Below are 71031 nucleotides of genomic sequence, written 5' to 3'. Positions count from 1 at the left end.
CACGATTTGGTTATAGGAGATGAAAATAGGATTCACAGCTAAGTACTAGGTTTTTGTTGTAACCAAGTGACACAGTTCAGTGAAGTAGAGCCGACTGGGCAGGGTAAGGACAGAGAAGTGTGAGAGGGGATATCAAGAGCTCCACTTTGGATGGGTTAAGTTTGAGATGTCTTTTGGTCATCTGGTGGTACTGCTATTTAAGCAGTTAGATATCTAGAGCTTAAGGGGAAAGTTAAAACTGAATATATAGGTGGGATGTAAAACCACAGGATAGATGAGACTACCCAGAGAGTCAGAATATGTAGAGACAAAGAGGACTGTGGCCTGATTTACGGGGAGAGAAGAAAAGAGGAACCAGAAAAGGAGATTGAGGCATTGCCAGTGAGTTAGGAAGAAAACCAGGAAGAGATCTGCATGACAGACTGTGATGAATTAGAGATACACATTGTAAACCCTGAAGCAATGGCTAAAAACAGTTTAAAAGGAAGCACAGCTAATAACACAATATTGGAGATAGAGTATGATAAAAAATATTCAGTCAGAAAGAATGGATTGAAGAAAAAAGTAAACTAAGAATAGACGGGACACAAAAAAGTAGGAGACTAGACTTAAACTCTAACATGTTAATAATGACATTAAATGTAAATGATCTAAATGTTATAATTAAAGGAAAGAGACTTTCATTCTGAATTAAACATCAAGGGCGTTCATATGCTATCTCTGAGTAAAGCACTATAAAATACAGTTGAAGTAAAAGAGTAGAAGAAATTATACCAGACAAATATGAATCACAAGGAACTGGAAGTGATTTTATCAGTAAAGGACAAAATAAACTTCAACACAGGAACATTTCCAGGGAGAAAGAGGAATAATTCATAATGTTAAAGGTGTCAGTTCATTAAGAAGACATAACAGGTAATTCTAAGTAAGGTAGGCACTAAATAACAACACTTAAAAATATATACAGCAAAATTGACAACTGAAAATAGAAAAATCCACAGTTATATTTGGATGTCTCAGCACTCCCCTCTTAGTAATTGATAGAACAAGTGGATGGAAAAATCAGAAAGAGAGAGATGACTGGATAATGCTGTCAACCGCTTTGGCCTAGTTGACAGCTCTGGAACACTTCACCCACCAATAACTAAGCAGATATTCTTCTCAGGTACACAGACAATATTCAGCACCTGTGTGTGGCACCATAAAAAGTCTCCGTTTTAGAGGAAATGAAAATACAAGTATGTTGTCTGATCACAATGGAATTAAATCAATAACTGATATCTGGGGGAAATCCCTAATAGAAATTAAATAACATATTTCTAAATGCATGGGTTAATAAAGACACAAAACAAATTAGAATGTAACTTTAGGTGAATGAAAATGTGTCTAAATGTGTCAGGTGGAGTGCTCAGAGATCTGTTCTTGAAGGGCTAGTGTTAAGCAGAAAAAACTAAAACTAATTATGTAAGCTGCTACTATAAAAAAATTGAAAACAGCAAATTAAATACAAAGTAAGTGGAAGAAAGAATAAAGACAAGCTTGGAAATAAACAGAAGATGGACAAACAATGGAGAAGAATCAACTAAACAAAACCTGGTTCTTTGAAAAGACCAACAAATACTTTAGACTGTTCCATGGGGAAAAAAAAGAGTATATAAATTTACCAGTATCATAAATCAAACGGGGAGCTTTGGTACAGATTCTAAAAATATTAGAAGTGAAATACATGAGAAAACTTTATACTGATAAAATCTACAACATAGATGAAATAGTTGCAAACTTTGAAAGACACAGAGTGATAAAAACTACCTCAAGAAGAAATAGAAAAATCTAAATAGCCATATCCACTAAAGCAGTCAAATTTGTAATTTAAAACTTCACACAAAGAAAAACCTAAGTCCACATAGTCTACTGACATATCAAATAATTAAGAAACGACACCAATCTTACACAAACTCTTTTCAGAAAATAGAAGAGAAAGAGATGGGTCCCAGCTCATTTTATGTGGCCATTATTACCCTGTTATCAAAACCAGACAAAAATCTTACAAGAAAAGAAAACTGCAGACTTAAAGCCCTGCTGAGCATAGACACAAAGGTCTTTTTAAAAATTAGCAAGCCAAATCAACATACAAAAAAGATAATACATGGCTAAAGAATATGGAAGGAAAGTTATGACCAACCTAGATAGTATATTCAAAAGCAGAGACATTACTTTGCCAACAAAGGTCCGTCTAGTCAAGGCTATGGTTTTTCCTGTGGTCATGTATGGATGTGAGAGTTGGACTGTGAAGAAGGCTGAGTGCCAAAGAATTGATGCTTTTGAACTGTGGTGTTGGAGAAGACTCTTGAGAGTCCCTTGGACTGCAAGGAGATCCAACCAGTCCATTCTGAAGGACATCAGCCCTGGGATTTCTTTGGAAGGAATGATGCTGAAGCTGAAACTCCAGTACTTTGGCCACCTCATGCGAAGAGTTGACTCATTGGAAAAGACTCTGATGCTGGGAGGGATTGGGGGCAGGAGGAGAAGGGGACGACAGAGGATGAGATGGCTGGATGGCATCACTGACTCAATGGACGTGAGTCTGAGTGAACTCCGGGAGTTGGTGATGGACAGGGAGGCCTGGCATGCTGCGATTCATGGGGTCGCAAAGAGTCGGACACGACTGAGTGACTGATCTGATCTGATCTGATCTGAAAGTATATGAAGTTTGAAAATGTATTTTATATTTGAAAATGTAATTCACAATAGCAATAGAATAAAGGAGAATAGTCATATGATTATCTCAGTAGTTTTTAAAAAAAAAAAAAAACAGAAAACATATATCCACACAAAGACTTGTATACAGATGCTCTCGGCAGGTTTGTTCATGATAGCCAAAACCTGGAAAAAACTCAAAGGTTAAACAGCAGATGAGTGCATAGATAAATTGTGGTATATCCATACAATGGAATACATCTAGGCAATAAAGATAATAAACTACTGAGACACACACAAGGATGTGTTTCCAAAATAGGTGAGCAAATAAGCCGGACGTGAAAGAGTGCATACTTCACATACATAGCTTCTATACATACAGGGATTCCCTGGTGGTCCAGGGAAGGGTGAGGTTCACCCTCAACTGTTCAGTCTTACGCAGTAGACAGGACCCTTAAGGGCTTCTCTCCTGTATTAGTTTGCCTGGGATGAGGCTCAAGGGAACTTTTGGGAGTGAGGAGAAGGTTTTATATTTTGATCCTGGTGATGGTTACATATATATATATATTTGTCTAAACTCATCCAACTCTACATGTAAAGTTGGTGCGTTCTTATCTAAGTAATACCTCAATAAAGATGATTATTTTTTCAGTGATAGTTAAAAACTGTCATCTTTCACAGTTCCTTTGCTTTGTCATGGACCAGCGTCCCTTTTCCCTCCTTTACCTGGAGGTTTGCTTAGGGCCTCAGGGTCCAAGCTGCCTCCAGTTCTGTTTAGTGTTTTCTATCGTGTTTTGACATGGAATGCAGATTTGCCAGCCATCCAGCTGATATTTATCAAGTGCTTGCTGTAATACTCTACCAAATATTGCAGATAAACAATGAAGCCGTTTCTGCCTTATAATCAAACTAACACAGGAGATAAGTCCCTAATAGTCCTGTCTACTCTGTAAGACTGAACAGTGGAGGGTGAATGCACGCATTCCCTGCTGTGGAAGGAGCATGCGATCGCTTCTGACTTGGTGAAGGGGTGAGACTTGAGGTGTACTTTGGAGAATTCATTGGTAGAGACAGGCACTGTGTGGATAGGGGTGTGCTGGGAGGTTGGGCAGTCACTTTGACCTGAGGGAGGTGAAAGGAAACAAGAAGATGAGGAAGTGTACTGATACCCTAGATTTGTAGGAGCACTAACTCGAGGTTGGGACTTTACAAATTATGGCGCTGGATAGGGGTTTAGGGCTAGACAAAAGAGCTAAAATGTTTGTGGGCAGTGTGAAGGCTTTGCAGATGATTGTTCTGGTTGGGAGCGTGATCAGAGCTAGTCTTAGGCACTCCCACTTTGGCATCAGCACAGATGAGCGGGTGGAGCAGAGAGGGACCAGGAATGGGACGTGACCACTTAGCAGTAGCCTAGGTGATAAGTGACAAGGAACTGAGCCCAGTGGCTGCTGGACTCATGTGGGAGCTTGCTGGACCTGTTGAGATGCTTTGGGATATGAAGTTGAGAAGAGCAGTCACTTCACCCATTTAACACATACCAGCCAGTCTTCTTGTTACAGACTAAATTATATCCTCTGTAAAACTCATATATAGAAGCCCCAACCCCCAGTGTGACGGGATGAGGAGATAGGGCCTATGTAGAGGTAGTCAAGTTTAAGTGAGATCATAAGGGTGAGGTCTTAATTCATTAGGACTGATATCCTCAGAAGAAAAGGAAGAAATAGCAGAGCTCTGTCTCTGCATGAGCAAAGACCACGTAAGGACACAGTGGGAAGGTGGCCGTCTACAAGCTAGGGAGAGAGGCCTCACCAGAAACCAGGTCTGCAGACACACTGGTCGGAGCTTCTAGCTTCCTGCAGCTGTGAGACAATAAATGTCTGTAATTTAAGCTACCCAGTGTGTGCTCTTCTGTTACAACAGCCCAGACAGACCAATGCACTGCTCACCACCAGATTCCTCACCACCTGCCTTCCCAATTCCCATAAATAGAATATTGAGGGTTCCTGGTGCTTTATATTCTGATGACATACTTTTGTGAAACAGTACCCCAATCTCTGGCTTCCTTCTCTTAGCCGTTCAGGTACAAGTCAACCCTGCTGGCCCTTCCCAACCGTCAGCGTGTGTAATTCCTCCTGTCTCTACAGCTCTTAATTATTTCCAAGTATTTTAACTCGTTTGGATTTCATAACCACTTGTCTCACTTCCTATGACATAAGCAGGCAAGAGTTGGTTTGACCCCATTTTACAGATGAAGAAATTGAAAATCGGGATTTTCGTGGCTTGTCTAAGATAACCAAGAGGAGTTGCAAAGTCAGCCCATTAAATCCAGCTCTCTCACTTCACCACACAGCTTCCTGGCCTGTGCTTTTCTATGACTTTGTCTGGAGAGAGCTTTCTGTTCAAACCTGTCTTGGAGTGGAGATGTGGGCTGCCTTTGGGCTTCCTTCTTCCCTACCTTCCTTTGTCCTCCCAGCATGCACACACACACACACATAAACACACACATTTATTTTCGTTCTCTCTCCATAGTGTAGCTTGGCCTTAATGTCATAGGAACAAGGAGCTCCTCCTTTTCCCGCAGAGCCTAAACATGACAGATCCCCTGTGGGTAGAGGACAAAGAAGGGATGGGCAAGGGGCTTACGATGCAACCAAAAGAGAAACCTCGGAAGGCGTAGCAAGAACACTGTAGCCCCTGGGCTGTCTGAACCGCATCCTGGCCAGGGCTCTGGGGGGCATCTCCTGCGGGCCCCACAGTGGGTTTGCTCCCAGCTAACAGTTAAGGCAGCACCTTAACACATGGTATGCACATGGTCATAAACCGAAGCTCCTTTCGGAAGTTTGCCCTTCCTCAAGGCTGTTGGTCTGTGTTGGGCTAAAAAAAGAAAATCTGTTTGGAATCACAGAATTCCTGGGAAAATGTCAACTCTCACACCCCATTGTCTTTGGAGCTGGCATGCATCTTCTCACTTCTGAGCCCTGTTTTGAGGGGCGGGGCTGTTTGCGGAGGGCCTATTGTTCCTGAGCAGCTAAGCATGCAAGTCTGGGCCTGTGTGTGTGTGTGGAGAAAGACCACCACTACCGTATCACCCCCCACCAGCCGAATCAAGGATTTCTGCTGAATCACAGAGCAGCCCGCTTGTGGCGCCCTGAGGTTGGCAAGTGTTCTTGTAGCAAGACCTGGGACAATGGGATTGGTGAGAAAGATTCACTGGTGGTTGAGGCAGAGCAGAGGTGGGGAAGGAAGGTTTAGAGCATGAGGGTTGTCGAGGGATGACAGGGGGAAAAACAGGCTTTGAGCCCAAGGATAAATGGGAAAACCTCTGAGATGAGCACTCTCAGATTACAACAGCTAGCCATCTCGAGGAGCTGGCCTCATGCCACCCAAACCCCAAGAACACTGAAGAAGTTAGGCTTCCTGTCCTGACCTTGGCTCATTGGGGATGCATATGACCCCTGGAGGAACAGGATGGACAAAGTCCACAGACAAGCGGAGGCTGTGAGTTCACACCAGGCTCATCTCTAGCCTTCCTCTTCCTATCCTGAACCAAAAACAGAGCCTCTCCGCATTCCTACCTTCCCATTCATTCTCCCAGTGAATTGCAGTTACTCAGTGTACTAATCTTCTGAAGGATTCATTCACAAACAGAATTGGCCTGTCTTTTCTTGGCACTTGGAAGGCAGCTGGGGCAGTCAGACAGATACATAAGATACTATTATAAACAGTTCTGTGGGAGCATGGAGCCGCAACCACTGGCCTGGGGGTGGAAGTTGGGACGGGGCATAGAGTTAAGAACTTCACGTAGCACATTCTTATTAGGAGGAAGCCACAGAGGATGACCAGGAGTCCTCCTGGTAGAGTGGGCTGGTGACAGGGCGCAGGCATTCTAAGGAAACAGATGGCAAGTCTACCACTGTAGCCAAGTGAAAGGCCCCAGATGGTTTGGGGAAGCAATGAGTGGTCCTGGCACCCAGACAGGGAAGGGCTGAGCCACAGCTGATGTTCAAGGAAGCCCTGCTGACAGGGGAGTGTCCTCCCCAGCGATGCTTCTTGGAGGCACACATCCCAGGAATGGGTTACTTGAGTCCCCAGGGAAGACCAGATGACCCGGCAGCCATCCTGCCCTTTGGTGGGAGCACTCATCTGGACTCCAGATACTGTTGGGGTTGCTAAGCAAGGATTTCAGGCAGGTGGCTTCCCATGCACAAGAAATTTCTCCCTCTGCTTCCATTCCCACCTTGGGACTTGGCAGCGACTTGGTGTGGAGAGTCCAAGAGCTGCCATGACCCTGTCAGATGGCAAGGGTAACTTTTAAAAACAAGTTCCTAGTTAAAGTCAACCTAAAGCCATCTGGGTCTATAGTGAATGAAAACTTACCCTAGAGGTACGGTTGCAGAAAAGGGGACCCCTTCCAGGGCCCAAGAGTGGGCTCTTGTCTAACACTCGGAAATGAATTGTCCAAGGAGACACATGTGCTACCAAAGCAAGAGACTTGGGACGGGGCACCCAGGTGGAGAATAGCAGGGTAAGGGAACCCAGGAGAACGGCTCTGCCATGCAGCTCAGTCTCGGGTTTTATGGTGACGGGGTTAGTTTCCAGGTTGTCTTTGGCCAATCGTTCTGACTCAGGTCCTTCCTGGTGGCACCTGCATTGCTCAGCCAAGCTGGATGCCAGTGAGAAGGACTCTGGGCGGTGGCGGGACAGGTGGCAGCTCCTTTTGGCCTTTCCAGAACTCTTGCAGTTGGTGATGGCTTGTTAGTTCCATGTTCCTTACTACGACCTCCTGTCGTAACATAACTCTCACAGATGATTCCTAGCCAGGATGGGTGGTTTCAGTCAGAGTGCTTCCCCTAACGGAACCAAATCTGAGATGTGGCTCCAGGAAAGCAGCATTTACATAGTCAGAGAAGATGAAAAAGAGTTTCATGTCGGACTCAGAGCTGGTAGCCGGAGGGTGATGTCTTTCTCTCGGGAATAATCATAGCCCTTCATGTATTGCCACATCAGCTTACAAAGCCCAGGCATGGGCCATCTCACGCATACCTCCCCACGAACTGGTAAACTGGGCAGAGACAGGCTTCTTCCCCTCCTTCAGATGTGAGAGTTGATGGTCAGGCAAACAAGGATGCCTCCCCTTCAGCATACAGAGGGGTCCCTGGGAGACTAACTGCTTGAGTCACCTTTAGGCTGGAAAGCAAGGAAGCACCTCTTGCATAGCAAAATCCAGGCCTCCAGCTTGGCTTTATAATTAGTATATTAGTGCTTTGCTTTAAAAAATCCCCAGGCCTTACCTCCTGCAAGCTGTCTCAGCCACTAAGCGTTAGAGCTGGGACAGAGACCTGCCTCTCCTGGAAGCCTATCCTGCACCATTTGTCCCAAGCAGCCAGGTCTCCCTACCCTGACCTCCATGCCCTAGCTGGCCCCTCGCTTTCAGAACAGACCCCGGAAACCCAGATGGTACCAGTGATATCGAGGGGCCGTGATGAGCGCGCTGGAGACGCAGGGGCGGCCCCTGATTTCCCTCCGCTGCTTGTCTGCCATGGAGGCAGGTCCTCTGGGATGACTGGGGGGGGGTGCTCCAGCCCCTCGCAGGCCATGCGCCCCTCTTTGTGCAGGAGCCCTGGCCGGCCACCTGTTGTTAATCTAGCCCTGGTAATCCATTCTGTACTGTGTCAGCAGTTCAAAAGGGCATTGTTAGTATTTTTTGCCGACTTCAATTAACGTGAGATTTCAGAGGCCCCTCTGATCACATTTCATCTGTCACAAGTTAGGAACAAAACAGACAGGTTCCAGTTGAGGGGAGGAAGGAGAAGGAGTTTATTGCAAACAACAACCAAGCGGACAGTGTGGGCCGTGCCCAGCCAAGGGTGCTCTGCGAACGCGCAGCAGCGCCCACGCTCCACGCGGCCCCACGCCTGGACCCCGACGCCCCCTCCTCATCAACAGTCCAGCAGTCCTCCCCTCCCCCCAAAGATGTAAGTGCAATAACTTACTTTAAAAGGCAAGAACTTTTTTTTTTAATATTTTGCTATAATGTAGTTACATGGTGGTATAGGCAGTAAAACTTTATGGAACCGACTTCCTTTTTTTATACATTTTTTTTTCTGAATTTTTAATGTCTTTTTCATATATACTTTTAATATTCCACCCCAGGCCATTAAGCTAAAGGAAAAGTTGCATTTATACAGGGTTACAATATCTTACAAGGAGAACAGTCATTATTGATTGAGGTTCATGTTCCTTCCAGCACTCAGCTCTCTTTTCAACCCACTGCACACCAAACAGACTATTAGACATTGAAAACTGTCCTTCAAAATCAGTAGTATAAAGGCCTAGCTCTGTGTGTGTAAGTGCAGGGGAAGAAGGGACAGGGCAGGGCAGGTTAATGTTTGGTTGACTGGGACACCTTTCCTCCCCCCCAGCATCTTTACAGACATCACGTGGGCTCCCGGGAATTTGAGGAGTGGAGTTTTCCTTGTCTTCCCAGTTTTCTCTTTTGTGGTCATGGATTATTATCCTGGGGGCCCGTTTGCCCAGCCATCCTCAGTCCCCAACAGGCCGTCAAGCAGACCGGAAGCCCCAGAACTGTCCAGCCCAGGGGGAGAAAAGCCGCAGAAGCAGGATTCATGGTCGTTTGCATGGAGGAGTTCCTCTCGTCGACCCAGCCGAAAGACGGCAGAGGGGACACTGGCGCTGGGCCCGATGTGGCCGCGGCCACGTGTACTGGGGACCCACCTCACGCTTGCTACCGCCACCCCTGGCAGTGTCTTTGAACCAACCTGGCCGCCATGCTTCCCCACGCTGGGGGCATGGTAGTGAGAGCCGAGAATCAAGTATAGTGGAAAGAATTCAAGGAAAGTTCCAAAGCCCGTGTCCTCCAAGTGCCGTCGAAGACTCGGGGACAAGCCTCTCCGTGCGTCCCCGGAGCCCCCTCTCCCCACGCTGCCCTGGGAGCAGCGACGGCATCTGAGGGTCGTAGCAGCACCGTACTGTCAAGCCTTGGCCGCCGAGACTGGTTCCCAGCAGGATTCGGGGGGCTGGCAGCGTGAGGAGGCTGCCCGGGGGCCTGCCAGCCACCCATTATTTCCGGTTTTGTGTGGCCATCTCTGTTGAGATTTTAGGCAAAGAGCAAAGGAAACCCCACCTCTTTTAGCTTATTGGCTTAACAGTGACCACCGGAGCCATCCACTCTCCCCTGTACCTGCCTTCATGAGACCGCGCTCCTGAGGATGCCGCCAGCCCAGAGAGTCACACCCAAGCTTGCTTTAGTCATCACAGGAGAGGCTGCGGGGTACCTCCCACCCCAGCAGCTGAGAAGGCAGAAGGCCTAGGCCCAGCCCCCCACCCTGGGGAGCTCCACGCAGCATCAGTCATCAGAGCCCCTCTCTTAGCTCTGCCTCAAGTGAAATGTGGCTCAGGATGATGACCTTCCCCACTGGGGACTGGGGTCATCTCCGTTGTGAAGGGATTGGGCAGGCTAGAAGTTTTCTGATCCCTTCCCGCTCGGCGATTCTGTGATTGTTGGAGTGTCAGGCAGGCCCTAGGGTCTGGGACAGGCCAAGGGCAGGCCTAGGGGCAGGCAGCTGCCCGTAGGGAGATGCAGAGGTGTTTCAGGCTGACATTTTAATCCTAAATACTTAGCTGCGTTGGTGGGACGGGCGGTCAGCGCCAAAGAGCCTTCTTCTATCGGAAGATTTTTCTTCTCAAGGTTTGGGGTGGAATTTGCCTGACTGAGGTCTGGCCCAGGTGGAAAGCAGACACACAGCGGAACTGATCGCCAGAAGTCCCTTCCAGAAGGTTCCACTTAAGAGCCGTGTCTCTCCCTTCCCTCCCCCTCGGTGTCTATCCTGGTTCTCTCTCTCTGTCTGATTCTCACCCAGGTGAGAACATACCTCCCAGGTCTTTCCAGCCATGATGGCATTTAAGGAGGAACTGGGGGGACTGTCTCCATCCTGAAGCCATTTCTTCCTTCCTTTTCCTAGATTTTGGGAGTCTTGAGTTGTTTCAGCCAAGCTTAGAACTAGAAAAGGCTTCCTAAGAGTTATTCCCAGATCCTCAAACATAGAAAACACTTAAAGCTAAGTCTCCAAGAACATTCAATTCAGTGTCCAAGATGCTTTTCACTTCGAGAAGATCAACTTTAGAGCTACGATTCCCAAAGAGGTCTGACTCTTACTAGGGGGAGGTTGAGGCCAGCTCCTTCCATAGTCCTGTTTCTGGAGCACATGAGGACTTGAGACACAGCTGGAGATGGCCACGTCCCCAAAAACCTAAGCAGGTCAAAGGGGGAGGGTCTCACCCCTCCCCACCCACCCAAGAGGCTGTGCTGAGTCCAGGCCCCTGGGCCTGGTAGACCTAGCTCTCCTCACTGACAGGATTGGGGTAGAAGGGATAAAAAGCAGACCCTTCTCCTCGGGGATACCTGCAAGGGGGGCCTCCCAGTGCTCAAAAGGCCGGCCTTGGAGGATGGGTACCCCATGCCCCGAGCTTAGCTGACCCCTGGGCCCTGGAGCTGAAACTCAAGCTGCAGGCTGCATGTCAGACGGAAATGCAGCCCCCCTGAGAAGGAGGCCCCTTCCTGCAGGCAGGGAGATTGGCTTCAGAAAGCACTGTGTCCAGAACAGAGCAAGTGACCCCAAGGAGCTCAGCCCCACATGAGCCCTCTGGAGGCCAGAACAAGGGACTGGGGTCACCCATGCCACAGGGCAGAATTGCCAGGGCAGGCGCTCTCTGCCCTACGCCCAGAGGACTGCACAGAAGGCTCTGGGCAGGTGTGATGCAGGAGGCCGCTAACCGGGAAGGCCGTCTGAGGCCGCGTGGGGGCCGACCTGGTGCCCGGAGGCCGGGTGAGTGTGCCCTCGTCGTCTGCCAGACCCCACAACCCGCTCTGGACCCTCTGGCACCGTGCCCCCAGGCCCTAGCGGCTGTGTCAAGGTGCGAGTCCTTCTGCACCAGGACACTGGCCCAACAGCCCCAGCAAGTGACCAGGATCTTCAGATTCTACCTGGAGGGGCCAGACTGGACAGGGAACAAAGCTACCCAGACCTGCCCCCTGCCACCATCATCCTGCCTGAGGTGGGGCGTCAAGGTGGCCGGAGAGCCGACGTGTGTGCACGAGCCCCTGCCTCCCCAGGACGCCTCCCTGCAGCCCTCTCGGCTCCTAAAAGCGTGCTTCCAGCACCGTGGGGGCCGTGGGCGGCGGGTCTCCTTCCCTGCACTGTTCACCCAGATCCAGAGCCTCAGGGTCCAAGGGGGCCAGTGTGGCTGGGTGACGGCGGGCTCCTTCGGCTCCAGCTCCTCTCTCTCTGCCCTGTCCCTCCAGGTGCGTCCAGCACAGGGGACAGTCAGCAGGACGGGGGCTCCTCACGTCCAGGGTAAAGGCGAGGTGGGTGCCTTGGGTCTAGGAGGTTGGAGTCCATGGGCTTTGAGGGAGAGCACAGGAGATGGGATGGCAGAGGCTGACTGGGCAGGGCATCTGTTCTCCAGACACGGTCACCGGGCTGGTGATCGGGGACCACACAGCAGAGGGAAGGACGGACTTTGACGGCACCGTAGCCACAGCTGGTCCGGGTGGGAATCTAGCCTCAACTCAATGGTCAAACCGGGCAGGGCGGAGGAGCAGGAGTGGGGAGAAAGGGTCTTCAGCTTATAATGGATGCAAAGCTGCAAAACTCGTGCCACCTGGCTGCCTCCACTGCCTCTGGCCGGGAGCAGGGGCGCCTGGCCTCAGTGCCCGCTGCCCCCTTCCCTCCCCACAGTCCCCGGGGGCCTCAGACTTGGGGCGGCTGAAAGTGCTGAGGGTCAGGCTCCTGGGCCCAGGCCAGGTGCCTAAGAGGGGAGTTGAGTGGGGGGCCCGGGGGCCTGGGGAGCATGGGCATGGCCAGTGCCACAGGGCAGGGGAGGGCGCAGGGATGGGGCGGGGTGGCCCTGTCATGTGGCCCAAGAGATGGCCGCGCTGTGCTCCTTGGCCTTCATGCGGAGGGCCGCGATGCTCGAAGTCTTGCGGTCCGGCTCCCCGTTGAGCTCATAGCCGTTGAGGCCCGGGCTGAGGCCTGCAGCTCCAAACAGGCTGCCCATGTGCGTCTGGCCCACGTGGCTGCCAGCCCCCGAGACGCTCAGGAAGTCGGTGACGCCGCTGGCCCCGGAGCCGGGGGGGTGGGCGTGAGGGGACATGCAGGCGGGCACCGGGTCACAGGGCACCACACAGGCCGGCACGGGCGAGGCGGCCCCATTGTTGCCGATCCAGGACGGGTTCTGAATCTGGGGAGAGGGGAGGGAGACGCGTCACAGGCTGGCTGGACACAGGGGTGCTTTCCTGTCCCACACGGGGGACCTCTCTTCACTTACAAACCCATCCTGATGATAAAACCATTCCTGAGTGTTTACCTGGGAGGCTCTCCAAACCTGCCTGGCCACCTAGCCCCCAGGAGCCTCGGGGTTTTATGCTCTGGTTCCTCCGTTCCCAGGTCCAGGAGAGCAGTGGACAGAAACTCCGTTTTAAGGACTGAACTCCGAATTCCATCAAGAGTCCAGTGAAAGGGTCGTCCTGGGGCACGGCTCACCAGCTGAGGGCAGCCCCTGATTCTGTTTATTTATTTGACCACACCACTTGCAGATCTTAGTTCCCTGACCAGGGATCGAAACTGTGCCCCCTGCGGTCAGAGTCCTCGTCATTGGACCGCCAGGGAATTCCTGGCAGCCCCGGATTTTAGACGCAGAGGCAGACTCTGTCTCTCCATCCATGGACCCATTTAGGGTCAGCACCTGGGCCTCACCCTGCTCCGGCTCCTCCCCAGGCCCAGCACGCCCTCGTGACTTGATCCATGGGAGGGGACACGAGCTCAGAGAGCTCTGGCATGGCAGGGCTCCGAGGCTGTCCACTCTGAGAGTGGACGTCGGGGGGGCCTCAATTCTCTCAGAAGCCAAGGTCAGTAGTGGAGGTCCTAGGGGCCGGTGCCCTTGAGGCTTCAGAAGTAACTCAGGGTCTGAAAGGGCTGCCTTGAGAGGTGGTAAGTGGACAGATAGAGCCAGGCGGGATGCCCACAGGCTCCAGGCTGGGGCAGAGACAGGTGGAGGAGGTGGAAGGTGCTCGGGCAGCGGGTGAAGGGTTGAACTGGACACTTTGTCTTCTATCTGCGTGGCTAAAATCCTTTCCCCCTCCCCAGCTTCCAGTTTAGACCCCACTTTGCCCCAGCATTTATGCGGAGGCAGAACTGGGGACTCAGCCAGAAATGCATCTCTCCTGGGTGATGGGAGGCAGGGGGGTTGGTGGGCAGGATGGGCTGTGAGGAGATGGTGCACCTCTCGGCCATGTGAAAGGGCTTCTCAGTGGTCCTGGAGCAGCTTCTGCCGGCCTGCCCCCTGCCCCCAGCGTTTGGAGTACATTCAGAGAAGTCTGTAATAATAGGAGTGACAAGGCGGCCATGCCCCCAGATGCCATGGTGACTGCAGTGACAACAAGAACTGCTTGCAGGTTCGGGTGATGGGGACCCCCTCTCTCGAGAGGCCTAGGGGATGTGGTGTGTGCTGCTGCATGGAAAGAATGAGCATGAGCCCCTCTGGTGTGTGAGCTCGGGCAGCAGAGGTCAAGGCCAGGGAGTCCGGGCTGGAGGTCCATCCTCCCAGGGACAGAGGGAGGCTGGCTGGGGGGACGGAGAGAGGAGAGAAAGATATGGGCGGGCCCAGGCTTGGAGCAGAAGGCGGAGGCCACAGCACAAGGAGGCCTGAGAGGGAGGAACCGGCTGCCTTTGCAGGGCAGGTTGAGGGGCGTCAGGATGGCACTCAGCCCCAAATGCACCTCTCCAAGGGTCCTGGCTGCCTGACTTCACCTACATCGCTTCCCGTCCCTTGACATCCCACTGAGGACCCAAGTGCCACCAGGAAGGGGACTGAAGGACAGCCGTGGAAGAAGATGCTCTGGAAGGGATGGGAAGAAATGGGCCAGATGCCTGGGAGAGCCACAGACATACGAAGCAACCTTCCTAAAACCATGTAATTCACAAAGCACTTTTGCACAATCTAACGTAGACCTTCCAACAACCTTGTGAAAGAGCTGAGGCAGGTGCTTTTTTTTTTTTTTGGCCACATCGTGTGGGATGTGGGATCTTAGTTCCCCGACTAGGGGTTGAACCTGAGGCCCCCCGCCCATGGAAGCACAGAGTCTTAACCACTGGCCAGGGAAGTCCTGAGGCAGGTTCTTTTAAAAGACCCAATTCCTAGGTGAAGAAACTTGAGGCTCAGACATGTGACTCGCCTGAAGGGAGAAAGCTCTGGAGCTGGGATGACAGCCTAAATCCTGGGTCTGAGAATCCCACGTTCATTCCAGCCTTGCCTCACTCACGTCCTCGAACTTCAGGAACCCCTTCTTCTAGGAAACACTCTGGGTGGCTCCCGGTGGCCTGGAGGGCCCCTGGCCTTCAGCATTCCTCGGTTCCGATGCCCGTCACCAAAGTGGCCGAAGGAAAAGTCATTCTCAAGCTTCTCCCCCAGTCTCCCCTTCCCTGAAGTCCAGCCAAGCCTGGGTCAACGCTTATGGGGGGCAGAGAGAATTCTGGGCCTCCCACATCCTGGAGACACAAGTGCACTCCTGGAACGGGCCTGAAGCGGGGACTTAGAGCCCCGAGCTCTCTCTCCAGGGAAGGTGTTCCTCCTAAGGGCCCCAGAGCAGGCAGCTGGGGGCAGGGACTCACCTGGGCATAGTTTTCCGCTCGGGTGAGGAGGGGCAGCTCGTAGGCTGTGGAGAAGTGGGTCCGAACCTGCTGCATTTGCCCGAAGCGTTCCCTCTTCCTCCACTTGGCCCTCCGGTTCTGGAACCAGACCTGCAGGACAGAGCAGTTGTCGCTGGGGTCAGGCCCGGAGCTGGGGCCCCCGTGTTCGAGGCAGCGCCAACCTTGCCCTCGAGCCCCTCTGGCTGTAGTTATAAGGTCAAGACTGTGGGGCTACAGATTACACATCTGCCTTGGTCTCTGTGCTCAAGAGCTGATAATCTGGAAGGATCGACGCTGAGAGCCGGGAAGGCAGTTCACACCCCAGTCGTAGGCGTGACTTCGGGCCAATAGGTTCCTTTTTCTGCGGTTCAGAACCCAGAGCAGGCAAGTGTCACAAGCACATGGAACACGTCACCAGTCATCTCAGCGGTCAAATAACCAGCCCTGACATGGGGCGGCCCAGTCCTCTGGGGCCACAGACTACGGCAGAATCTGATGACAGCCGTGAAAGCTTCACCAGAGAGTCATTCTCCTGGGTGGCCAAGTGGTAAAGAACCCGCCCGCCAGTGCAGGAGATATAATAAGATGCCAGTTCCATCCCTGGCCCAGGAAGATCCCCTGGAGGAGGGCATGGCAACCCACTCCAATGCTCTTGCCTGGAGAGTCCCATGGACAGAGGAGCCTGGTGGGCTACAGTCCACGGGGTCACAGAGAGTCGGACAAGACTGAGCGAGTAAGCACACACAGAGGATCACACACGTGTGGTTTTTCCATTGTTTTCCACTTCCTGAATCCCCCATGCAGCCTTTTGTGGAAAGAGTCTGGACCCCCTGGGTTACAGCTTCTCTGGGAGACAGGGCTTTAGCCAGGCTGTTGGAGGACAGTCAGGGACAGCTTTGTGGAGGGAAGGTGGGGGCTGGAGGAACAGAAGTCCAGGCTGAGTTTAGAAACGGCCCGGCCACGCCACCAGCTGGGAGAGTGATGGGAGGGGAAGGATGGTGGAGTCAGATGGTAGGGGCCCTCAAATGCCAGGTGGGAGGGTCACCTTGGTGTTGTGAAGAGAAGCTGCTGCAATCTCAGGCCCCCAAGAGCAGCGTGATGCCAGGGAGGAGGGGAGGCCCAGCTGTCACTCAGCACGGGGGTGGCACATTGGCTTGACCAGGGTGCTCTAGGGGAGTGTGGTCTCTGAGTCAGGTGTATGAGCCAGGGTCTTGTTTATTTTATCATACTTAGGAAAAAAATTGAGAACCTTCCAACAAAAGCTATTGGGCTTAATGGAAGCTTCCTTTGCAGGAGCGTTTCTGGCAGGCTGAAAACTTTCCCAAGGCTCGTGGGCAAGAGCTGGCTTTGGGGTCTGCCACCCCTGCAGGTGACTTGGGGTCTGGGGAGAGGGTGACGGGGACCAGGGAGGATGGGAGAGAGGGCGTGAGCAGGCTTGACTTCAGGCTGGCTCACAGGCAGGCTCCAGAGCTCCTCAGAGGGAGACTCCTGGCAGCTCGTCACACACCTGCCCGCTGACTCTGGTGCAGGGCACGCCCCTGGCACCACGGCCCAGGGCATGGAGCTTCCTGGGAGGAGGGGGGCGGAGCCGGGCCAGAGGGCTTGGCCCGCCCCCTGCAGGGCAGCACAGAGGCTGCTGGGCCCCTGGGCGCCTGCTGGACTGCCCCGCGTTTCCAAGGGCCTCAGTTTGTGCATCTGGAAACTGGGCCAGCATCCGTGTTGCCGGCTTCCCGGGGGCTGTGCCTCCGAGGGCCGCAGGCAGCTGGAGGGCAAGTGCTGTCTCTGAGTTTTCAGAGGACTTTGCCCTGGTTTATTTATAGCTCCCTTCCAGCTGTCTTTTTCAGAAGAAAGAAGTCAAAAAAGAAGCGGTAGGTGTGGCTCATGTTGGTGTGGGGAGGGAGGGGGGGGAGGGAGGGTGAGAATGCACCTTCCCAGCCAGTATACAAGCATCACACACACACACACACAACACACACACAACACACACACATACACATAAAACACACACACACAACATACACACACACAGCCCCCCAAGGGAGGGTGAGACTGCACCTCCCCAGCCAGTATACAAGCATCACACACACACAACACACACACATACACACAACACACACATACATACAACACACACACAACACACACACACAACATACACACACACAGGCCCCCAAGAGAGGGTGAGACTGCACCTCCCCAGCCTGTATACAAGCATCTCACACACACACACACACACACAAAACACACATATACACAACAAACACACACAACACACACACACACAACATACACATAACACACACACACCCAAACACCCCCAAGGGAGGGTGAACTGCACCTTACCAGCCAGTATACAAGCATCACACACAGACACACACAACACACACAACACATACCACACACATACATATACCACACACACCACACATACACAGCACACACACACAGCACACAAACACAGCACACACACACACACACACACACACCACACATACACACAACATACACACAACACATACACACAACACACACAACACACATACACATAACACACACACACACCCAAACACCCCCAAGGGAGGGTGAGACTGCACCTTCCCAGTCAGTATACAAGCATTACATACACAGCACACACACACACAACACACATACACACAACACACACACAACACACACACACACACAACACACATACACATAACACACACACACACACCCAAACACCCCCAAGGGAGGGTGAGACTGCACCTTCTCAGCCAGTATACAAGCATTACATACACACACACACACACACACATACACACAACACACACACACACACCCAAGAGAGGGTGAGACTGCACCTTCCCAGCCAGTATACAAGCATCACACACACACACACACACCACACATACACACAACACACATACACACACCACACACATACCCAAATACCCCCAAGGGAGGGTGAGACTGCACCTTCCCAGCCAGTATACAAGCATCACACACACACACACACCACACATACACACAACACACACACACACCCAAGAGAGGGTGAGACTGCACCTTCCCAGCCAGTATACAAGCATCACACACACACACACACCACACACACACACACACACACACACACACACACATACCCAAATAGGGAGGGTGAGACTGCACCTTCCCAGCCAGTATACAAGCATCACACACACACACACACCACACATACACACAACACACATACACACAACACACACATACCCAAATACCCCCAAGGGAGGGTGAGACTGTGCCTTCCCAGCCAGTATACAAGCATCACACACACACAACACACACACATACACACAACACATGCATACATACAACACACACACAACATACACACACACAGCCCCCCGAGGGAGGGTGAGACTGCACCTCCCCAGCCAGTATACAAGCATCACACACACACAACACACACACATACACACAACACACACATACATACAACACACACACAACATACACACACAGAGCCCCCCAAGAGAGGGTGAGACTGCACCTCCCCAGCCTGTATACAAGCATCTCACACACACACACACACACACACACAAACACACATATACACAACAAACACACACAACATACACACACACAACATACACATAACACACACACACACCCAAACACCCCCAAGGGAGGGTGAACTGCACCTTACCAGCCAGTATACAAGCATCACACACACACACACACACACACCACACACAACACACACCACACACATACATACACCACACACACCACACATACACAGCACACAAACACAACACACACACAACACACACACAACACATACACACAACACACACATACACACACACACACACATAACACACACACACACACCAAACACCCCCAAGGAGGGTGAGACTGCACCTTCTCAGCCAGTATACAAGCATTACATACACACACACACACACACACACACACACCCCACACATACACACAACACACACACACACACACACACCCAAGAGAGGGTGAGACTGCACCTTCCCAGCCAAGCATTACATACACACACACACCACACATACACACACACCACACCACACACATACCCAAATACCCCCAAGGGAGGGTGAGACTGCACCTTCCCAGCCAGTATACAAGCATCACACACACACACACACCACACATACACACAACACACATACACACACCACACACATACCCCCAAGGGAGGGTGAGACTGCACCTTCCCAGCCAGTATACAAGCATCACACACACACACACACCACACATACACACAACACACACACACACACACACACACCCCCAAGAGAGGGTGAGACTGCACCTTCCCAGCCAGTATACAAGCATCACACACACACACACACCACACATACACACAACACACATACACACACATACATACACCACACACACCACACATACACAGCACACACACACGGCACACAAACACAGCACACACACACAACACACACAAAACACATACACAACACACACACAACACACATACACACAACACACACAACACACATACACACACAACATACACACACACAACACACATACACATAACACACACACACACACCCAAACACCCCCAAGGGAGGGTGAGACTGCACCTTCTCAGCCAGTATACAAGCATTATATACACACACACACACACACACACACACACACACACACACACACACACACACACACACCCACCCAAGAGAGGGTGAGACTGTACCTTCCCAGCCAGTATACAAGCATCACACACACACACACACACACCACACATACACACAACACACACAACACACATACACACACCACACACATACCCAAACACCCCCAAGGGAGGGTGAGACTGCGCCTTCCCAGCCAGTACATAAGCACGAGCATCACACACACGCACACGCACACACACCCCCAAGCGGCCGGCATTTCTTTCAGCATCACTGTTCCCCATCTTGTGCGGGAGAATCAGCTCTCCTGTGTCCCCTCCCCGGAGCTGATCCCCTCCCGGGCTGGGGCCTCAGCCGCTGTCCCAGAGCCTCCCGGGGGGCCCCCCTTTCCTCCCAGGGCTCCTGGGGTCCAGGCCCAGGCCGCCCACTGGGAGCCAAGGGCGGATCGGGTCTCCTCTCCGGGACGCTGAAATGGGATCCCCCTTTATCAGTGGCCTGGAATGGGGGACTGGGGGCAGGATGAGAGAATGAATCAGAGGCGCTTGTTTTCATTTCATGTTTAATTTCCTGCAGGCTTAGCTCAGTCTTTCCGCTCCTTCCTCAGCCTCCCAGGGTTTTCTGGGCAGGAGGGGAGGCCAGGGGGAGGGGAGAAGCCCACTGGAAGCATCTAGATATACGACTGGACTGCTTTCTTCAGGGCTGAGGAGAAGCCTAGAAAAAAGTGAGGTTGCCACTGTGGTGGGGGCCGCCCCCTTGAGTCTCTGTAGACTCAGGTCCTACAGTGGGGACACACAGGGCTGGCAAAGGGGGCCTGGGGGTGTGGGGAGGAGCAGAGCAGGGGTGGTGGGAAAGGGGGACGGGAGATGGAATGCCGGCGGGCGGGGCGGAGCGGGGTAGAGGGGCGACCTGGGTTATCTGGGAAGACAGATGAGCTGGGGGAGAGGCAGCTGAGAGCGCTCGGCCTTTGGGAAGGGAGTGAAGAGGGTCAGGCAGAGGGGTTTCTTTGCAGGTTAAGATGGAGATCGTGGGAGGCGGCACGGCTGTGGGGAGCAGGCTGGGGGGAACAGAACTGCCCACCTCCAGCCCCTTCCTCCCTGGGGCCTCACCCTGCAGACAAGGCTGGAGCTTTTCTGCCCAGATAAGGCTTAAGCTCCATTAGCTTCCTGGTCTTCACTCTCATCATGCATAAACTTGGGTGGTGGCAGGGGTATCCTCCCGGGCCCCATCTGTGCTCACATTCATGGGCCCCCAAGGCTTAGAGCATCCTCCCATTTCTGACCCTTGGAGCCTGGGGTGCTGACAGCTGCGCCCCTAGATGCCCTGGGCCTCAGGCTCTGCAGCCCGTAGGCTTGTCTCCACTGGGCAACCCTGGGCAAGAGAAGGGACCCAGAGGCCCCAGCCTTCCCTTCAGTGCGTCACAGCAGCCCAGGACCACCCCGCTCCTGGCCCACCCTGGCCTGGACCCGCTCAGCACGGGCCTCTCCCCAAGGAACCAACTGTCTTGGCGGAGGCCCCTGCTAACCGCAGCCCATCTGGGGCCAGGGCGGGGTGGCTCAGGGCGGGGAGGCCTCTGCCTTATTGTCTTCAGACACAGCTGCGTAGATTGGAATCCCAGACAGCACAGAAGAGGCCCCTGCAGCCCCCTGGAGCGGCTCCAAACTCCGGGTTTCTTCCCAGGAAAGGTCCATCTCGGGGGTGGGGGGGGCCCCCGTCCCTGTCCCCACCGTCACTCTGTGCCGGGCACCTGGCTTCCCATCAGCTGAGTATGGGCCCCCAACAAACTCATCAGAGGCAAGCAGGGGGTTCCATCCCCACCTCCCCCCATCTCCAGGGCACTGCCAGGCGCAACCCAGAGGTCTGACGCACCTGCCAATCCCACCAACCCTGCTGCCTTTATACAAAGTAAAGTCTCAGAACAATTAGGCACATGTTCCTGGTGAGGCAAACTACAGGAAAAGCACTGGAAAGGGCTGGAACTCAGGGTCCCTCATTCTATTCTCAGCACGGCCACCCCATCACCTTTCCTGAGTCACCTGGTCACAGGTGATGGTTTCCTGCCTCTGGGTCTCTTCCTCCTCGATAGCGAATGAGAGAACGAGGTGGTCCTCTCCAGCACTAGCCTTCTAGAATTCTGCCGTCTCCCCCTGAGATGATAAGACAGGCAGCACATCACAGTTCCCCTTTTCGCTTTGGCGGCTGGGAAGCTCAGCATTGAAATTTGCGCTCAGTGAAATCTAGGATCCTTAGCTTAGCCTAGGTCTTTGACATAATTACCTTCCCATTTCATGACACTGTTATTGTTCGAGGATGAAGATAAATCTTTTAAGTGTAAGCTGCCCCAGCTCCTTTTTGGAAGTAGGCATAAATGTGTGTGTGTGTAGAGAGAACACTCCTGAGCTGTATTGTGGTGCCTGAAGAATGTTAAACATGCTCTGGCGTCATTTCGTGTGTGGTACCAGAAGGATCATCCTATCAATGCTAAGCGAATTCTACTTCTGGGCACTCCTGTCCATTTGTTAGGGACACACATGTGTGCACACAGGTGTACATGTGTATACCTCACAGAAAACGGACAGTTCATTTTGCATCAACACAGCACCTACAGGAACATCCCATAGCCAGCTGCTCTCTCTCCACCGACTCCTTACGCTCCTCTCAAATCCACTGGCTAAGCTGAGGCCAGAGGCTGGGGTTCCTGTCCAGAGTCTGGGGTACCAGAAGTCTCAGGTGAGACAGTGGGTGTGAGAAGGTTTCTGGAACCACAGTGAGGCCTCAGCTGCCTGTCTTCCTTCCCCAAACACTCACTGTGAGCTGGAGAGGAATAAGGTGGGAAGCTTGCTTTGGGGAATTTATGAATAAATGAGCTGACCGTTCAGAGTCCCCTGGCGTTTCTGGATGGCTGTGTATTCACTGGCAACTACCAGTCTCTTTTACACTTTAGCCGTTTTAGATGATCTCGTTTCTGGACCATGCTATTAATACAAATGTCTCTGCCTTGTTAAACAAAGACTGGTGAGCCTTTTATTGACACCGTAGGGGTTCCCTGGTGGCTCAGATGATAACAACTTGGCCTGCAATGCGGAAGACTTGGGTTCGATCCCTGGGTTGGGAAGATCCCCTGGAGAAGGAAACTGACTACTCACTCCAGTATTCTTGCCTGGAAGAACCACAGACAGAGAAGCCTGGCAGGCTACAGTTCAAGGGGTCTCGAAGAGTCGGACACAACTGAGAGATTTTTCACTTTAGGAACTCTACTTTCCTGGTAGCTTAGGTGGTAACGAGTCCTCCTGCAGTGTGGGAAACCTGGGTTTGATCCCTGGGTTGAAACAATCCACTGGAGAAGGGAATGGCTACCCACTCTAGAATTCTTGCCTGGAGAATTCCACGGACAGAGGATCCTGGCAGGCTACAGTCCATGGTGTCACAAGAGTCAGGCGTAACTGAGCGACTTTCACTTCACTTCAGAATACTCTGCAGAAGATTCTTTAGTGAAAAAAGGCGAGAAGGGGCACCCTTGGGGTCTGCTGAGTAACAGGGCTCTCAGTCCTGGCACCGAAAGGACCCCAGCTGAGCTTGCTGCTTTTTTAAAAAGACTCCTCTTTGCTCTTAAGCTGTTGATTTCTATAGCCCACGGGAGAGGGAAACACTGTTATCTGCAAACACTTGATTTGCTATTTCAACATGATTTGGGCTGGGAAGGCAGGCCGAACGTGGCGTTCATTTAGTGTTACGCTGAAGCCTGAGCTTTATCTTGTCATCTATGGTTGGGGTGCTTAGAGGACTTTGCATCCTCTCTGGTTTTTCCTTTGTTACAATTTCATGCAGGGAGGGGAGACATACCTCTCTGGACAAAGGAGGTCAGTTGGTCCACATATATTTATTTTTTGCCTTTTCTGACCTTAGTTCAGCCTTCTCTAATTGGTGGGAATTATAGTGATGAAGAATCAGACCGTACCTGCCCTCATCATATTCTAGTGAGATGAGACAAACAGATGACATAATTTAAGCCAATCATAAATTCTAAGATAAAATAGCACAACTGGTAGAAGGTGACCTGGTTTGTTTGTGTTGTGTTAGGTTGAGTTGTGTTGGGTTGGGTTGAGCTGTATGGGGTTCCACTGTGGTGCACTGAATTGTTTTGGGTTGTGCTGAGTTCTATTGAGTTGAGCTGTGTTGGTTTGGGTTGTGATTGGCTGTGTTGAGTTGCACTGGGTTGGGTTCTGCTGGGTTCAGTTGAGCTGTGCTGGGTTCTGTTGTATTGTGTTGGGTTGAGCTGTTAGTTTGGGTTATGTTGGTTGTGTTGGGTTGTGTTGGGTTCTGTTGAGTCGAGCTGTGCTGATTTGGGTTATGTTGTGTTGTGTTGTGTTGTGTTGAGCTGTGTTGGGCTGTGTTGAACTCTGTTGAGTTATGTGTTGATTTTGGTTATGATGGGTTGTATGTGTTGTGTTGGGCTGTTTTGGGCTCTGTTGAGTCGAGCTGTGCTGATTTGGGTTATGTTGTGTTGTGTTGGGCTATGTTGGGCTGTGTTGAGCTGTGTTGGGTTGTATTGAAGTCTTTTGAGTTATGTGTTGATTTTGGTTATGATGGGTTGTATGTGTTGTGTTGGGCTGTGTTGGTTTAGACTATGTTGTGTTGTGTTGGGTTCTGCTGGCCTGTATTGAGCTGTGCTGGGTTCTGTTAAGCTGAGCTGTGTTGACTTGAGTTGTTTGTGTTGTGCTGAGCTGTGTTGGGTGTGCTGGACTCTGTTGAGTTGAGCTGTGTTGATTTAGGCTATGCTTGTCTGTGCTGGGCTGTGCTGGGCCGTGCTGAGCTGTGTTGGGTTAGGTTGCAGGGTGTTGTGTTGTACTGAGCTGTGTTGGGTTAGGTTATGGTGTGTTGTGTTGTGCTGAGCTGTGTTGGGTTAGGTTGCGGGGTGTTGTGTTGTGCTGAGCTGTGCTGGGTTAGGTTATGGTGTGTTGTGTTGTGCTGAGCTGTGTTGGGTTAGGTTGCGGGGTGTTGGGTTGTGCTGAGCTGTGCTGGGTTAGGTTATGGGGTGTTGTGTTGTGCTGAGCTGTGTTGGGTTAGGTTGCGGGGTGTTGTGTTGTGCTGAGCTGTGTCGGGTTAGGTTATGGTGTGTTGTGTTGTGCTGAGCTATGGTGGACTCTGCTGGCCTGTGCTGGGATTAGTGTTTTGGTTGTCGGGTGATGGTAGGGGGCAGTAGTCATGGTGATTGGGAAGACTTCTCAGAGGAGGCATACTGAGCTGGGACCTGAAAGATAGAGGAGGAGGCAGCCAGCTTGGGCAAAGAGAAGAGTTGGATTGTCTTGGTTTCTGCCCATGGGGTGCCATGGATGTCTTGTAAGTTCATCCTGTTTCCTTTCTAAGAGGTAGGCCTTCCAGAGCAGAGACCCCTCATCATCATCACCTCCTTCACGAGAGAGCCTGGACTCACACACCACACAGAACTCAGAAGCATAGCTGACGGGCTGCCTGCCCCTTCCCTGGGAGCCCCGCCCTAGCCCCTGCCAACCAGAGCATGAAGCAGGATGGGGAACGTGAACAAAAGCAGACCTGCTCTGGTTACAGCAGGGGCGTGAGGGGCGAGCTCCTTGAGCTGAGGTGAAGAAAGCCCTGGTGCGCCTGGGGATGGGCAAGCGGCCCTGTCTCGGGCCACCGGCGGAAGGGGCCAGCCCCGCTCTCCCCGCCTTCCCCGGCACCCTCACTGACCTGCACGCGGGCCTCGGTGAGGTCGGTCCTCATGGCCAGCTGCTCCCGCGCGTACACATCGGGGTAGTGGGTCTTCTGGAAGACCTTCTCCAGCTCCTCCAACTGGTAGCTGGTGAAGGTGGTTCTGTTCCGCCGCTTCTTGCCCTTGTTGCTCTCCGAGTCGGCCTTCTCCATTGGGCTGGGGAGGTCGGCGCTGGCCCGGTCCTGGGGCCCCTTCACCCCAGCTTCCTTCACACTGAGGTAGCTGCTGTCCATCCCCACCGTGTCAGAGTCGGGTGGCAACTCTGGCTCGCCCAGGGAGCTCTCTTTGGCTGAAGGGGGAGGAAACAAAGTCAAAAAAGCAACGGCTGAACCCAGCTCGAGAGGTAGGAGGGACGGGGGAGCCATTCCCTGCTTTTCCCTTCTCGGGGAAGCATGGGATGCAAGGTCTGGAGGCCTGGGTTCTAATGTCATTAACGTGCTTTGTGACCTTGGCTAAGTTTCTTTCCCTCTCTGAGCCTCTTCGCCGTTACGTCAGCATGGGCCCCTTTTAGCACCGTGTCCTGTGACTCTGGGCCAGCCAATCTGACCTCTATAACATTTACCCTCCACCCCCACTGACCCGGGGCTCCTCCCTCTAGGACTCCCCTTGCCAGAACTTCTCCTTTGGGTGTTGAGGATGTTGTCTCAGTCCTTCAGACTCAAAAGCTCAGCCAGCAGCCATGTCTGGCCCAACTGGCCTTAGGGTGAGAAGGAGAGGCTCCTCCTTGCCTGGCCTGATTCTGTTTGGGGTTCAGCACCCTGCCCCCTCCAGGTGGGGGCTGTGTTTACTAAGGAAATAGGGGGTCCTCCCCGTGACATGCCCAGGATGCTGAGCTGGGAGGCCCAGCAGATTTACACAAAGCTCATGGCCCCGGGGCCCACAGTCACCGCTGTCTAGCAGAACGGGACTCTGCCGGCTGATTCCTGGACGCTCAGAGCTGGCAAGGACCAGTTATCCAGTGCAGGTCAAGGTGAGGAGACAGAGGGAGGGCAGGGAGGGCGAGCTCATCCTCGTTCAGATAGCCCCATCAGTGCCCTGGGCAGACACACTCGCCCCAGGGCGGAGGTTAGGGACAGGCCCTGCAACTGGCCTCAGGGTGTGAGTCCCCCCCGTGTCTGACTCCTGAGCTGTGTGCTTGGACCTTTCGCTGAGCCTCTCTGTGCCTCAGTTTCCCCCTCTATGAAATGAGGGCACAGATACTTGGATCTCCCTCACAGGGACTTCCCTGGTGGCTCAGACGGTAAAGCGTCTGCCTACAATGTGGGAGACCTGGGTTCAATCCCTGGGTCGGGAAGATCTCCTGGAGAAGGAAATGGCAACCCACTCCAGTATTCTTGCTTGGAGAATTCCCATGGACGGAGGAGCCTGGTGGGCTACAGTCCATGGGGTCGCAAAGAGTCGGACACGACTGAGCGACTTCACTTTCTTTCTTTCCTTCTTTTCTTTCAAAGGGTAGCTGTGGGATTAAAACGTCTTACAGGTAAAGTTGCTCCCTGTTCTGGTCTAGACTTGTGAGCAGCAGAAGAGTCTAGCCCTGGAAGAGTCCTCCCAGTGGGCAGGCCCTCCCTGGAGTCCCCCAGCCCAGGAGTGGGTGCGGATGGGGTGCGAGTCCCTCTCTGAGCCAAATTCCACTGGGGACTCTGACTTTTATAGAGTGAAATAACATACGGGATAATAAGACATGTGTGGGGAGCATTGGATAAAACTTTTCATGTGTGAAAGCTCTGATCATAACAAGCATTTGTGGTCTGTATGGGCTTCCACCATTCTGCCTTTTGGTCTCCTCCTCTGGGAATAGATCTGAGCCCCAGGTGTTAGGTGTCAGGACGGTGGCTCTAGCCCCGGTCCCTTGATCCTGACCAGATCCTGGGGCCGAAGCTTCGGATCCGTCCTCCTCCCTGGCACTCTGTGTTTACTAGGGGCTCTCTTATTGCTGGGGGCTGAGAGGGACAGGCTGCCCAAGGCGGTGAGGAAAGGGAGTGGAGGTGAATGCTCAGAGTGGGCCTGGAAGCAGCTTCAGGAGGCTGTTCCTGAGGGCCACTGGCAGCATGGGTGCCAGCAGGCTGGGGGGCCGGCCCTTGGGCACCACGGATGACACCCATGTGAGTCCAGGCACACGCAGACTGCCACGGCTTTGGTGACAGCGTCATGCAAACTGCAGCTGGCAGCTGGGCTGAGAGCTTTCAGCAAAGATATTTATCTTCCTGGCAGACAAATACGTTTTATGTTTTGGTTTTTTTTTTTTTTTAAAGAGAAGAAATCCCACCCAGTCTCACCAAAAATAAACATCTCTGTTATGCAACCTCCTGGAGGCCAGACTCGGGGAGCAGGCAGTGGCTGCAGCCCCTGCCCCTTCTGCCCAAGCCCTGCTGCCCAGACCCCATCCCATGACCCCAAGGACCCTTCCCGTATCCTCTGGCATCCAGCCTGGGCTCAGGACCACCCCACACAGCAAAAGGGGCTGGGCCGAGCAGGGGAAACTCCATGTTATAAATATCAAGGGACGGTAGGGACTAAACTCCTTGTGTTAATTCAGGGGAAACGGAAGCCAGACAGAGTAAGAAATGTGCCAATAGGGACAGGGTGCAGCCTCTCAGCTCTGGGTCAGTCCTTCTCTTCTACCCCGTGGTCTTGGGGCCTTTCCCAGGGAAAGAGGGAAAACCAGAAGGAATCCCCAGGGCCTCACGTAATCAAGAGGTGTGGTCTGCGCATCAAGGAGGCAGAGAACCAGTCCCCGAGGATGAGAGAGTGAGGATGTGGCCCCTGGGAGAAGCCCACCCCCGCTGAGCTGGTTCTAGGCTCACTGCGGGTGGAGCTGGCTGAACACCCAGTCGTCCAAGTAGAGAAGCTTCCCCACTTCCATCCACCCACTGAAAGGGTAGGCATGGGGGGACAGCATGGTGTGGGGCGCAGCATGGGAGACCCCAGGCCCAAGGTGCGGAGATCTGCTTCATCCCAGCTCTCCCAAAATCTGCCTGTGACCTCAGAGGACGCCTTCCAAGTGCCAGAGCCTCCCGTGCCGATGGGAGCAGGCAAGCCCTGTCCGCAGTGGGGAGAGCAGGCAGGAATGGCATCTCGGCCCTGTAGGGCAGCCCTCCCGCCTCAGTCTCCAGTGGGACCTTCCCCTTGGGACCTGGAGTGGGGAGAGGCTGGGGGCATATCTGTCCAGGCAAACGTCAGCTAACTAGAAAGGCTTCAAGATTTCAAGACGGAAGGGATTCTGGCAAACCGAGGCCTCTCTGGCCCTCGAAGAGGGACGAAACCTTCCAAATCTCAAGTCTTGATTATTCTTGCTTTAGGTGGCTTAGGCGGTAAAGCGTCTGTCTGTAATGCAGGAGACCCAGGTTCGATCCCTGGGTTGGGAAGATCCCTTGGAGAAGGAAATGGTAGCCCACTCTAGTACTCTTGCTTGGAAAATTTCATGGATAGAGCAGCCTGGTAGGCTATAGGCCATGGGGTTGCAAAGAGTCGGACACGACTGAGTGACTTCACTGACTTCACTTTAGGTTCTGAGGCTTGGCCCCTAATTGAGACAGCAAAGGAAAATTCCCCAAGGTTCTGACCCAACCCATTAGAATGACAAGCCAAGGTACTCATCCCTAAAGTGCCAGGCTTGGGGGCATCAGTTCCCACCTCCTGCCACCCTATAAGCATCTGCACCCAGTGCTGTCACTCAAGCTTTGGTGACGGAGCTCATCGCCCCCCAGGACCACTGGACCGTCTGTCCAAAGGTCCAGCCTGTGTCTGATTCCTGCGGTCTGGCTCATTGGCATGGGTTCCAAACCTCCATGGGCCTTCCCCAAGGCAGCCCTGCGGACATCTGGAGATGGCTACCATGCCTCTGAGTGTCCCATCCTCCTGAATAAATACAGCTCTCACTGCTGTTCTGTAGGAGGCCCTGAGTTTAACAGGCCCGTGTGAGACAGGTGAATGCCAGGGATGGGATGGGTGGTGGTGCTGGGCTCTGGGCAAAGCCAGCAGATCGCTCTCCAACTAGAGGATCCAGAGAGGCTGGGTAGAGACTTGGCACCATGGCCCGAGACCTGGGCCTGGTCAAGATCCAGCTTGCTCCGTAAGGCCCTCCTCAACAAGACGGCCGCTGAAAACAGAGGGCCTGAGACTCAGGCTGACTCACTCCTGAACAAAGGAAACCGCTGAGCTCCTTGCTCTCCCTCACCTCCTCCTCTGTCCACCTGCCTGGAACGCCCCTTTTTTCCAGCTGACCTCCAAGGTCCAGTCAAGCACCAGCTCCTCCAGGAAGCCTTCCCAGACTGCGGCAATCATACAGACCCCCTCCATCTAGTTGCTGCCTATGTTTTAATCAAACCCTGAAGGTCCAGCTTCTCCTCAGGGAACCAGTTCCCTGAGGGCTGGAACCTTGGGCCATTTGTCCCTGCTCAGCCCAGGATGGGGCAGGCAGGAGGTTACCGAGGAATCAATGGCCAATACAAACATTATCGAGCTCTCACCCTGTCCAGCTACCTCTGTGTACTCACTGGCAGGACCTACAGGGTACGTGCAGAGACGTCTGCTGAACAAACACATCCTCGGAGACAATGGAGAAAGCTGGTGAGGGTGCATGAAAGAGAGGCATGCAGTGGGTAGTGCCTCCATCGGAACTGACAGCTGAAACAGGAGGAGGAGGTGAGATCACCGAACGACAAGAGGGGAAGCGGGCAGACCGAAAGGAGGCAGGAGGAGGAAGGACAGGCAGACACAGATGATGTCTCCACGCAGTGAGCAAGGGGGACACGCTGGGGGAGGCCACGCAGGAGCACCAAATGGGGGCTCTGGAACTGACGTTTCCAGAAACCCAGTCCAGGATCTGCCAGGAACCAGCTCTGCATTTACTGCACTGCCACACCAGGAGACAGGAAAGGCCCCAGCTAACCCCTTTGCCGGGCGCGCCTTCTTGAGGCCACATGGCATCCGCTGCTGGCATGAAGCTGAACGACAGACCTCACTAGGACCAGGCCACCTGCCTGCCCGGCTGGCTTCCCCCCATCCTCCCTGGAGCAGCCCCTCATGGTCTCTGGCCCCGTCCAGAGCGGGAAGGGACCCCTGGGCGGGCTTTGTCCCAGGCTTTGGGGGCCCAAGACAATGTCCTCGCGAGCTGCAGCTTCCCCCGGAATGTCTTGATCTGGAAATACATCCCAGACTACCCAGAGGAATCATGTATTGTGCACAGAACGTCGAGAATCCAGAGTGCCTGCCCCCCGGGGAGGGATGCACACCCTTCAGAGACTCCCATGACCACTTCTGATGAGTGGGCGGCGTTTGGTTCAAGGCTTACTGTTCATCAGGAGTCACAGACACCCTTGAGCCTCTGCCTGTTCTCCTCCTGGGGAGGAGGCCTCGCCTCTTCTGAGGGCCAACTGGTCTGTGCCGGACAGCCTTGGCTGTTGGATTTTAAGAGCTACAAGAAACGGGGTACCTTTCTTCATTCTCTTGCGTGCATGCTTTGTCACTCAGTCATGTCTGACTCTTTGCAACCCCATGGACTGTAGCCCACCAGAGTCCTCTGTCCATGGAATTCCCTAGGCAAGAATACTGGAGTGGGTTCCCATTCCCTCCTCCAGGGACCTTCCCGACCCAAGGATCTAACCCAAGTCTCCTGCATTTCTGGTGGATTCTTTACTGTCCGAGCCACCAGGGAAGCCCCTTAGCTTCTATCTACTCATCCTGGTTGAATCCTAGGGTGTTGCTCCAACCTAGTCTAACCTTTTTTTTTTTTTTGACATGAAAGGCCTTGAAAGATTTCCAAAGTTCACCTTAATTTTTTTTTTTTCATGACTGTGATTTCAAGAGAATTATTTCTGTGATTGTGATTTAAGGAGAATGAGCTTCTGAAGCCATTTGGGGAGAGGCTGCTGGAGCCCTTTCTGCGTGTATCCCTTTCTTGTGCACGGATGTGCGCCTTCGGGCATGTAGCACAAGCCTGCTGTTGTGAATGGGTGTGGGCAGCATATGTGTAGTTGCCTGCGGATAGGTCTGCGGAGCGTGCAGGCTTGTGTGGTCAAGAGCAGGCACACCAGTGGGCGTGTGTGCCAGTGGATGTGTGCTGCTGTGTGTGTCTGTGAGTGAGCGTGAGCCTGCAGACAGCCATGGGTGGGTCTGGACATGAGTTGTGTGTGTGTGTGTGTGTGTGTGTGTGTGTGTGTGTAGCTGTGCACACACTCTGACGTATGGAGCGTCTGTCTAAGGGGCTGGAGTAATTTTATCCTCCATGGTTTTGATTATATCTATTTTTCCTCCAAACATCTGCTTTGTGGGGGACACACCGCTCGCCCTGTTCTCGGGTGAGCCAGCCTCACACGCCCTGTGGCAGTGTGCACAGCGCCAATGCAATCTCCTTAAAGAAAACAGGCCAGCGTGAGGCCCTTTCCTGCTGTTTAAAGGGCACCGAGTAAACCCATCGCTGTCCAAACAGTTGTGCGGGGGTGGGAGCAGAGGTTAAAGGTGAGCCATCGATCACGTCCCCAGCCCACCTTATCTGCCACTGGGCTCTGTCCCGAGTTCAGCTTGGATGGCCCGAGTTTTAGGTCCAGGCCCAATAAAATACACCAAAGGGGGAGCCCATGCTGGGGCGACCTTTCAGCAAACACACGTGGAGCTTATCTGTGCGTACCGGGCCGAGATGGACTGTGTTCCTGTCCGGGAGGAACTGCCAGGCGGAAGAGGAGAGGTAAGCCAGGGACTCAGCCAGCCACCCACGAGGTGGGGTAGGCACTCCTGCCACCAACACACACCCACCCAAGGCCCAAACGTGCTTCTCCAAACAAGGCAAGTCTGAGAAACTGTCACACGTCACAGGAGGCTGAGACATGGAGGACTAAATGTGATGTGGTTTCCCGGACAGGGTCCTGGAACAACAGTAAAAAGCACATTAGCGGAAAACTAGTGAAATGGGAATAAAGCGTGGCACTTAGCAGGTAGATGGGTAAACTATTTGAATGGACATTTCACCCAAGAAGATATACATCTGGTGGTTCAGATGGTGAAGAATCCGCCTGCAATGCAGGGGACCCAGGTTCCATCCCTGGGTTGCGAAGATCCCCTGGAGAAGGGAATGGCTACCCCATTCCCTTGCCTGGAGAATTTCATGGACAGAGGAGCCTAGGGGGCTACAGTTCACAGGATCCCAAAGAGTCAGACAAGGCTGAGCAACTAACAAATATAATAACCAGCTCAATGTATTACCAATTAGAGATTATTTACTAGGGATATTCATGAGATATGGCTACACACCAACAGCGATGGAAATAAAACTGGATGATACCCAGAGATATCAAGGAACTGAAGGGCGTGGAACTTGCTTCCATCAGTGGTGGGAAAACAGCGCAGCAGTGCCTTATACCATGAAACACACTCTCATGGCTCGAGCCAGACATCCCACTGCTAGGCATTCGCCCTCAAGAGACAAACACTTCTTTTCAGGGCAAACCTGTATGCAAATATTTATAGTGGCTTTGTTCACAATCGCCTCAAACTGGAAACAGCCCAAATGTCCTTTAAACCATGGAACAGCCATGCAATGGGATACTACTCAGAGATAAAAGGAGCAAGCTAGTGATGTGAACTATGGCATGGATGACTCTCAAAGACAGCATTACTGTCTGTAAAAGAAGCCAGTCTCCAGAGGTATATGGTGCCTGGCTCCACTTGTTTATTGCATGCCATTCTGGGGAAGGTAACCGACTCAGTGGACGTGAATTTGAGCAAACTCCAGGAGACAGTGGAGGACCCAGGAGCCTGACGGGCTACAGTCCATGAGGTCACGAAGAGTTGGACACGACTTAGCAACTGAACAACAAACAAACAAACAGTCCAAGGACAGAGAGCAGATCGCTGGTGGCCTGGGGCTGGGCTGGGGTGGTTTTAACCCCAAAGGGCTGGTGTATGGGACTATCCGATCCTGTATCCCAGCTGTGATTGTGAGTACACGGATCTGTACAGGAACGTGTTCAAATTCATAAAATCATGCTCCTCAGTTTAAATTTTCAGCATGCTATTTAAAAAATAAAAAATATGCAAACTACAGGGCTTCCCTGGTGGCTCAGGGGTAAAGAATCTGCCTGCCAGTGCAGGAGACACGGGCTCGATCCCTGGTCTGGGAAGATCCCACATGCTGTGGAGCAGCTAAGCCCATCTGTCTGTCTGTCAGTTGCTCAGTCGTGTTCGACTCTGCAACCCCATGAACTGCAGCCAACCAGGCTCCTCGGCCCATGGGGTTTTCCAGGCAAGGACGCTGGAGTGGGTTGCCAAACTGCAACATAACTATTGAGCCCGCGCTCTTCGAGCCCGGGAACCTCAAACGCTGAGCCCACGTCCTGCAAGTACCGAAGCCAAGGTGCCCTGGAGCCTGGACTCCACGAGCAGAGGAGCCACCACGGTGAGAAGCCCGCACGCCGCAACAGAGAAAAGCTCGTGCAGCAAGGAAGATCCGGCACAGCCAAAAATAAATAAAAATCTTAAAAAAATAGAAAATATATAAAACTATAGAGAAAATACAAAATTGGGTTTAAATATAGTGAAGAAAAACTAAGCAGGTAAAATGTTTGTATGTCTTCACCCAAAAATCTCACCTCTAGGGATTTAAAGACAGAATTATGGATGGGCACAAAGATTAACTAGAGGGAAAGTTCCTCGTGGCATTATTATACGGGAAAATTGAAAATAAGCAAAATCTTTATTAATAGGAGATTGGCCAAATAAAGGATGATGTTTCCATTAATGGGAGATCCTTCCTGGCTTTCTTTATTCTACACACTGTTTCTCTCTTGGTATTTAACACCTATTATTTTGTATTTATTTGTTTTTTCCTTCATTTATTGTCTCTCTCTCCCTTCCGTAAAACAGGGAATATATCTGAATATATTTGTTTGGCTTAGCCTTTTGGTTTAATGCCTAGTATTGTGGCTGGTATGCAGAAGGGGTTCAATAAACACTGATGAAAGAAACTGATGTCCAAGAATAGCATTTATTACCTGAAAGTTGTTCATGTCACAGTAAGTAAAACTTATTTTGAAAAAAGGGGAGGGGAGGATGCGGTGTCTGTTCTTAGAAAATTCTAGCAGTTTCCAGAAGTAAAGAATATCAGTATCTGGGTTTAGTTGCTTTTTTGTTTCTAGTCTGACTTAATTTTCTTATTTGTCCTACCATAAACAGGAATTTCTTTCATCATTTTAAAATGCTATGTGAAAGCAGCAACTAGAATCCTGAATGGTGCCGGCTCGGTAGGTTTGGGACTGGGCTGTGTGATGGGAGGTGGAGGGAAGCGCTGCCGGGAAGCAGAGGAGGAACGGCAGTGATGCTTCAGAGAAAGGCCCCTTCAGCGGTGGGACTAGCTACAGTCCTCACAAACTGGGCACCGCCCCCCACGGCTCTGAGGCCTCGTGGGTGCTGGAGAGTCCTAGGGCTCTGGCTTACGTTCAGACCTCACCGGTTCTTCTGCCCTCAGATCACCACGCTCCACTACAACCGGAGACAGTGTCTAAGACGCACACTCCTGGTCTAGGGCCACCCTGTCTAACCCAGAGCTCTCCTTGTTGTTGTTCAGTCGCTAAATCGCGTCCGACTCTTTGCAGCTCCATGGACTGCAGCACACCAGGCTTCCCTGTCCTTCACTAGCTCCCGGAGTTTGCTCAAACTCATGTCCATTGAGTCAGGGATGCCACGTAACCATGTCATCTTCTGCCACCTCCTTTCCCTCCTGCCCTCAGTCTTTCCCAGCATCAGAGGCTTTTCCAATCAGGATGGTCAGATAGAGTACAGGGTGCTCAGTTAAATTAGAATTTCAGAGAAACAGGAGTCACTTTTTAAGTAAAAGCATGTCCCAAATGTTGCATGGGAAATACTTATGCAGTAAGTCCCCTACGAACAAACCTTCAAGTTGCAGACTTTCAAAGATGCGAACGTGCATTCCCTCAGTGTCAGACCCGAGTGAAACTGCAGCTTGGCCCCCACCATCTCCTATAGCTGACGATCCTTCCGCTCTACCGTCTCCCACCTCCTGTCCCTCCTCCAGCCAGCAACTCTTCTTGCCTGTGTGCTGGAGGCCAGCTCCTCTATGCCAGCTGTTACACTGTGCTACTGCACTTTTCAAGGTACTGTACTGGAAGATGAAACATGTTTTATTTTTTCTGTTTGTTTTTATGTATTGATATTATTTGTGTGAAAAGTATGATAAACCTATTTCCATACAGTACTGTATAGCCGATTGTGTTCGTTGGGTATCTAGGCTAACTTGCTTGGACTTACGAACCAAGTGAAGTTACGAACTCGCTCTCGGAATGGAACTCGTTTGTATGTAAGGGACACAATGTACTGAACATTATTCATTGTTTATTTGAACTTCAAATTAAATGGAACATACTGGTTTTGTTGTTAGATTTTTATTTTATGTATTTATTTTTTTTGCTAAAACCGCCAATGCTCGAGTCAGGCTGACTATGGCATTCAGGATTCCCCAGGCAGGACCGGCCACCGTCCCCCTCACAGACTTACGTCTTGCCACACCCGCCCCTCCACCTCGCTTCCGGTCCCGCTGACCTGCCCGCACGCCCCCAACACACTGCTCGAGCGGCTTCAGGCTTCCCCACCCTTGCATCCTTCTCGCTGGGACGCCCTCTGCCCTTCGTGCACCTGGCTAACTCCTACTCTCCCTGGGTATCTTCCTCTGTAAGCTTCGTGGCTTTCCTCCCCACCCCCACTACATACAGTTATCTATGTTCTATATGAAGACAAGCCCAAAGAAGAAAACTATAATACATAAACAGAAAAGGGAAACATAATTTTTTATAAAAGTCTTTTGTAAAACCTATCACTGCCCTGTACATCTTTCCATCCTATTCTATATTCTTCTGCTAATACATCACTTTTAATGGCTGCATAGTATTCCATTGCACTGACAAACTCTATTTCCTTTCCTCAGTCCTTACTGTTGGGTATACGGACTGTTGATTGTTTGAAATAGTAACAGGCCTGTGATGAATACCTTTATAGTTAAGTCCCTTGACATTTTTGTGGCAGTTACCTTTGCAAAAGTTCCAAGAACTAGAAATACTGAGTTTGGTCACAGTCACACCTTAAGAGCTCTGATAAGTGTGTCTGCTAGAAATGTGCCCATTTTTTCAGCATGCCTGCCTGCTTCAGGACAAGTACCAATCATTACACTGTTTATAAAAAGCTTTGCCAGTGTAATGGATAAAAGTGAAATCTCATTTGAATTTACATTAAAAAAAAAAAAATTTGGGCTTCCCAGGAGGCTCCGGAGAAGGCAATGGCACCCCACTCCAGTGCTTTTGCCTAGAAAAATCCCATGGAAGGAGGAGCCTGGTAGGCTGCAGTCCATGGGGTCGCTAGAGTCAGACATGACTGAGTGACTTCACTTTCACTTTTCACTTTCATGCATTGGAGAAGGAAATGGCAACCCGATCCAGTGTTCTTGCCTGGAGAATCCCAGGGATGGGGAAGCCTGGTGGGCTGCCGTCTATGGGGTCGCATAGAGTCGGACACGACTGAAACGACTTAGCAGCAGCAGCAGGAGGCTCAGTGGTAAAGAGTCCACCTGCCAACGCAGGTGACATGAGTTCGATCCCTGGGTTGGGAAGATCTCCTGGAGGACGAAATGGCAACCCACTCCAGTACTCTAGCTGAAAAAAGTCCCACGGACAGAGGAACCTGGCAGTCTAGAGTTCATGAGGCCACAAAGAGCCGGACGTGACTGAGGCCGAGCATGCTCACACACACACAGGCACGTATTACTAGTGAAGTTAACCTTTAATGTGTTGCACTTCTTCTTTTGTGAATTGTTTCTACTGAGCTTCCAAGGTTCAGTGCAAAGGTGTCTCCTTCCTCTCTGACCCCAGGGTCGGGCTTCTCTCTTAAAGGCTGAATTCCCCACTCTGAAGCACAGCGGTGTGGTCTGGCCTCCCGTTCGACCGAGAGCTGTTGGGAATAGGGCTGCCCTGATGCACTTCGGGGTCCTGAACTGGGCCCCGGCTCCTTCTGCCTTTGGTAGCACCAGGCAGCTCTGCATGCCCTGCTGAGGGCGACAAGGGCACCCAGAGGAAGGGGGCCCAGGACCATGAGGCTGGGCTCCAGAGCAGGGTGGGGGGCTGCGATCCCCCAGCACACACTGCTGTGGGGTGGCTGTGGCATGGGGGTGGACCTTGGTCCTTGTGGGGTGATGGGGCTCAGAGAAGCCGGCCACTGGGCAGGTCGTGTAGGACCAAAGCCTCATGTAGCTCCAGACACTGCTATGGCCTCAGGCAAGGGTTTTGGCTTTTCTGCTTCTTCACGTCAGCAAGCCCTGCCTGGTCTCCTGCCAGGGAGAGGAGAGGAGGGTTACAGAGGAGGTGCAGCCCTCTCCAGGAAGCCAAGACTGGGATGTTCTCCTCACCCACAGGGCAGGTTTGTGCGGGCCCCTGCGTGAAGGCTCTAAGCACCCCCATCCTGCCGGTCAGGATCAAGGCTGCAGTAGCTCACACTGGCCACCAGGAGGCACTGCAGTCCCAAGTACCTTCCTCGGGGCCAGAAGTGAGGCCCCAGGGCCCCCGCCGCAGATGCTTCTCCGTTTGGTTAAAGACCCAGGCCCCCTCCCGGAGGGTTGGCCAAACAAGTGGTGATTCAGCCCTACTATGTGTCTCTGATATCCCAGCCCTCCACACAGCGCTAGGTGAGGAGGGTCCCTGCCCTTCTCCACAGAGCTCTTTCCTCCTCCGGCTCTGAGGGTATTCACGTTCTTGACTTGTATCAGTCCCCGTCTTGAGCGTCCTCATTTTACAGATGGGCAAACTGAGGCTCAGAGAGAGGGAACCCACTAAACGTCACCAGCCACTGGGCAGCCGGCCTGACCCGAGTTGATTAGTTCCCCCCAATCTCTTCCCTTTGTGGAGACCTGAGGGGCATCGCTGGCCCTCCGGATACTGACAGGTGAGCCATGCCCAGGCTACCCGACCCTGGTTTTGCCCAGTCGGCTGTCCAGGCAGCTCGTGGATTTGTTGCTGGCTCCTCTGTGGGCTCTTCCCCAGGGAAGCTTCAGCAGTCGCGGGGACTGCAGGCCCTTCTTCCCATCACTCCACACTGAGGGGAGGGGTTTCCTGTGAGCCAGAGGATCGAGGGGGCTCCCCAGGATCAGGAAGGAAAAGGACTCAACCCTGGGCTCTCACTACACACCAGGAGCTTCATGGTTTACTAACATGCTCTCACTGCTGCTGTTTACAACAGCCATGTGAAATATGCCCATTTTACAGCTGCAGAGACTGAGGCCAGAGGGCGTAAAGGACTTGTCTAAGAATGCACAGCTGCTGAGAGGCAGGATTTGAACCCCAAGCCTGGGGCATCTTCCTCTGGGCCCTCCTGGAGTGGATACCCAGTGTGGGGCTGGGACAGGGCAGCCAGGAGACAGAGTCAGGGAAAAAGGGGGAAAAAAAGTGGGAGCCACAGGAAAATTCCTCCTCTCTGATGCCTCTAAATCTGCCCAATGTATCCAATCTTCAGTGCTGGCCCTGGTGAAACTGTCCTGATAGAACTTCATAGAACATCTGGGACCTCCAGTGTGCACCAAGGCCTTTTCTCGGGACCTTGCTTTCAGGGTCACTCCATCCCTCAGTTTACATTCAACTAATTTTTTCTTTTCCTCTTCCTGACACTGGGTCTGGATTTATATTCAATTCTCTGCTAAATACCGAAGTATTTAAAAGTAAAAAGGCTTATGTCTGTGACTTACCCCCAAACAGTTCTGAAAGAAATAATATGTATATGTGCATCTGAATATATATTAATATATACATACAGAAAGAACACAAAAGAGAGTGAGGGCAATAATGCAAATATGGTAAAACTTTAAGATATGGAGGATCAGTGTCAAAGGGATCTGGGAATCCTTTGTATTCTACATTTAACTTTTCCTGGTGTCTGAAAACATGTCAAATGAAAAGCTTTTAAAAAGAACAAGAATGCAGACAAATGAGAAGAAACCACTTTAACCAGGAATCCAAGTTCTGAAACCGGCATTTGTTACAGTTTGAAACAGGACCCAGACTAGAGTCTAGTAAGCAATCTCTCTGCCTCCCTCTCACCAGCACCATCCACAACTTCTACAAACGGGCTTGCACGCTGAAATCAAAATCACAAGGCAGATCAACTCAAGGGACAAACGTTTACTCCCTAGTCCTATGGAAACCCTCATTTCCATCCCCAGAAGCAACCGGAGACCCCATTAAAACATGCGGTTCTTCTAAGGCCGTAGGAGGCAGTATTTTGTTAGCTGAGGTCAAGCTATCCTTGGGACTTAAAAGTACTTGGTACTGTTTGAGCCTATTCTAATTTCAGCTCTCTTACAGTTAGTCCAAACGGGTACGGTTTCCTTGCATCCAAAGAGAAGTGGTTAAAAAGGAAGCCCACCGACAATAGCTGGCACATGCAAATGACCCGTGTTCATCGGTGATGAACCTCCACACAGAGGAGGATTATTCACCCTCAGAAAGGAGGGAAATTCTGGCACCTGCTACAGCACGGATGAGCCTTGAGGACATTGTGTTGAATGAAACAAAGCAGTCACAAAAAGGCAAATACTGCACGATTCCACGTACATGAGTCCCTGGAGCTGTCGAGTTCAGGGAGACAGAAAGTAGAACAATGGCTGCCAGCGGCCGGGGCCCAGGAGGGTGCGGAGTTGGTGTTTCATGGGGACAGGGTTTCGGTTTGACAAGATGAAAAGAGTTATGCGGCTGGATGGTGGTGATGGTTGCACAACATTATGAATGCTCTTCATACCACTGGACCGTACACTTAAAAACAGTCATAATGGTAAATTTTATTTTTACTTGTATTTTAAATTTTTTTTAAAAATTGGAGAGAAAGAAAAGAAAGTCCACTACTGGCTAGGGTCCCTGCGGGCCTTCATCCGGCCTTCCTTCAGTCCCCACGGTCCCCTCCGTACCCCAGCTTAGGCCCCAGATTCTTTTCTCTTCTCTTCTCCCTGACACTGTGGCTTGGGTTGCGTCTATTCATTGCACTCATTCCTTGGTTGACTTGTTTGTTCATTCACCAAGCACCTCCCCAGGGCCTCCCTTTAGACATGGCCTCACCAAAGGGACAGACGACACCACGGCCTGACGGCAAGAGCCCTGTGACCTGGGCAAGGCAGCCTCTATGGGAAGAGTGGCCGGTGCTGGCTGAAAAGGTCAGGAGAGGCTTTAGCAAGGATGTGAACTTGACCTGAGTACTGACATCTACAGAGGCCTTGACAAGGCCCGGTAACCACATTTTATGGCAAAACAGGACACCCAGCTTTCAGCTGAACTGGTCCTAAATTACTAAGTGAGAAGCCCCAGGGGCCCTCCCCCAGGGCTGGTGACAACAATGAGACAATCATACAATTGCTTGAGTTGCAGCAGTTCTGACCCACTCACTGTCTCATCTGATCTCCTCAGATCCCTAAGAGGTCCGTGATGAGGAAACTGAGGTCCAGAGAAGCTTGACTTGCTCAAGATCACAAAGCGAGGAGGGGCAGAGCTGGGATTTGAACCCAGATGGTCCGACTCCAAGCCTGGTGTCCCGTCCACGGCCTCTCACGTGTCTCCTGGACACAGGCAGGCAGTCTTGGGGGGTGGGGCGGGCACTGGCTGACTCGGTCTTGTCTTTGAGTGACACAGTTGAGCCTGAGGAGAAATTTCCATCTCAGAGGACTAACCTCAACAGAGCTCTGGGGTCACCGAGTGCTGGTTTTGGTGGTGTAGTTGCTCAGTCGTGTCCAACTCTTACGACCCCATGGACTGTAGCCTGCAGGGCTCCTCTGTCCATGGGATTCTCCAGGCAAGAATACTGGAGTGGGTTGCCATTTCCTTCTCCAGGGGATCTTCCCGACTCAGGAATCGAACCCAGATCTCCTGCACTGCAGGCAGATTCTCTACTAACTGAGCTACAAGGGAAGTCCATGGGTCACCATGAGAAGCCCCATTTATGATCTAACACTTGGACATCACCTGGTGCTGTTCTCTGGGGTGGGCTGGGGTCATGACCTCAGTCAGGGACTCTAACTACCCCTGTGAACAGCCCTCCTCATGGACACTGAGGTTTCCCAGCTCCCCGCTTCCTGGCCCAGCCCCCCGCTTCCTGGCCCAGCCCAGGTCTCATCCCCAAGCCCTGCCTCAAGAGGCTGGAGGGGATCCAGAGACCCAGCAGGGGAAGGGGCAGCGGCCCAGGCTGGGTCTACTCCCAGAGAAACGGAAGGAACCTCCCCCATTCTCCCTTCAGCCCAAAAAGAAGCCCCAAAGCTCAGGGGCCACCCTGGGCCACCCCTCCTCTTTCAGGCAGGATACGGAGACCCCCGAGTGATCACATCGCCTGTCAGTGGAAGGACTGTCTTCTGATTTCAGATCAGCTCAGTGGTCTGCCTGCCCCTTGTCCCCCTCTACCTTTACAGAACCATGTGGCCTTGGGCACGTCCTTATCTCCTTGATCCCTCAGAGCCTCCTTCTCTCCTCTGCTTCAGAAAATCTGCATTCCCAAGCATCCCCTTGGGGACACTGTAATACCACCGTTGTATCCAAGGGAGGCAAGATGGAGAAGCTCAGATCCTGCTCTAGGTGAAATGAATGAGGAGTCCTTGGAGCAGGACGGACTTGGGTTGACTCCTGAAACTGCCCCTGACTTGCTGCATGCATTCATTCAGCAGCATTTCTGGAGCGCTAGTTATGTGCAGGGCAAAGCTCCAGGAGATGGAAACAAAGTCCAAGAAAGCATGGCCCCTCCCTTACAAAAGCCCTGCTTCATGAAGGAGGCAGTGATTATGGCGGTGGAGGCGGAGAGGGCAGGGGCATCTCGGCCAGCCTGGCGCGGGAAGCAGTGTTTCTGGGGCCTCTCCAGATCTCTAGGCAGCGATCTGGTTGGAGGGGTCTGTCGAAGCTGTGTACAGCTAGCTCTGTGCATACGATGAAGAAATGTCAGCTCTCCCCATCAAAGAAATGGGGAAATTTCTCAGGGAAATTGTTTAGGAGGCTTCCAAGCCACTCATGCCTTAGCAAAGTGACTTTGGCCTCTGTGTGACTGGGTTTCCTCATCTGTAAAGTAAGGGGGAGGGGACCCACCTCCCAGCATGTTTGTGGGCTCTCAGTAAGGCCAAGGGCGAGAAGGCACACCTCTGCCTGACAGCCAGCACGCTGTCTGTCAACGGGAATCCTCCACGGGAGATTAACACACTTATTATTTGGAGGGAAGTTAGGCCAGGGCGGGAGGAGACCGCAGAAGAGCCCCTCAAGCTGCAGTGTCTCATCCTCCCCCTGCCCCCGCCCCCGCCCCAGGTATATGCTCTTCAGCTCAAGTTTCCCCAGCTCCAGCTGCCCAGAACATTCCACAGACCTCCGTCCCAAGCAGCTCCCCACCCCAGTCCCCTTCCAATCAAGGCTCATTTCTACGTACATATAACAGAGAAATAAATGGGGTGAAACACTGAAACTATTTTGTTTGTCATTTGTTATAGATATTTAAAAGTGCTAGCTGATGTTCAAGAAAGCCCCTTCCATACATACATTTTGACCCAGGCTGCAACTTGTAGTAGAGGCATGAAAGGAGGACTCTAATTTTAAGCGCTGCATCGAAGACAGTGTGGCTTATGCGCCAGTTGACAAAGGTCAGAGAGGCTGTGAGCTCCTTCCAAAAACCTCGCTCCTGCTTAGACACTTGGTAACATCTGGACGACTCTCCTATGCAGGCACACCAATATTTAACGGCTCCAGAAGAATTTTGTCTGTGGGGGCCTTCGCTGTCCTCCACCCAGCATACCACCCAAAAGCTATCTGGGGGTGGGGAGTGTCGAGAGGGATCGTTCCAGAAATGAACCGCCACTCCCACTGGCGCTGCTGTCTGCTGTCATATAGAAACTAACCTTGGTGATTCAGGGCTATGTCAGGGCCCTTTCTGCCAGAGAAACCCAAATCACCTTTCCAGGCCCGAGTCTGTTACCACTTCCTCTTTGTAGATTTCCTGCCATGCCCTCCTCCAAACTCTCCTTCTTCTTCTGTGAAAGTCGCTTAGTCGTGTCCAACTCTTTGTGACCCCATGGACTATACAGTCCATGGAATTCTCCAGGCCAGAATACTGGAGTGGGTAGCCTTTCCCTTCTCCAGGAGATCTTCCCAACCCAGGGATCAAACCCAGGTCTCCTGCACTGCAGGCAGATTCTTTACTAGCTCTTCACGAGCCACAAGGGAAGCCCCCGAACTACTCCTAATAATTCAACTGCTTTTCACAAAGCATTGCCAAGTGTGGATGCATGGCACCCTCCACCATTAGACAGTGTCTTCATCACAGGCAGGGAAAAAGTCTTGTCAAACTCTGGTCCGCACATCTGGCACTCAAAAACTACCTGCTGAACAACCAACTCAACAGATACCTGAATTAAATGAATCTGGTTAAGTAACTAAATGTCTCAGTCTGTGGAACGACCACATCGGCCTAGAGAGAATGTTTTTCCCACCAAAATCAAGGGTTTTCTTCCTCCAGATGTGTTCATGGTAAACTAAACAATCATTTACAAGCCCCAAAAGCAAGAATATGTTTTCTCCCCTTGGACAAGAAGGGAAAAATTATGGCTGGATCAATTGTGAGGTTGCCAGTTAAAGTTTTCTGAGGTTGATAAAGATGGATAAGATTATTCAGGGTTTCCCAGGTGGTGGTAGTGGTAAAGAACCCACCTGCCAACACAGGAGACATAAGAGATTCGGGTTCATTCCCTGGGTCGGGAAGATCCTCTGGAAGAGAGTATAGCAACGCACTCCAGTATTCTTGCCTGGAGAATCCTATTGACAGAGCTGCCTGGCAGGCTACGGGTCCACAGAGTTGCAGAGTCAGACACGACTGAAGAGACAGCACAGTGCTTGTCAGGAAAATGACTCATCCCATGAAACAGTGAGAATGGACCTTATGGAGCACAAAAGTGGCTTCCTGTAATCTTATCCGAGGGGCTGAGTCCTGGGTAGCTCATTAGGTAAACCTGGCCCTGGATGTCCACTCAGGCAAGGCCTCTCCAAGGCAGCCCCTGATCCCTGGCACAGAACCAATGCCGACCCAACGAGGAGGCCGTTCCAGGAGCGGTCATTTCTTGCCAGTTTAAGGAAGGGAGCCTAAACTCCCCAGCAGACATGGCTTGAGGGGTCTGAGGAGCCTAGGACTACCCTTCTCCCCTCCTTGATCCCTCCAGCCCCCATGCTGGGCAGACAGCCAGCTTATACCCTTTTTTCATCACTCATCTGTATTTTAAAATGCTTTGTCAACCACACAATATAGACTCAGCAATAATTTGTTGATTTTTCAATTTTATGCATTCAAGTCAACCATAACTGTCTGTCAAAGTTTCCGGCCTCACCTACTCAAAGTTCCAGCAACATCCTATTATCAACAATAACAACTAACATTTATTGAGCACTTCTGCTGCCGTAAGCTCTTTACCTATATCACCCTCCTCAATCCTCACAACATTCCTTCATGGTAGATAGGATTCATATGCCCACTTTACAGACAAGGAAAATTGAGGCAAGGAGGCAAAGAGGTCAACTCATTTGCCGAGGGGCACTCAGCTGGACAGGCCCAAATCTGTTTCCAGGTCCTGGCTATACTGGCCTCACTGAACCAAAGGCACCTGAAGATTCAGGCAGCCGGTGCAGCCTGACTGTAGCATGAACACAGTTTCTATAAGATTTCAAGGCATTAGAAGCTGCGCCTGTTACTTGCCTTTGGGCTTCCCCGAAGGCTCAGAGGATAAAGAATCGTCTGCCACGCAAGAAACACAGGAGACATGGGAGATGCAAGTTCAATCGCTGGGCAGGGAAGATCCCCTGGAGGAGGAAATGGCAACCCACTCCACCTGGCCGGGAGACCAGGCCTGTGTTTAACCAACTGGGCTGAGGGGTCCCGAGGCAGGATATACTGGTCTCATGAGCGAGCCCCCTCTGGGGCTCTCACTGCTCCACTGGTAGCGGCAGCCACCTGTCCGTTGCCCCCTGCCCCTCTGGTTACCCACCAGGGGTGCCGAATCCTACCTGGTCCCTGGCTGAGCCACTCCCTGGGCAGAGCTTGGGATGACCAGGGTTGGGTACAGGGAGCAGCAGATGCCTCTGATGAGGAGGAAGCAGAAAATCTTCAGGACATTCACGGGCCCAGGAGTACAGAGCAGGGTGGGGTGCATGGACTTCCCTCCAGGGGCTCCTCCCAGCCCTGTGGGGAGAGGGCTCTGGGGTCATGTTATGGAAGGGAGTCCTCTCCGATCTGGTCCTCTTAGGGGGTAGTGTGAGGACCCTAAGAGCACATCTACCCCAAGGCCATATCCTCATGGGAGACTCAGCTGATGGACACGGGGGCTCCCAAGTATGGCCACAGGCCTAGTCAGAGGCCAGGGCTGGGGCGTGGGCACCCTTGCCACTAGCTCTGCCCTCCCCCACTTCTCATCCGCTCTGGCTCCTGAAAAACAAATGTGTCCCAGAGCCGAATCTCTTTGGCGGGTCAGTCGTTGGCCTGGAGGTGAGGAGTTGAGCAGGATGACTTAATGAAGTTCCTTATATTCTAGAACTCTGGACCTTCATCTCAGGAGGCCATGCCACACTGGGGACATTGACTAGTGGTACAGAATAGAGAGCCCAGAAATAAATTCTCAAATACATGGCCAATGGATTTTTGACAAGGCAGCCAAGACCATTCAATGGAGAAAGGGCAGTCTTTTCAACAAATGATACCGGGAAAAGTGGATATCCGCATATGAAAGAATAAAGATTGATCCTTATCCTATACCATCTACAAAAATTAACTCAGCGTGGTTCAAGACCTAAACTTAAGAGCTACAACTATAAAGCTCTTAGAAGAAGACATAAGGAAAATCTTCCTGCCACTGGAGTTAGCAATGATTTCTTGGCTATGACAATGAAAACACAAGCAACCAAGGAAAAAATTGATAAATTGGATTTTTTCAAAATTAAAAAATTTTGTGCATCAAAAGGACACTATCCGGAAAGTGAGAAGACAACAATAGAGAAAATGTTTGCAAATCAGATATCTGACAAGGGATTATCATATATATATATATATATATAGGCTCCTGGTGGCTCAGATGGTAAAGAATCCACCTATAATCTAGGAGACCAGAGTTCGACCCCTAGGTCAAAAAAATGCCCTGCAGAAGAGAACGGCAACCCAGTCCAGTATTCATGCCTGGGAAATTCCATGAACACAGGAGCCTGACGGGCTACAGTCCATGGGGTTGCAAAGAGTTAGACATGACTGAGCGACTAACACACATATATAGATATATCCAGAATATACATAAAACTCCTACAACTCAACAGCAAAAGCCAAGAATGCAATTCAAAAATGGGCAAATAAATAGATATTTATTTATTTATAAATATTTGCCCCAAAATGGGCAAATAAATCTTCTTTCTCCAAAGAAAGAAGTTGTCAGAATAAAGGTCAAAGATAAATAAATAAAGATTGTCAAAGAATAAAGGTCAACAATGGTTTGACAAAATGGTCAAACACAGAAGGACAAATATTGTGTAATTCGACATCTATGAGGTGCCTGGGGTAGGAAAATTCAGAGACAGAAAGTAGAACAGAGGTTTCCAGGGAATGGGAGGAGAGGGAGATGGGGAATTATTGTTTAATGGGCCCATTTGGGATGATGAAAGGGTTCTGGAAGTAGTGGTGATGGTCACACAACACCACGAATGTACTTGATGCCAATGAATTGTTCATTTTAAATCCTTAAAATGGTAAATTTTAAGTTACGTATATGTTACCACGGGCTTCCCAGGTGGCACTAGAGGTAAAGAACCTGCCTGCCAATGCAGGAGACGCAAGAGATGCGGGTTTAATCCCTGGGTGGGGAAGATCCCCTGGAGGAGGGCATGGCAACCCACTCCAGTACTCTTGCCTGGAGAATCCCATGGACAGAGGAGTCTGATGGGCTATGGTCCACAGGGTTCCAAAGATCCAGACATGACTTAGCACAGCACATATTTTACCACAATAAAAATTATCCCTAATTAAAATAAAGATTTGAATGTTGAAAGAGGCTGCACTGAGTCTGGGGACGCAGCCTCTCACTGCACTGCTCAGAGGCTTCCAGGGGGCTTCCCAAAGTCTGAACCCCTCGTCAGAAAGTGAATGGCCCCCTCTGCTTTGCCCACACCATTCTTCAGGCTGATTCTTGCCTCTACCCATCATGCCCTCGCAAGTCACACACCTGCTCTTTCCCAGGCATTCCACGCACTTTCCTGACCTAGTTCTCTCTGACTCTAGAGTGCTGTTTCCAGCTCTTCCAGCTGGAGAACTCCTATTCAACCTCCAAGGCCCACTTCCAAATGCCCCTACCCACTAAGTCCCAGTCCATTCGCACTTTTCCTGAGAACCACGATGTTTGCACATTTAGCTCCCCGTGGGCAGGAATCACCTGACTCGCTGCCCAGTGTTCCACACCCAACAACACAGGGCACAACCCGGCAGCAGCATGTGTCAGATGTGAAGGGGGAGCCTTTGGCAGCACACCTCTCACAGCTCCGTCTATGCCCAACTCCTTCTCTACAGAGAGACGGGGGGAGCCCTTCCATCAAGAGTCTCCTCCGCCTTTGTTGGCCGCCACCTGTGAGAGCTGACTCCAACCCAGGCTCAGGTCTCAGTGTTTCTTCTCATCTGGGCTGTGAGCTCAGGACGGCATATAGGCCCGAGCAGAGGGGGGCATCCCCTGGCGGGGGGAATCTCAGAACCCTGGGGAGGGGCAGGGCTGAGTGGAGAGGGGAGGACCCAGGGAAGAGCGTCATCAGAAGAACCAGGGGCCCCAAACTCACTGCAGGGAAGGGGGGAGCCCTGAGGAGAGGAGGGTGTGTATGGGTGGGTGAGGGGGAGACGGCCCAGGAGACTGCAGCCACGGTGCTCCTCTAACTGCAGGAGCCTGAGAGGACACCAGGCCTGTGCAGAACAGAGCAACTCAAGGTCTCCTTCTACCACGCTTCAGAGGGGTCCCCGCAGGAAATATTTTTCGCCAGGGTAGAAGAGAACTAGAAGTCGGGTTCTCACCCATGCCCACGCCTCCTTCAAAAGGAGGAGGAAGGGAAGGAGGATGGGAAGGTTCCCTCCCTCCTCCCTGCCTCCCTCCCTTCCTCCCTATGTTCCCAAAATTCACTGAGCACCTGCCCTGTACAGCAAGCCCTGCTCTAGGCTCTGGGAAAACAGTTTGAAACAAAACCGTTTTGTAAGACAAAAGCCTCACAAGGTCTCACAAACTCCCCAGGAGGCAGGTATTTCCTCATGTGGTCTTCAGCTCCACCCTGCCCTGATCAGAGGTTCTGGCACGATCCTGGAACCTCTGGGACTTAAGATGCAATCCCTCACAACAGTTATGAGGCACCGATGCCACACCTGACCCCAACACAGCAGGACACTTGAACAGGGAAGAAACTAGGCCCAAGGACACAGGGTCAGGTCTAGACTCGGACCTACCGGGGCTCCAAGCCCATCCTTGACCTCCTCCCCAGCCACCGCCACCCCACCCGCCACCACTGCACCTCCAGACAGGAGGATGGGAGGAGCTCTTTGGGGCCATGTTTGTAAACCCATGTCATCTGAGATAGGATGAGCTGTGTTTAGTCGCTCAGTCGTGTCCAACTCTTTGTGACCCCATAGACTTCAGCCTGCCAGGCTCCTCTGGCTCCTCTGTCCATGGGGATTCTCCAGACAAGAACACTGGAGTGGGTAGCCTTTCCCTCCTCCAAGGGGATCTTCCCAACCCAGGGATCGAACCCAGGTCTCCTGCATTGAGGGCGAATTCTTCACCATCTGAACCACCAGGGAAACCCCTGGATATCAGGGAGGCCCACAAACCCAGGAAGGCCCCAGTGTTTCCTTTCTTACCCTGAAACCTGATCAGAATACCCCCCCGGCCCCCAACTGCCACCACCATTCAACATACCTTCATCATCTGCAAGATGAAATGAGAAGGCAGCATCCCTTAGTCCAGACTTTGGCCACCTTGCAGGATAACCCTGCAGGCATATCAGCTCTCTGCATCCTCACATTTCCTCCCACAGAGGCGGGACTGCCCCACACAGCCCCCGTTTTGCAAACGAAGAAATAAACTAAAGAGATAAGCAGACCATTTCAAAAACACAGGCAATTTCCAGGGAAGAGCCAACACATGAACCCAGAGCTCTTGATGTCCAGAGAAGCCATGGAGTGGGGAAGGAGAAAGCAAAGAAGCAGCTACTCAGCCACCAGAGAAGATCCAGGTGGTCTGTGGCAACTCTGAGCCCTCCCCTTACGGGGTAAAGCTCCACCCACCTGGGAGCGGGCTGCCCTTCTCCGCCCAGCCTCTCCAGCACCAACCCATTAACTGCAGTGAACCAAGCTACTAGTCTGTCTCCCCATCCCGACCTGAAGGCAGAGGCTGTGTCCAGGGCCTCACAGAATCCCCCAGGAGGCCGGGAACAGGGACAGGCAAAGTCTGGTGAGGAGCTGGAATTAGGCATTTCAGTCCCCTTCTCTGTGAAAACTGGGCATTTGGGCCAGGAGGCGTCTGGCGTCTCTTCCAACACTGGGCGGGACACCCATCCCGACACCAGGACCCATCATGTTGGAGGGTTGACTTCCGGGCCTCAACCAAGGTCCCCGACCTGGCAGGTGGTCAGCCTCAGAGGAGGAAATAAGTCACATGGCCTCAGCTAACACCCTTGGGCTCTCACTGCCGGGTTTCCACACACTTAGGAAACAAAACCTGGGTCAGGGAGCCCAGCAGAGAGCAGGAGTCCCTGCCCCACTGGGTCACATTTGGGGATGAGTTCCTGCAATCCCATCAGGTGCTCTTCTGTTGCCCTGGCAACCCCAGGAGCTCCCAGTGGAGCCCATCTCATTTCTGAAGGAGGGGGAAAGGGCAAGCATCTGCTGTGCATGAGACACAGAGTGTGTGGCCAACTGGATGGATTACAGTGAAAGGAGACGGTAGGAGAAGGGGCACAGGTACCCCAGCTCCTTCTTCCTTCTCCACCCTCTGCAGTCCTTCCTTCCTTCCCACTGACTTGCCTGTGGGGTTCCATTCCCCTTTAGGCCTCAGTTTGTTGTTGATTAGTGGCTAGGTCGTGTCCGACTCTTGCAACCCTGTGGACTGTAGCCTGCCTCTGTCCATGGGATTTTCCCAGGCAAGAATACTGGAGGGGGTTGCCATTTCCTTCTCCATGGGGGTCTTCCTGACCCAGGGATCGAGCCCCAGCCCGCGTCTCCTGCATCAGCAGGTGGGTTCTTTACCACTGAGCCACCAGAGAAGCCCAGGCCTCCGTTTGCCAAATAAGATCCGCAACTCGCATAAAGATGGTGCTCAGGCTGGTTTCTCTTCCTCAGAACTGAGGAAATGCTCAAGAGCTGGAGGTGGGAGGAGGCCCCACTGCGGTGTGGGTGGGCTGGGTGAGAGCTCTAGGAAGCCTCTGGGGCTTGTTCCACCCCCAAGGGCCCCAGGGAGACTCTGCCTCCCCGGGGAGCCACAACCAGCAACGGGGAAGGCCACAGGTTATGAAGCACAGGCTCTTAGTCACCGCCTCCTCGCCCAAGACTCTGGTGGTTGCACGGACCACAAGCATGGTCCATCCCCCGGGGAGGGGGTCGCACAGGATCCCATGCAGGTTCTCATTCTCACCTGCACGCTGCTGACTATACTAGGTGCATCCTTGCAAGTGCTAGGGGGCACGCAAGGCTTCCATATAGGCGTGCACATGAATTGGTACGCATGTATGGTCCCTGGAATCACCCTGGGACAGACACCCTGGTCCAGGACAGATGAGTGTGAGCCGGGAACACCACCCCACAGTCACGCGGGACTCGGGCTCACACCCACTCCCAGGCCTCCACCCGCACCAGTAAAGGTATTGGGATGTGCTCATAGCTTCCTTCCAGACAAAAGAAAAGTGAGGAGGGTGAGGAGGACCAGGAAATTGGGTGGGCGGGGGAGCGGGGAGAGTCCAAATTGGTACCAGCACAGTAACCCCTAGAGGGCCTTTGGAAACTGTCCAAACTCCCGGTTTCGTAGAAATAAAATCTGGATCCAGAAGGGGAAGGGGACCCAAGGCCGTGCGGGGAGTTAAGAACAGCGTGGTGGAGACCCGCCACCATCTCAACCTGGACCTTAGCGCCTGCCCCAAACCTTCCACAGCCTCTCCATCTTCTCTGCCATAGCCTTGCCCTAGGACAGCTTGGGAAACCTGCTGCTCTGCCCCGACCCGGGACCCCGGCAGTCCATCTTCGAGGTGCTTGGGGCTGATGCCCAGGTTCCTGAACCCCTAGTTTGGAAGGAAATCCGCTCTCCAGGACAATCTGCTTTAAGAATCCAATGAAATGCGCACTGACTCCCTCTCTTTCTAAAACGCACAGCTGCAACGCGCCCACGCCCAGCAGCCCCAATTCTGTGGTTCCCAGGACACGACCAACCGAGGTGCGGTCGTAGGGAAAGCAGGGTAGTTGGCAGGTGGTGGCACCTCCGTCAGTGACCCTCCACGCGGGAGGGCTATGATATCTCCCCGTAACCCTCCTCTCACACGCCGTGGTGACCCTGCTAGCTGCCCCCGGAGCTGAATTCCGAAACCGCCCGCTGCCCAGTCCCCAGCCTTTCGCAGCTCCGAGCCTCCTCTTTGCACGTCTCTTTTCCTCTCCACCAAGCCTCAGCTCCCCTTCCGCGGCTCCCTCTCTTCCTTGGAGCTGCTGGTTGGGGGTGGGACGGGGCAGAGAAGAGAGTCTTGGCTAAGGCAGCAGAATGTTTCAGGGAGGCGCGGGGTGCACGGCCGCTGGTGTGTCTGGGGTCTCGCGACCCCTCTGTGGACACACTGGAGGCTCCGGTCGCACTCCTGAGTCAGCTTTCCTGGAGAGAACAATGTCCAGGCAGCACGGCGTCGGCTGCCCGCGGCCACCCCAGGGAATGGAGGTGGGGGTGCTACCGTCCATCTGTAGGCGAAAGAAGAGGGCACAGGCTGCACCTCTGGGTGGGAGGCCCCTGGGAGACCACCAGGAACTCGGATGGCTGAGAAGCACCAGCTTATGGCTGGAAGGTTTGTTGGCCAGACAGAAGTGTTTCTCTAAAAAGGCCCTGTTTTGAAGGAAGGCCCTCTTCTCAACTCTCTAGTCTGGACCAGCCGTCTCGGCCAGTGGTGTCCACAGCCCCAGACCAAGGGGTGGGGAGCGGGATTGCAGGGAGGGGGCCTTTCACTCTAAATTCGCTGGGTGGTATCATCCCGCAGCTGAGTACCCCCCTGTCTGGGTTTTCGAATCTGATGACCCGCCTTGTGACCGTAATACCTCCTGGGGAACCGGGTAGCGAGCGGGAGCATGTGGCCAGGTGGCACCTGGGTAAGCTGGGTCCAGATACAGGACCACGCTCCCACCGCCAGTGCCTCGGTCCTTCGGTTTCCTGGTGGGGAGTGGAGGGTCCTGGGAGCTGAGGACGCGGAGGTTGCCTCCAGCCAGGCATTCTCCCAGATCCGTCCCACCAACTCCCCTTTCCCGGCCGCGAAAGGCGCACCCGCTGCAGCTCGGGCTTCGCGGGTCTCCACCCCAAGCCCTCGGAGCCGCTGGGGATCCCGGCAGTTTTCCTATCCTTTCTCCTGCCGCCGCTTCGGGCACCCTGGACCAGAGGTGAACGGAAAAGTCCAAGCCCCTGACAAACGCCGGGACCCCTCCCTCCCTCCCCCCAGCTCCCGTCGACGCGAAGGTCGTTATATTTCCATTTTATATTTCAATTTGTCACCGAAACAAAGCCGCACGCAGATTTGCGGGAAGAGAGAAAAGGGCTGGGACCAAGGGATAAGGTATGATCACGGGGCAGCGTGCGCGCAACTGCTTTCTGAAACGAAAGTTCTCACGGAGCATGGCGACATTTTACGTTTGGTACTGTTAACTTGTTTTCCTGTTGTGGCCCCTCTCTGCAGCGCACCAAACTCGGGGCTTCAGCGACTTCGGGAGAGCCTTTGGCGGCAAGGTTGCTGGGGCAGCCGTCAGTTCCCAGCAACAGTGAGGACTGCGCAAATGCCCGACAGGCAAGGTTATTCTCTGGAGAAACGCCACTATCGGGAGAGGGGCAGGTTCTCTGGCTCCCCCGAAGCCTCTTCTGAAATTTCCTTGAAACAACTGAAAAAAAATCCCCCACCCTAGTTTTCGTTTAGGGATACAATATGTAAATGGTCTGTATCTCCATCCACGTGATAGTTATACCTGGAGCAAGTAATTAACAATTCTTCCAACGTTTCATTAACCGGATGCTTCACTGTATATAAATTATAATAAAGACACATCGACTGTTTTAAAATAATAGGAGACCTTTAATCCAGGTCTGTTTTTCTATTTAAGATGCTATGTGTTTAGGCTGAACTGTTTCAGCAGACTGAGGGCTATAGAAATTAACAAAGTAAAAAATTAAAAGCATCTTTCTTCTTCTCCTCCCCACCCGTAACTGACTGGGGATCCTGGACGTCACAGCTCCTACGCTTGAGTTTTCCCTTCATCATCCCACAATCATCCATGGGTTCTTAAGGCTAATGCGCGCCCCTCAGTTTCTCCCTGTCTTTTGGGGGGATCCCTCTTACACAAAGCACACCCTGGTTCTTTGGCTTAATTTGACTATGACCCACGTGGAGTTTACATATTTCGTGGTGTGTGGATTGTGTCGGTGCTGGTGGGGGGAATAAATATCTCTAGCATTCAATCACTGCGTCTAATTCGACAAATCAAGGCCAGCCCCTCGGTGGCGCCCCAGGGGTCTCCGGCCGGGCCCAGGTCTCCCAAGACCTCTGCGCGGAGAGCACTGCCTTCACGCGCCGGGATGGGAAGGTAGCAATCGGCTAGCAACGAAAACCTGCGTGCACCGAATAGAAAGCGAAAGAGAAGGAAGTAGCAAGACTGCTTTCGGAAGCGTCCCGGCGCGCCTGGCCGAGGCCTGGGGTGGCGAGCGCGGCTTGGAGAGTTGGCCCCCGTTGCGAGCGAGATGCCAGGGTCCCGACTCCTGCAGGGATGAGGCTCTTTGAGCAGCTGAAAAACATTGGGTCTCCAACCTGGCAGGTCTCCTGGGGTACAAGCCGCCAAGTATGGGCCAGGATGGGCGGGGACTTTGGAAGGGCGACGTGTGGCCCCAGGGAACCTGGTGGGGTTGGGATTGCAGAAGGCAGGATACGGTGGGGCTCTTGCATAAAATAGTGAATGTGTATGCCTGAAGGGAACCGTGACTCCACGGTTCGGGACCCTTTCAGTACCGACGGGGAAGCAGTGGAGGCGCAGTTAGGGGCAGGAACTTCTGCAGCCTGGATTCGTGTCTCCCCTCCAAGTTCCACATCTCCGAGCAGCACCCGCCCCCCAACTCCCCACAGGAGGCTGCAGGCGGCTTCCTGCTCCAGGCTCTCGGGCTGCGGCCCCAGTGCAGCCCCCGGACCCACAGCTCTCCCGTCAAGGAGCGCTTGTATCCAAGAACTGGCTCCCGGCGGAGGAGACCTCAGACCCTCACTTTTGCTCCGAGCAGTTACACAGATGGAGGAACTGGCCTCTGGCCCCCGGACCAACGGAGCTGGAAAGGTGGTTGCCAGGCCGAAGCCCCACTGGGTGGCGGCCCGAGCCACAGTCAGCCTGGCACCAAAGCTGAGTCTGCCTCTGCCTTTCCCAAGCTCCTGGGAACCTCCGAGGCTTTTTCCCTCCTACTCACTCACTTTCCCCCTTTGGGGTACACACTCTCACGAGTGTAGGGAGAGAACCATGTCGGTGTGTGCGTGCTTCAGAGTCCCTGCCTGCTGCCAGCTCCAAAGGTCTTCTGCGCAACCGCCTCTCTGGGCGGCAGAACCTCACCTCTTGGTGCCTCGGTTCCCTCCTTTTGGGCCTAATGTGCCTTTCCCCCCAACCCCCACCTACAAGAGCCAGAAATCTCCTCCTGGCCAGAGAGACAGCAGCTGCTGAGAGAAGGAAACGAATAAGCAGAGCTGTCCATAGTTTGCGGCCGCACCCTGAGCAGTGCCTCCATCTTGGACAGCCGGGGAGGGCAGTCCTGTTGGTGTTTTCCAAGCTGCCGTTTGTTCCAACCTGCGGCTTTGGGATTTTACCAGCGCAGGGTCAGCGCCCGCCCTGTCCTCACAAGCGGGTGCTTACAGGTTCCCAGTGCAGCACAGAGGCCGACGGAAGAAACGTGGAGGGGGCAGGCTAGACTCCTCTGTCTCTCTGGGCTGGGGGCCGTGGGGGTGTGTGTGTGAGACATTTACTACCCAGTGAGGCCTGACTGTCATCTCCCTGGGATGCAGGTGAGGAAATGGGGCTTTAGAGAAGCTCCTCACACGCAGGTCAGCGGGGAGCCCCATGGCCACTGCCTATCGAGGGTGCATTATGGAGACTGGCAGTGGGGGCCCAGCAGGGCTCAGAGGTGGTGCTCAGAGGGGTCTCACACTTTCCCCCTTTCCCTCCAAAGCCGAAAACATTTCCAAATGAGACATTGGGAGCCACGTAGAATCTCTCCTTACCTACTTTCTCAGACGCCTTGCTGGGGAATTTCTCTAAAACATGAAAAACCAGTGCAGAGGGAGGGAAAACTGTCCGTGGGGTGTTCCGTCTGGGATATACCCACACCTAACGTTCCCAAAGGACAGGAACCAGGAGAGGCCTGGCGGGGGAGGAAGCCTGAGTCCCAGGGGGCAGGGGGGGCGTGCAGGCAGGGGCACGTGGACAGGGTGAAAGCCCCTCGCTGCCTGAGTGTGGAAGAAGCATCTGTGCGGAGATGCGGCTGTGATTCACGCCGCCTGAACTCATTCCAACAGGAAGGTGGAGAGGCGAGGTAGAGGAAGTGGGGAGAGCCCCGGAGCTCTCAGCCTGCTGTTCTCTGGGTTTGAGAGGCCACACGAGTGTACTAGGTGTGTGTGTGAGCCTGCTGCTCCTAAGGAAGAGGTTGTGTGTGTGTGTGTGTGTCCGTGTAGAATCCAAGTGTAGACAAGAGTACGACCCTGTGAATGTTTGTGCGTGTCAACAACCACTTAGTGGACCCCTTCTGAGCCTGTGGGGAGCCAGCTCCAGGCAGAGGGTAAAAAAAAAAAAAAGCATCGGCAGAAGTTGTTTCCTAACGTTATTCCAGTCGCCAAGGCCTCCACCCCGTCTCACCTCTGTCCCCGGGGCCCGGTGTCTCATCCCGCCTGGATCAGTGCAGCCAAACCACTGTACTGTCAGAACCAGCTCGTTTCCAGGGCCCTTTGTGAGGGCCGTGGCCCAAGGGGGAGCGTGTGAACCCAGCGCTCCTAGCCCAGAGATTCTCCCATCCGTCTCAGTTTCTCTCCCTGCCAGACTGGAGCTCACCAGTGCCGATCCTGTAGCAGAAAAGGTTCTGGCCGCAGGCCTTCCTTGAGAAGCCCTCTCCTCCTCTTTGGTCGCGGCGCTCCGGGGCCCAGGCCTGTGTCCCGTGGCCGCGTTCAAGGGGGCTTGGAGGTCATTTAGGCCTCGAGTTCCCGTTGGGCCCAAATCAGGACCCAGAACCTTCCCTCTGGCCCAGCACCGCGCCGCCTGGAGCTCTGTGGCTTCCTGTTTTCCCAGCCGCTCGGTCCTAAAGCGTGGTTCAGAGGCCGGCCGCCTCCCGGGATCGCCCAAGGCGAAGCGCTTGGGAACTCCGATTCGCTCGCCTCGCCTGCTGCGAGCCACCCCGATTCGGGTCATCCGCGGCCTCGGGCGTCTTCGAACCCGCACCCGGCTGGCTCCCCTGCGCCACCGCATCCACGGCGCGCCCGGCCGGCTGCGCTTCAGGCTCCCGGCCGGGCTCCGCACCTGCGATGCTCCCACCTGCAGCGCCGCCCGAGGAGCCTTCTAGCCGGCCAGGAGTCAGGCCTCAGCGGCCCGGGAACCCGGAGCCCAAGCGTTGTGCTGCAACTGTTTCCCGCCTCACGCCGGGAGCCGGTGCTGCGAAGCATCCGCTTCGAAGCCGGCCCGGCAAGCAGCGCAAAGCAAGCGGTTTGCGGAAACGGCGAAAAGGAGGAGAAACGGACTCCGGGTTGAGTTTTAACAGCCAACGCTCCGTGCCCTTGGCCGAAGGATCCCAAGGGGGCTGGACGGATTCCCCCGGTCCCTTCGGAGCGGTCGATCCCCATTTTCCGACCCAAAGTCACAAACCGCTCGGCCCCACGCCTCCCCAGCCCGCCAACTCTCGCCTCCAGCAAGTTGATCGCGTTTCGAAGGTCCCGGAGCCCTGGGTCCAGGGGTCCCCAGCCCCGAGGGATTCGCACATGCACTCACCGTAGCAGGGGACCTGCAAGGCCGCGTTGTGGCCGCCGCCGCCTTCCTGGAGTTTGAGGCTGCCGTCCGGGGGCGTCTTGCAGGCGCCTCGTTGCAAGTAGAGATGCGGCTGCGGCGCGGGCGGCTGCGGCTGCGGCGCGGGCGGCTGGGGCTGGAACTTGCTGAAGGAGCCCCGCGCCCCGGCGCCGCTCTCCAGAGGTGCTGCCGGGTCCTGCTGCCCCGCGCCGTAGCGGGCCCGGCTCTTGGCGTCCCCGAATCCCTGCCCTTTGGCGGCGGCCGACAGGAAAGTTGTGCTGAACTTATCACCGCCGGGGTATGCCCTAAAAGGCGACGAGCCCTCCCGGCTCTGCGACACCGGGCTGTAGTAGGCGTCCATGGCAGCAGCCGGCGACTCGCAGTAAGAGACGCAAGTCTCAGCATTCATGCCTGGCTCGCGCGGGCGACGGGCGGGGGCGCGAGCGGGAGCGCGAGGACGCCACCGCGCGCCTTGGCCGGGAGTTAGGAGAGGCCAGGAGGCGGTGGCTGTGCGCTGCGCGCGGGCCTGCTCGCTCCCCCTCCTCCCCTCCACGCCTCTCTCTCTGGCTCCTCACCCCCTCCTTTCTCTCCCTTCTCCCTCCCCACAGCTGGCCAAGGGAAAGAACCGAGGACTGTAAAAAGATTCAGATGTTTCGGAAAGTTGACCAGATCTCCCAAACCCTCTTAAGGTTTTTGAACCGGAAAAAGAGTGCTTTCCCCCCCCCCCCCCGACTCTTTCTTTTTCCCTTCCGTCTCCCTCTCCTCCTCTCTGCCTACTCCCCTTCTCCCTCACCCTTACCCCTTCTCCCTTCCTTTCTTTTAAGGAGGTGCTACTAATTCGGTCGCCACTCCGAGGGGATTCTACGCGGAGCCGCCCGAAGGCCTTTTCAAGTCAAGGCGGGGCCAGGGAGGTCTCTGGAGTCCCCGGGCTCCCGAGGCTAGGTGGGTCCAAGCTTCGGCCTATGGGAGGGGGGCATGCACAACTTTAGTGATGGATTAAAAAAACAAAAACGAAAAACAATCCAAAAAATCTGACAGGGTTTGACATTTGGAGGCAGAGGGGCCGCTAACTTCTGGGTGCAGGCAAGTCGTTGGGGCACATCCCTGAGAATTTAGCGCGCAGCTGCTACGGTAAATGTAGCGCGCAACTTTCCTGTCTTCCCAACTGGTGCCTTTTGCTCTATTTCCAACCCCTTTTCCCTATTGTCGGTTCCTCCTTGAAAGTAACACAGTCACACACACACACACCCGCGCGCTGCAGTCACCCTGCGCACGGCCACTTTCTTGTTAACTGTTTTCCTCCCTTTAAGGGCACGGGCGAGGGTTGCGGAGGAATCCATGTTCACTCAGACACTGGAGAACCAGCAGGCTGCTCCAGTTTCTGAAGCTTTGCGCCCAGCCCAGGAGATTTTCTGGCTGGGTTAAGGGCGCTTTGAGAGTGGGGAGTTGGGAGACCCGCACCTCACCGCTGCGCAGTCACCTGCTCACTGCTCAGGTGGGGGTGAGACAGTCTAATCTCTGGCCTCACAGTCCCCACTAGAAAAGTAATGGCCTGGATTTGACGGGTTGTGTGCGCCTCAGGGCCCTGGAACGGGCCACAGCAAGGGAACAGGACTTCACTACAGTGAGCCGCGTCCCTTCTACACGGCTAATCACTGATTGCGCCTCACAGCAACCGTGCTTGGTGGAAATCGGGGTCCCCAAATTTTCCGATGAGCAAACCGAGGCTCAGAGAGGTATGAGCCCTTGACTGAGGTCACACAGCTGGGAAGCAGCAGCGCCTGCCTTGAAACCCACGCTGAGGCTCGTCCCTCCGCCGATCTGGGATGACGTTGCTGACAGTGAAAACGAAAACACGCAGAACGGAGGAAACGGAGCTCTGACTGTAGGATGACTCGGGTTTGGAGGAGCCCATTAAGAGCAGTCCTGGATAAACTGCAGAGAAAAGGACAGAAGACATATCTCAAGGGAGGCTGGGAGTGGGGTGAAAGGTGAAGGGGCAAAGTAAAATGAGAGAGGGCCTGAGCGCCCTGAACCCAGGAATGTAGGTCAGAAGTCAATCTTCTGCACCTAAAAGGTCTCCCTAAGAAGAAATATCGGGGGCGTCATGCTTCTAACCCCCAACCTTATCCTAGCTAATCCTCACCCCCACCCCTCTCCCTTGGTATCTCTGCTCCTTGCTCTGCCGCCGACTGCGGGATCCCACATCTGGTTTCCATCGCGGCTTACCTTGAAGTGCTCGTTAGTAAAGATATTCTGCAAACCGTGGCCAGGGGTGCGCAGGCCTGAACCCCTCCCCCACTGCCCATAGGGACCAGCACCTCTCTGGCTCACGGCCCAAGCCAAGTGAGGATCTCATATATACTGAGTCCTTGTTGTGCCAGAAGCCATCCACAGGTTGTCTCTTGGGGCTACCCCAACAATCTGGGGATGCTGGTCGTCTCCTCATACCCATTTTCCAGATGGGTAGACTGAAACTCAAAGACACCAACTAATTTTCCAACCTCAGTTAGCCAAAAGTGAGTGAGCCTGCATCATCCCAAATTCTCCTGTTCAGCCCTAGTTTCTTTTAGTTCTTAGACTCTGCCAAGTTCTGGAATTCCCGTCTCATCCCTGTGCTTTTTGTCTTGCTAATAACTTGGTATTCAGCAAAGAGTGTCTCCTCCAGGAAGTCTTCCCATCTTTCCCAGTCGAAGTGCATCTCTGTTTTGGACTTCAGGTTTGTCTGGTTGCCGGTTCAGTGTTCATCTCCATCGCACTAGTCTGAGGTTGCAAGAGGGCAGCTTCTGCGCTGCCTGGCGCCCCGCAAATATTTACAGAATAAAATATTAGAGCCTGGGTTCCTTCCACTGCTCAGCGAGGCAGTTCCCAGCGTATTTGGTTTCCTCTAGCCAAGGACGACCGGCTGCTCGCCCTCCCCCTCTTCATGAATCAAGCGACAAAATTAAGAGTACGCTGGCCTCTCCCTGGCCGCACAAGAACAGTGAGTTCTCTCAGAGAAGGGGCCAGGCCTGTCTTGTTCACTGCAGGGCTTGGCACATCCTAGGTGCTCATAAAATGCGCATTGAATGAATGAATGAAAACGCTGAGCGATCCAGTCTGAGATCTTAAAGGTGCATTTTCGCTAAGGCGTTCCAAGCTGAGAAGGCTACTCCGGTCCCCTGTGCCCCAAAACTGGCTACTAGAACCCAGATGATGTCTGCGATCCTTCTACTTCTCTCCCCTCATTTTCCAATTCCAGGAGTAGACACAAGGGGGAAACTAAGAGAAGTGAGCTATATGGGGTGGGGAATGGTGACTAGACAGGTAGAATGGCAATCACCATATTCTCTAGTAACTTCTGAGCTGCTCTGGCTGTCAATGAAAAAAGACAAAACCAAAAAACAACCCTGCTTCGATCCAGAAAGCTTTCTTTGCGTTGGTGGTATAATGGTTAGCATAGCTGCCTTCCAGAAAGCTGTCTTTGAGTGCTGCCTCCTGCCACCTACCCACCCCACGATCTTATCACCAGTTTCATCACTACTCCATTATTTAACCTTTTCCTGGCCACCCCACCCCTCACCCCTCACCCAGGGAGGAATTTCAGCCTCCCAGCCCTCCAGGCACAGACTCTGGCGTCCTCAGTCAGAAGCCCTCCTGGTGCACTGAGGTCATGGTTCTTGGAACCAGCAGGGGGGCCTTCTACCTTTCATGGTACCTTAGAGGTGAACTCAGAAAGAGTGAGCATCTGCCTGGGCCTGAGAATGTGCATGTGGGTTTGCCTGTGACCAGTGAGAACATTCTGGGCATGTTGTTTTCCCCATGAAAACCTCCACAGACCCCCTGCCCAAGTCCCTTCAAACACGTCTTTTCTAGGAGAATGAGAAGCATAGCTGGTTATTTCTGTGTGCGTTAAGTCATTTGCAGGTTGATCAGCCCATGCCTCCCTATCTCCCTTTATCTCTCCCTCCATCTCTCCATCCATCAATCTATCCATCCATCCCTCTGCCATAGCTGAAAGCCAAGGCTCTCCCACCCAGTTCTCCTGCAAGGGTGCGGGGCATCTTTCCAGCCAGAAGTGAGGTGGATGACTCTGAAGCCTGGTTCTGGTCTTTGCTCTCCCCTTGCATTATTTCTTCCTCGGCTAAGGCTCCTCCGGCTTGCTGATTGTCCCTCCATCACTGATGTGTCTGGCAGTATCTCTACACTTCTGATCACTCTAATGTGCCAGGAATAGTGGGTGCAGCCAGTCCCTCTGCTTCAAGTCCTGATTCCTGTCCCCAGCCCTGGCAGACACACCCCTTGGCCGTCCCTTCTCTCTCCCAGTGGCACTGTCCCACTTCACCCTCTTGGAAGCGGCTTCCCCCTTCGATGGGCTCCGCACACAGCCTGGGAAGGGGGAGTGGTGACAAAGTCTTTGTCAAGGCCAAGTGCTCAGTGTCACCTCCTCTTGGAGGCCTTCCTTCACCACCCTAGCATCTGCCTGGTTATTTCCTTGATCGTCTCTATTCTGACCTGACATTTTCTCCCACATTTATCAACCTACTTGTTTTATTGTCTGTCTTCCTACCAGAACGTGAGCGCATAGCTACACTCGCCCCAGGAGGAAAATACAGGGCTTGGCACATAGCACCACTCAGCACTCGATAAATATCTATTGAGCGAGTGACTAAATGAGTGAATGAACCAGTAAGTTGAATGAACAGATGAAGAATACTGGAGGAGAAATGCAGTAACTGCCCAGTCCCTATGGCTCAGGGCGGGAGCTCTTGAGGCTGGGGTGTAGAACTGAGTTGGAGAACGGGGAGGCATGGACTGGAAGTTCTTTCTTTTAAAGGGGAGGACGGATTCGGAGCCACCCCCTTTGGTCTGAGCTCCCTCCACTCCATCCGGCGCTGCAGTCTCCACCTCCTACAGACAGTGGAGCTGGGGAGGGGAGCAGCCCTGCTTATCTGCTACTTGACTTCTCCTGACAGTGCCCCAAGTCTTGGCCCCCCATGTGGGTAAAACCGGGACCATACACACCTCAGCAAGTCATGTACTACCTTGGCTTGCACTTGCCACTTTGTAAATGCCAGGAGGCAGCAAAGATTGCTCGAAAGGTTGGGGCTGCTGAATAGACATTTTGGACATCTGCAGAGGGGCGGGAAGAGTCAGGATATGAAGGGGGAAGGCCAGGGATCTTACAAATCTTGGGCAGAAATGCTTCTGCTCTGCAGACCCGGGCACACAGACCTCACATTCCCAGCAGGACATAAATTAGCAACTGTGTTTTGGACAACTGTTAAAAGTCAGCTCTTGCACACAGATCTTAGCAGTCCTTGAAACGGCCCGGTGATGGTACTATTATCCTCATTTTACAATGATTAAAAATATATATATCGAAGCACAGAGAAGTGAAGCGACTGCTTACAGTCACACAGCAAAGCAGACGACTTGGGATTCGAATTCAAGTGACTTGATCTCAGAACCCACGCTCTTAACCACTGCGCGTTCTCTGACATCTCTGCGGCGACGCGGGTGGAAAAGTTCCCGAGTCCTCTCGGCCTACCGGGCGCTCAGAGAAGCTCCCCCTTTGCCAGTGCCGCGGGCATAGGGGCAAGGGGCTGGGGGCGCTCGCCAGCCTCGGCCGCACGCGCGGACCCTGGTCCTGTGGCGGAGGACCAGGCTATCGCCCCGAGGTCTGTGCCAGCGTTCGCCACCGGCGTCCAGCCTTCCAGCGTCTGCCCGATCTCCCAGGAATGCAGACACCTAGTCACCTTCCTGCATTCGGCTCCAGCCCCCGCGCAGCCCCCGGGACAGCCGCGCCTGCTGTGGGATGGAGCCCGGGAGGGAGGCACTCCCCACCAACATTCTCTGAAGACTCCAAGGCCACGCGGCGTGGGCGGGCGCACCCCCGGCAGTCCGCACCCTAGTGCGCTAGGCTGCCCGGGGCAAGAAGCGAGGGTCTCTTAGGCGTTTTGAGCCGAGGGAGGACCTCGCGAGGGGCCACCACGCTCCGAGAGCGCCGGGTCGCCTGCGCTTCCTCCTGGTCCACGGCCCCTATCTCTCACCCGGACCGGTACTCCCCGTTTAGGTGTTTAGCGTTCGCGGAGTCTGGCCCCTGGTCGGCTCCCTGGTGGCGCACGATAGGGGATTCAGCGCGGGGAGAGGCCCCAGAGGGACCTCCTCTTCCCCATTCTCCGCTTTCTAAGGCCGGGGAGCGAGGGTCCAAAAGGAGGTCTGCATTCAGGGACGTATCTTCATTCACATGGAAAAAACACTAACTCCCGAAATGCGGGTAAACGGGGCGTTCTCGTGGGTTCTAGACGCTTGCACAACTGTTCGGTAGGGAGGGTCAATGAAATACAAAGCTGGAGGGATGAAGGTTTTTAAAATGACCAGGCGCGACGCCCCGACCCGCAGGAACGCATCCCTCCACCGCCCTTCCCCGCCCCCACGTTGCGTTTCTGGGACCTGCCTTCCCAGTCGCCCTGGTACTTTTCAGCGTGGGACTGGGGCTCCTGTCTGAACGCGCGGTCCAGGCGCACGACAGAGCCTGGTTCCCTGCTCCCCACTTATCCGCAGGGGCAGAGCAAAGAGCTCAGGGCAGGGAGAGAGAACTGAGAGGGCCACAGCTGGCGAAACTGGAGTCTGGCGAACCCCCCAGGAAAACCCGACTTGGCTGGAAAGCTCGTGAGGGGAGGCCTGGACATCGCCGGGGTGACAGCCTTAATCCTGGATCCGGAGAGGAAGTTGGAACCGGAAGTCCTCCTACGGGGGTCCTTGCACCCCTTGCATATCGGTTACAGCCCAGGAGAACACAGATCATTCACCTCCGCAGATAATTCCCAAACGTCATTAGCCAAAACCCCAGCCAGGTGTTGGGACTGGAGCCCCGTGTCCCCTCTTTGTCTTCTCCTCTGTCCCTTCTCTCCTGGAAGCCATTCCTCTAGGGTTTCAAAAAGATGGGCCGTGGGGAGGTGGAGGCCAGAACACACCAGCTCGGTTATACAGGAGTCCTGTGGCGCCTTGTGGGCAGAAATGAGGTCTTATTTCCTGGGGGTGCTTGCTGGGTGGAGAGGATCTGCCCTTGCCCGCTCAGCCTTAGTTCTAGGGAAGTATATTTCGAAACTTTCTACCCATTTCCCCGCTGGGGAGATGGAGGCTTCAGTGATGGAGGGAAGGGAGTGTGGATGGCCAGAGGGGCCTCTGTGCCGTGGGCGCTGGGACTGTTGAGCTGACAGCCCACAGGTCTCTTACTGTAAGGGGTGGTCTTCCCAATCTACCGCTCAGATAACTGAGCTGGAGCCAGGGAGGGGGAGAGGTGAATGGGACAGGCTAGGCTTCGGATTCTCCCTCTCTCTCTCTGGGATCCTTGGGGTGAGCCCTGGGGGGCCCTTTCCCTCCGCCCTCCCTTCTCCACTCCGCTCCTGCCCACCAATCCCTGGAGCCTGCTGGCACCACACCCTCTCAGTGCCCTGACCACACTCTGCTGCCATCACTGGGAAGGGGCGGGGAGCACGGCCCCTAATTCCCTTTTCTCCTCTCCCACAACCCCAGAGTCCTTCTCCTCTAAGGTTTCGTTTGTCCCTTTGTCCCCTCCCTCAGCCCCAAGAATTCGTGGGCAGCCAGCAGCAGTTGTGATGACTCTAATTCCTGCAGTGCCCCCAGCGCTGGTCTCATGGATGGTGGGAGGGGCTACTGGACTGGAGGACAGAGCTGGGCTCAGGAGCCGTCTGTGGCAGGCCTCTGGGGCTGGGAAGAAAGTGGGGGAGGGTGGTTCAGGGAGGAGGCAGAATTAGTGATTCCATTAGTGGTCAAGAGGCCAGCTGTAGATTCAAGTTTGAATCCCATTTCTGCCACTTTTTCGCTGTGTAACACAGGCTATGTGACTTCGCTCATGGGCCTCAGTTTCCTCTCCTGTAAAGTGGGGAGATTAGTAGCACCTATTTCATTGAACAGCTGCCAAGATGAAATAAGATCATGCTCACTTAAGGAGTTTTCTAGTATCAGCAATGGTAATCTCCTTTCTGTCTGGAACACTCTGCTCTTTTAAACTTCACAGCCCAGACTTAAGGAACCAGAAATGACCAGTTGGAGTTCCTGCCCTTCAACCATCGTGACGGCCGGTCATATTTATCTTTCAGACCACAGCTCCTCCCTGGTCAGGGTCTTTTAAAGCACCAGGAGTGAAAAGGCCAAAGGATTTTTCAGGCTCTGCGGTCCAGCCATTCCTGATAGTTGGTGCACATAAGATGGAGGCGGTGCGTTGTGTTTTGCGGAGGGGTAGCTGCGCCCAGGCTCAGCCCCACCTCAGCGCTTTCAGCAGCAGCGCCTTCACCTCTCTTGCTGCTGCTGCTGCTGCAAAGTCGCTTCAGTCGTGTCCGACTCTGTGCGACCCCATAGACGGAGCCCACCAGGCTCCCCCGTCCCTGGGATTCTCCAGGCAAGAACAATGGAGCGGGTTGCCATTTCCTTCTCCAATGCATGAAAGTGAAAAGTGAAAGTGAAGTCGCTCAGTCGTTTCTGACTCTTAGCGACCCCATGGACTGTAGCCTACCAGGCTCCTCCATCCATGGGATTTTCCAGGCAAGAGTACTGGAGTGGGGTGCCATTGCCTTCTCTTCCCTTGCTTCTCTGTAAACTCATGACTGTCCTGTGGTGGAGGGTTTATGTCATCGCTTTACAGGCAGGGAAATGGACGCCCCTTGCCTACAGCACACTTTGAGCAAGAGGTCAGGATGACCCTCAAATACGGGGCTCCTGGCTCCCAGGCCTGGTATGTTTGTCCCAGCGTCCAGAGCGCGCAGGGGCCTCAGAGACAGGGCCCCGGGGTCTGGCCACAGCGCCTCCTGCCTGTTCCTCCTCCCCCCACCGCCTGCCTCCAGGCGGTGAGGTCTGGGCCCCAGCACCTGTCGAAGGAGCCAGCCGGAGCGCACCAGCTGATCCGGGTAATCCGGGGCTTTGTGATTGGCAGGGAGGAGCCCTGGAGGCGGGAGGGTGGGGAGGAGGGGAGGGTGAAGGAGAATGCGGGAGACAAGCACTTGTTGAGCAACCCTGGATGCCCGAGAGGAAAGGAGAGACTGATAACCAAGGGCGCTTGACTCAGTGCCTGGCACATAGTAGGTCCTTAGTAAATGATGATGGTTATTCTATTTCTATCGCCTCCTGGTCTTACTAGATGTCTGCCAACTTACCTAAACCCCTCCATCTGAGGATGTCATGCCGTAACTTTCACCCTCTCTCACCTACCCCACCAGGGGTCCTTCCCTCCTTGGGACCAGTGGCCGCACTCCCCGCTTGCCTGGAGCCCGGTCCAGAGCGCACAGCTGCGGCCAGGCTGTGAACACTTCTGGAGTCAACCTCTCCGCCCAGAGCCCAGGGGTGGGGGGTAGGGGTGGAGGTGGGAGTGGGGTCGGGGTGGGGTGGGGGTGGGGGTGGGGGTGGGGTGGGGGTGGGGAGAGCGGCCTTGACCGAGGAGCGAAGGACGGAAAAGCAGTGCAGCCTTAAGTCTTCAGGGACGCTATGGCGAGTGCTGGCAGGTCGCCCCAGGCCGGAGCGAATTGACTTGGAAAACCAAAAAAAGGCAACTGATAAAAGAAACAACCAAATCTACTCCCCCCTCCAGGCTTGAGCAGCCGCCAGGGGCCAGAGGCGAGGCCCCAGGAACCCGCCCGCGGACATCCTTAGGAGGTGGCGTTTTTGCTGCATTTATTCGGTGTCAATTCAGGGCCCCTCGCACCTCTGCTGATCCGCGCAACATCCCTCCCGCCATAGCCCTCACCCAGGGGCTGCGAGGCTGAAGGGGACACGGCCGAACACCCAGGGAAAGGGCAACCCGGCCGGAGTCGGCGGTGGAACGAACTTTGACTGGAGAGCCGGGCCCTGCGTTCTCAGGCCTCCGCGCCTTTACGCGCTGGGGGCTTGGACACCCAGGTTCTTGCCTCAGCCTCTTCTCCCCAGATGCCTTGCCATCCTCGGGAGCGCGGAAACGCCTAGCTGCTTTCTCCAAGTTGAATTCGTTTCCAGGTCGTAGTGGAATTTTTCAACGGGTAGTTGAGAACGGTCAGCTTCTGGAGGCAGGCATCTGGGCGCTAGCCCTGATCCGGGCTGGTGCAAGCTTGGGCGATCCATTCTCCTCCCTGTGCTTCAGTGTGCTTATCTGTGAAATGGCAGTGACTCTTCTCATCTCCTGGGAAAGCTGTGGGGAGCAGAGATCACCTGGGTAGGCGCTCCCTTAACTCCAGTTGTTAATCTTTTGGGGGATAGTTGCAGATTTTGGGGGACTTGGAGGAACACTCAGTTCTTGTGGCCACCCGACCTCCTGTCCAGTTCAGATCACCCCTCGCCAGGATTCCAGGATTCTGGGATTCCTGAGTGCTTCACCCGGGACCATGTGACTGGCTCTTTGATGGCCCATAGAGTCCTTTCTTGGTGGGTCTTCTTTAAAAAAAATTTCACTGGTCTTGCCCTCACCCTTGCCAAGCTAACTGGACTCACTTTCAGTTTCTTGGGGATGAAGGTAGCAGACAAAATGAGCATTGCCAAATAGCAATCGATGCATTTTTTTCTTTTCCTGTCTTAAGGTGAAATCCACATAACTTAAAATTAACCATTTAAGGCTTCCCTGGTGGCTCAGACAATAAAAGAATATGCCTGCAATGCAAGAGACCCAAATTCAATCCCTGGGTTGGGAAGATCCCCTGGAGAAGAGAGTAGCTATGCGCTCTAGTGATCTTGTCTGGAGAATCCCATAGATAGAGGAGCCTGGCAGGTCCATGAGGTCACACAGTCAGACACGACTGAGCGACTAACACATAACCATCTAAAAGTGAGCGATTCAGTGGCATTTAGCACATTTGCAGTGTTGTACAACCACTGTCTCTGTCTAGCTCCAAAACATTTCCATCACCCCAAAAGGACCTATTTTTCTTTTTCAACACTTTCTCCAGAACTGAGCTGTGTGCTGGCGGAGAGCGAGAGGTCAGCACTTCATGCCCTTTCAACTTATCTTTTCAATGCCTTTAACAGGAGCTCTGTTTACAAATGACTTGCAAAGTTGAGCTCAGGAAACCAGGGAGCCCCGGAGATGGGAGTAGGGTGTTTATTCAGAATCCATGGGGGGACCAGTGTGTGTCTGAGAGTGTGGGCTGGGCCCAGGGAATTATTGGACAGGGAGCTGGAGAACCAGGTCCAGAGAGAGGGTCTTTAATGGCCCTGCCCATCTAAAAGCTATAGATAAAATTCTCATCCTGCAGGAGTGAGGACTCTATTTCACAGACATTTTAAATCACAGGCTCTCAGTCTCTTTAGGAAAGCTACTTCTTTGATCATCCGATGAAAGCTGAGGACCCTCTTCTTGGACAGATGCAGCGAAATGCTGCCTTAGTTTCCAAGGGTTTGTAACAAATGACTGCACACTTGGTGGTTTGCAAGAACAGACATTTATTCTGTCTCAGCTCTGGAGGCCAGAAGTCTGAAATCAAGGCGTTCCGGGGCCAAGTTCATAGGAGGGGACTTGCTTGTGATTCCCAGCTTCTGGTGGCTCCAGGCTTTCCCCTTGGCTTCACTTTTCCCATCACTACCTTCATCTTCATGAACTTCTGTCTTCTGCTCTCCCGCCTCTTATAAAGACGCTCATCATCAGAATTAGAGACTACCTGCTGGAGAGCCCAAGATCAGGTCTTCTTGAGGTCCTTTACTTAATTAAACTGTAAATATCCTTTCTGTAGGGCTTCCCAGGTGGTTCAGTGGTAAAGAGCCCTCCTGCCAATGCAAGAGACACAGGGGACCCGGCTTTGATGCCTGGGTCAGGAAGATCCCCTGGAGAAGGAAATGGCAACCCACTCCAGTATTCTTGCCTGGAGAGTCCCATGGCAGGCTAAAGAGTCAAACATGACTGTGTGACTGAGCACACATCTTTTCTGTAAATAAGCTCGGTCTCACAGGTACTGTGGAGAAGGCAGTGGCACCCCACTCCAGTACTCTTGCCTGGAAAACCCCATGGACGGAGGAGCCTGGTGGGCTGCAGTCCATGGGGTCGCTAAGAGTCAGACACGACTGAGCAACTTCACTTTCACTTTTCACTTTCAGGCATTGGAGAAGGAAATGGCAACCCACTCCAGTGTTCTTGCCTGGAGAATCCCAGGGACGGGGGAGCCTGGTGGGCTGCCGTCTATGGGGTCGCACAGAGTCGGACACAACTGAGGCGACTTGGCAGCAGCAGCAGCACGGGTACTGTGGCCACTGTCTTGGGGGACTACCTTTTAACCTCAGTACAGGTGCATACAGCCAGCTTCATACTCAACCTCAGGGGCTCTCAGGCTCCTGTCAAGTCAGAAATGTCTGATTGAATGTCACAAAGCGAAGTGAAGTCGCTCAGTCGTGTCCGATTCTTTGCGACCCCATGGACTGTAGCCTACTACACTCCTCCGTCCATGGGATTTTCCAGGCAAGAGTACTGGAGTGGGGTGCCATTTCCTTCTCCAGGGGATCTTCCTGACCCAGGGACTGAACCCAGGTCTCCCGCCCTGTAGGCAGGCGCTTTACTGTCTAGCCACCAGGCAAGTCCAGGAACGTTCCAAAGGAATCCTTAACTGCCACCTTCAGAAAGGTTGGAGAGAGTAGAAACCACCCTTCTCTTTAAGGAAGGACACTCCCACTTGCGGTTAAAAGGAGAAAATGAACCCACCATCCTGCCTCCGTGATACCATCTGCCCTCTTGAGGAAGGACATTCCAGAACATTCTAGAGGCAGAAACCAGTTGCCTTTTTACAAAGAAGCCCTTGAAAAATGCAAGCATCAGCCAGAATCTCAATTTGTGAAAATGGACCGACAGGAAATTTCTTCACCCTGTCAGACAAACTTCATAAAGGCTCTGTAGGGGCCCTACCGCTCCGAGAAGCCTTTTAAGAAAATTGCAACTTTTAGTCAGACCCTGAGGGAAGTCTCACAAAGGTCTTCACACCCCTTTGGCTCCTCTTTGTGGGGTGGTGAGGGAAGAGCAAGGGTT

The 71031-nt window shown here is 53.4% G+C and overlaps 1 protein-coding gene across 1 annotated transcript; it reads right to left on the bottom strand.

Moving 5' to 3' along the window:
* Window positions 1–12258: 12258 nt before the first annotated feature.
* ALX4 (ALX homeobox 4) lies at window positions 12259–58467 on the bottom strand. The gene is made up of 4 exons (XM_014481264.2): window positions 58044–58467; window positions 25757–26067; window positions 15387–15515; window positions 12259–12957 (listed from the first exon to the last, which is right to left on the bottom strand). The coding sequence occupies exons 1-4, from the start codon at window positions 58465–58467 to the stop codon at window positions 12628–12630; spliced, it is 1194 nt and encodes a 397-aa protein (XP_014336750.2). The 3' UTR covers window positions 12259–12627.
* Between the last annotated feature and the right edge of the window lie 12564 nt (window positions 58468–71031).

Source organism: Bos mutus, chromosome 15 (assembly GCF_027580195.1).
Source record: "Bos mutus isolate GX-2022 chromosome 15, NWIPB_WYAK_1.1, whole genome shotgun sequence".
Taxonomy (NCBI): domain Eukaryota; kingdom Metazoa; phylum Chordata; class Mammalia; order Artiodactyla; family Bovidae; genus Bos; species Bos mutus.
This window is presented reverse-complemented; position numbering and strand designations above follow the sequence as displayed.

Excerpts from the sequence above, each read along its gene's own strand:
- ALX4 (XM_014481264.2), bottom strand. The coding sequence starts at position 58,467 with ATGAATGCTGAGACTTGCGTCTCTTACTGCGAGTCGCCGGCTGCTGCC. Across the intron at positions 15,516-25,756 it reads TCACCGAGGCCCGCGTGCAG|GTCTGGTTCCAGAACCGGAG; the intron begins GTCAGTGAGGGT and ends TCTGTCCTGCAG. Across the intron at positions 12,958-15,386 it reads GAGCGGAAAACTATGCCCAG|ATTCAGAACCCGTCCTGGAT; the intron begins GTGAGTCCCTGC and ends CCCTCTCCCCAG.